We start from the raw sequence: 72,089 nt of genomic DNA, 5'->3' as shown, positions 1-72,089 counted from the left end.
TGGGACGAGTTATGTCCTTTCCTGCTGTGGGGATCTGCAAGGGTTAAACTCTTTCTAGGAAATCTGATTATAACAAATCAGTGACCGTGTTTGTAGCAATTACTGTATATAAGCAAAAATGTCCAGACTTCTAATGCCAGCAGTATATATAACAGTATATAAGCATGTGTATTTGGGTTGCTTGTGTGTATTTGTGTACATGTGTAAGTCAGTGTGAAGCATTGTATATATTAGTGTGTCTGTGTTACGTTATGTGTATCAGTAAATTTGTGTCTGAATGTTATTATGTCTCTGTGTGTTATTATATATCTCTGTATGTTATATCTCTCTGCGTGTTATTATATCTCTCTGTGTGTTATTATATCTCTCTGTATGTTATATTTCTCTGCGTGTTATTATATATCTCTGCGTGTTATTATATATCTCTGCGTGTTATTATATATTTCTGCGTGTTATTATATCACTCTGCGTGTTATTATATATCTCTGCGTGTTATTATATATCTCTGCGTGTTATTATATCTCTCTGCATGTTATTATATCTATCTGCGTGTTATTATATCTCTCTGCGTGTTATTATATCTCTCTGTGTGTTATTATATCTCTCTGCGTGTTATTATATCTCTCTGCATGTTATTATATCTATCTGCGTGTTATTATATCTCTCTGCATGTTATTATATCTATCTGCGTGTTATTATATCTCTCTGCGTGTTATTATATATCTCTGTGTGTTATTATATCTCTCTGCGTGTTATTATATCTCTCTGCATGTTATTATATCTATCTGCGTGTTATTATATCTCTCTGCGTGTTATTACACTGGCGACACAGTTTATTACACTGCGGCCAGATCCGCAAGCCGGGAGATTTCCCGGCTTGCTAGTGGCCGCCCCTCGGCGTGCCGCGCGTCATAGACGCGCGGTCACGCGTCTTCGGGAGCGTGCGCCCCCTGCACGCGCGTCCAGGGGCTCCCCGAGGGAGCCCTGGTGTCCCGCGATCGCGGGACAGCGGCAGGGGGTTCCGGGGGACCCGGCGGACCCGGCAGCGGTAGGGAGAGCGCCCCGATCGGAGGGCGCTCTTCCGCTGCTTCGGCGCGCGCCCGTCACTCTCGGGCGCGCGCCAGGCTACTGCTGCGGCACAGAACGGGCAAATGCTCGAATAAACTGTGCCGCAGCAGTATATCTCTCTGTGTGTTATTATATCTCTCTGCGTGTTATTATATATCTGCCTGTTATTATATCTCTCTGCGTGTTATTATATCTCTCTGCGTGTTATTATATCTCTCTGCGTGTTATTATTTCTCTCTGCATGTTATTATATCTCTCTGTGTGTTATTATATCCTTCTGCATGTTATTATATATGTCTGCCTGTTATTATATCTCTCTGCGTGTTATTATATCCTTCTGCATGTTATTATATATGTCTGCCTGTTATTATATCTCTCTGCGTGTTATTATATCCTTCTGCATGTTATTATGTCTCTCTGTGTATTATTATATATATATATATACAGGCATACCCCACATTAACATACGCAATGGGACCGGAACATGTATGTAAAGCGAAAATGTACTTAAAGTGAAGCACCACCCTTTTTCCCACTTATCGATGCATGTACTGTACTGCAATCGTCATATACGTGCATAACTGATGGAAATAATGCATTTCTATAGTCTCCCCGCTTGCGCACAGCTTCGATACAGGTAGGGAGCCGGTATTGCTGTTCAGGACGTGCTGACAGGCGCATGCGCGAGCTGCCGTTTGCCTATTGGGTGATATGTCCTTACTCGCGAGTGTACTTAAAGTGAGTGTCCTTAAACCGGGGTATGTCTGTATATATATGTGCGTGTTATTATATCTCTCTGATGTTTTTATATCTCTCTGCATGTTATCATATCTCTCTGCGTGTTATTATAATGCTCTGCAGTTCTCTACTTGCCCCTGTGGCAGTGAATGGGTTAAATCTGTGGGAAATATTTGCCCCCTGACTCCCCAGGGGACATTTCCTGACATCAGTTTGTTGTCTTCTTGTCTAGTGAAGAAGATCAGATGTTGGAGACCAAGAGAGAGGAGAATGAGCAGGGAGATCGCATGGAGAGACTGGCAGGTCTCCTGGAAGAAGTGCGATCTCTTCTCACACGGGAGACTCGGGCGGATCATACAAGGAGCAGAAGAATTACTAAACAATTGGCTGCGTTGATGAAATATATCCAAGGAATTGGAAAACGTGATAGTGATTTAGAGACCAGAGAGTCAGATGATGCTTATCCAAATTTTTTTTTTACCAGGCCTCCTGTTGTATAAACCACTTATTCCACTTTTCTGGCCCGGTTATTAAATCCCCCAGTGATTGTCCTCATTACACGTGAGCTTTGCAATGTCCTGTAACACTGCGCTCTCTGTATAAGGACAATGTCCTGTAACACTGCGCTCTCTATATAAGGACAATGTCCTGTAACACTGCGCTCTCTGTATAAGGACAATGTCCTGTAACACTGTGCTCTCTGTATAAGGACAATGCCCTGTAACACTGCGCTCTCTGTATAAGGACATTGTCCTGTAACATTGCGCTCTCTGTATAAGGACAATGTCCTATAACACTGTGCTCTCTGTATAAGGACAATGTCCTGTAACACTGCGCTCTCTGTATAAGGACAGTATACATGTCACGCTGCTTTTATGGGGTTTCCTAAATCTCCTGATTTCCTGCTTTCTCCATGAAATAATAATGATAGAAATGAGAGACTGTTACAATGAGACAGACTGTAACATGACGATAAAAGGGTCTCCCTCACTAATCCACGCCAGAGATTTAGCACACGCTAGTGTCACTGACGTGACTAGTACTAACATGCACTAATGTGAGTGTGTGCTTTAGTGAGTGAGACTCAGCATGTGTCACACACACACATGAGAAGAACATGCTACTAATAACCGTGCGTGTGCTGACAGTATACCTAATATCTGTGTCTGTGTCACACTGTCAGTGCTGAGAAGGGTTTCTTCCTCTGTCTGTAACCGTATAATCACAAAGATCATTTGTACGCTGCTTTTCCCTTTTACTTTGCAATAAAACAGCATTTCAGCATCAGTTTGTGTACTCTCCTACTTCCCAGTGACACACACACACACACACACACACACACACACACACACACACACACACACACACACCACTTCCCCCACAGTGACAATACACACCTCTACTCCCACAGTGATAGTACACAAACACACACACACACACACACACACACATCTATATTCCCACAGTGACAGTACACACACACACACACCTCTACCCCCACAGTGACAGTACACACCTCTACTCCCACAGTGATAGTACACAAAAACACACAAACACACACACACACACACACACACATCTATACCCCCACAGTGACAGTACACACACACACACACACACACACACACACACACACACACACACACACACACCTCTACCCCCACAGTGACAGTACACATCTCTACTCCAAGAGTGATAGTACACAAACACACACACACACACACATCTATACCACCACAGTGACAGAACACACCTCTACCTTCACAGAGACAGTACTCACACAAACACTCACATACACACCTACACCCCCACAGTGACAGTACACACACACACACACACACACACACACAAACTCACATACACAACTCTACCCCCACTGTGGCAGTACACACACACACACACACACACACCTACCACCACAGTCACAGTACACACTGTGATGAGAACAGGGGTAATCAGGCCTAAATAAAATAATTATACCCGGCTGATTATCCCCAACTTGCAGTGGGAATGAATGGGTTAAAAGTATTTACACTGCACTACTGTCTTTGCCCTGTCCCAAACTTCTTAACCCCCATGTGCAGGCTATTCCCTGCCTGCTGGAATGGAAGTGAATGTAATGCCTGCTATATCCTATTGCGACACAAGATGGAGTAGTGAGCGCCACAGCAAGCCCTGTGTATGGGAGATCTGCTGTACTAGATGGGTATCCATTTCAAGCTCTTGACTCCATAACCGCAAAGCAATTGAATAATTGGCTTGCGGTTAGATTTCTAGTGGTTTTACCGATACAATGTATCCGTACCTCATGAGCCTGCAGAACTTGCAAGGCAGGAAGTCAATGGCCGTGGGAAGTAGGTCAATTGACGTGGGAACCGGGGGAACTTGGGTTCCCACCAGCAAGTCTGTTCAATAAAGCAGGCTAACTTGTGAACGGAGGCACTCAGCACCCTTGTTTTTAGTGGGCAAGCATAAAGTAGTAAAACACAAACATACATATATACATTACAGTCGTGGTACACCAGGAACATGAAGCTTTAATAAAGTGTATGAAACTGTAAATGTAAAATGTACAGGCAGGAACAGTTTTTTCTGTAAGCCCGGGAAAAATCCTCTGACATGTAAATGTGCTGGGGGTGAATGAGCTGAGGGTATTTGCTTCCTTGCACTTCAAAGAGGTCCCACTGAGCCGGCGACCCTCAGTCTAAAGAAGAGACAGCAGAAAAGAGAGGAGAAAAACGGAGCACTAGTTCCACTGCTAGCTTGAAAAAACACAGAGGTGCGTTCCCATAATGAAAAAGTTTATTGGATCAAAAACAACAAACAAACAGAGCACCTACGCGTTTCAGGCTTGTAGCCCTTTTTCAAGGTGAATAAAAACAGCATACCGGAGTGTGTTTAAATACCTGATCCTCGCGCTGCTGTAACCAATCCCCCGCCACTTCCTGGTTTGAAAAAAGCGACGCGGGACGCGTGACATCAGCGCGTTGGAGCCGGTGCAATACAACAAACTTTATTAAACCATAAACATTTAACACTCCGCAATTACCTAAGAAAAGTATACATAAACGTTAAAACAAAGTTAAAAAACAAATAAAGGAACAGTTGAGTGAATAATTCAATGATTAAGGGCACAGATATACCCCACATCAATGAATAAAGCATGTTCTATACCTGTTAGACGACCACAGATTGAGTTTAGTGAAAACTGTTTCCATAAACTTAGAAGAGATACATATGAATAGCGATTATCAAACATTATAACATTAAACAGTAAATAGTAATAACATGTATATAAATCAAAAACACTTAAAGTGAATAATGAATAATTAATTCCATAATAAATGAATAATATAATATACATATATTCCAAATTTAAGTTAATATCTCAGTCTGTCCAAAACCATTTAAACTACTCCTGACAAAAAGAGAAATTTTCTTCATTATAAAGAAATAGAACAAAGGTTTTCAGCAGAGTGAGAAAAAGCAATCCCAACAACAAAATGTCAAAAGACCATTAAAAAATGGCTGATAATAATAAAGGACTGAAATTTGCTCCGGACACGGACTTTAAACGATTTGATACTGTAGTAGACTTGCATAAATATATACGCAAGCTCACATTGAAAAGATTCTATGGTCAAAAAGATAATTTAACTCAGTCTGATGTGATGATTGATGACAGTGAGGAGGACGTTTTTTCTGATGCTCCCAGTACAAAAATACTTACTTATAGAGAACATTGTTGCATACAGGATCTTAATGATGTAAGTAATGAAAATGTTGATATGACTAGCATCTCTTCTTTTTCTGGCAGACAAGCCTCTGGCTTTAAAGGCAAATCAGTTTCCTACCCGATTCATATGAAGGGAAACTGCTTAACTACGTTTGAACAACTTATAGAACGGGATTTATCCATTTTGTTCAAGGCTTATACATTTTCACTTTCACCCCTGCAGTATAACTTTCATAATTTAACCAAAATGGTAAGAATTGCACTGAATGCCTTGAAAGCCAACAGCTCTGTGATCATTAAGGGAGTGGATAAGGGGGGGCGCCATTGTAGTACTTAATAGGATTGATTATAAAAATGAGGCTTTATGCCAACTTTCTGACGAATCTTCTTATATTTCACTGCGTGGTGACCCAACTTCCTCTTTCTTAAAGGAGTTGAGAACCCTTCTTGAAGAAGGTTCCTCGCTAGGTGTCCTAGATTTGAAGGAACTTGATTTTTTGTTTCGTCCATATCCGGTTATCCCAATCTTCCACCATCTCCCGAAGATCCATAAGACATTGGTCTCCCCTCCTGGGAGGCCAATAGTCTCCAGTATTGGATCTTTGAGAGATGGTGTGTCGAGATATTTTGATCATTTCTTACAGGACATTGTCCAATTACTACCCTCATATATTAAAGACAGTGGGGATCTTCTGACTCAACTCGGTTCCATTAAATGGGAAAACAATTTTATCTGGCTTACACTAGACGTTACATCATTGTATACGGTCATTATACATGAACAAGGGATGGCAGCTGTCAGATTTTATTTACAACACTCCGATTTTTCACCAGCCCCGAGCACTTTTATTTTGAATGCCATACACTTTTTATTAACTGTAGAGGGAGAAAGGGGGTGGCCCGGTATTAAAGGGGTTGCACCCCATTTGGCCATCCCGACCTCACCAGGGAGACAAGGGGTTAACTGGGCTGAGGTCCAGAAATGTGATTTAACCCTTGTTATGACATGAAAATGTATATTCCCCTGTTCCCATGCTTTATTGTAACATTGGGTTTAATCAGTGTCTGCATCACACACACACACTAGGATCCATCCGGGAGTACGAGGGTTAATAGTTCTTTAGTGATTATAGCCCTTTGTGTAATTTTCCCGCCTTTTCAGGCACCATTTTGCAGGGTCCCATAGGCCGCCATTGGAGCTCCATGCGTTTCAATGGCGAATCTTGCTGTTTTGGTCCTGTTTCCTGTGAAGACCAGCAGGTGGCGTCCGAGAGGAGGAGCGGCGGTTTCCCATTGTAAGTCAATGGGCCCATTGACTTCAATGGAGATTACTCGACGGAGCTTTCCAGGAACGAGATGGCTGCCGTCCAAACCACAAAACCGCAAAGCGGATACTTTTTCTTAAAGAGAGCTTTGATCACTTAGCAGTCACGTTCAACGTTAAGTGGCGTGGGAATAAACAGTTCTAGAGCACCTAGAAATAAAATTCTTTTTGCCCCTAGTTCCTAGACCTCCCCCCACTCGACCCCTACCGGGTCCTCGAATCCTGGACCCCCGAGAAGGGTCGCACCGATAGAGCGGGTCGCGCCGCACCGATAGAGCGGGTCGCGCCATAGGTTCCGATGGCGGCAGCAGAAAAAGCTCAAGAAAACATCTAAGTGTGAAAAGCTGAAATCTATGAATCCATATCTCCGGTTCCGGAGGGTCCAGAGGGCCAGGGGTTGGGGTACCTGTAGTCACTGATCCGGCATCGCTGCAGAACCATCCTTGACCCTCTTGGACAAACCCGACGGAGTATGGACCCCCTTGAAAGTTCGGGACTTTTCCCATAGACTCCAATGGCGGCCAATCTCCATTGACCGGCTATGGCGGAAAAACCCCATTGACTTCAACGGCGGCGTTGCCCCGTTGAAAGTCTATGGCGGCGGATTCCCATGGCCGCCAACGGCGGCGGTTTGCCATTGAAAGTCTATGGCGGCGAAGCCCGTTGTTTTCAATGGGGATTTAGTGAAAAAACGTGATTTAATTTACAGCGGAGTTTATTGTATTAAAATAGGAAACGGTTGTAGGTATATTTGTGTAACTCCGGTTCCTGGGGTCCTAGCGGGTCTCAAATTGGACCACATGGTGTCCCAGTTCTGGCATTGAGAACTGGGAAGCTTGGACCCACTGAGCCCAACGGAACCGGACATTTTAATATGTTTGTGTTTTATTAATAACACTGAATCCCTAGGCAAGGACAAGACCCAGAGGAAATTCCTTTGGGATGAAGGACAGCAGATGGCCAGGGAAGCGTCCTAATGTCTAGAGTTTAAGTGCTGTTCAAAGGAGTTTATCACCTCCACTGTTTACATGAGGGCAGAGATGACTCAAACCTGAGCAGTCTGTAAGTGTCACTTTTAACACCTCACAACAAAGAATATCCTGCCAGAAAACCCATCTGGCAGACTGGCTGGCATTCCTGATGCAAATGTGGGACTACAGAAAAGAGACCCCAGAGTTCTAATGCGCATGTGCCAACTAGCAGGTGGGCATGTATCAAAATGTGTTCCCACGTTAGAGAGTGGCTACAGATAATTGAAAACCAATCACCTGTACTTAATGTTAAGGATAGGGTTACAAAAGATATATAAACTGTGGTAATCCCTATACCCATTGTCTTCTGATATCATCTTGATTGTACCTGATTGCGGGAGAATTGCTATGCAACATACTTCTCATCCCCCATCCCCAAAGTAAGTGTACTTCTTGTCTGTTCACCTATTGTGTGTTCACCTATCCAAAGAAATAAATATACTTTATTATATCTAAGCCTCGTTCAGTTCAAACCCAGTTATTTTGGTGTAAATTACAACCTGTCATAAGCTATCGTGACATTAACGCACAATTATTTTATGTTTGATAATGTTTTTTATCTCTAAACATGTGGTACTGCTATGGGCACAAGTTTTGCCCCCTCCTATGCAAACCTTTTTTTAGGTTGGTGGGAGTCGGTCCACGTGTTTGGAGATAATAACTCTTTTAGACACTTTATCAACTTCTATAAAAGATATATTGACAACCTCATTTTCATTTGGAACGAGGATATACTGCTGCGGCCAAGTTTATTCGAGCATTTGCCCGTTCTTGGCCGCAGCAGTAGCCTGGCGCACGCCCGAGAGTGACGGGCGCGCGCCGAAGCAGCGGAAGAGCGCCCTCCGATCGGGGCGCTCTCCCTACCGCTGCCGGGTCCGCCGGGTCCCCCGGAACCCCCTGCCGCTGTCCCGCGATCGCGGGACACCAGGGCTCACTCGGGGAGCCCCTGGACGAGCGTGCAGGGGGCGCACGCTCCCGAAGACGCGTGGGCACGCCGAGGGGCGGCCACTAGCAAGCCGGGAAATCTCCCGGCTTGAGGATCTGGCCGCAGAGTAATAAAGCGTGTCGGTAGTGTATACACTCTTTTTTTATTCACTGAGTATCTTAATAATAACGATTTAAATTTGCACTTCACTTATCACTATGATTTTCACCATATACATTATTTAGATTTGTATTTATTTATTGATATGGCTATGAACATCAGCACGGACGTTTACCGTAAGGTTAACTCACGTAACACTTTTTTGCGTGCTGACAGCTGTCACCCCAAGTCCCTATTTAAGGGAATACCAAAGGGTCAATTGATTAGATTGAAAATAATATGTACTAACTCTGAGGACTTTCTGAACCAGTCAATGGACCTCTTGAACCGTTTTGAAGCCAGGGGATACTCATGTTCGGAATTAAATAAAACCTTTGAGGAGGTTGATGATATGGACAGATCAAGACTATTACAAAAGAAAAGGGGACAAAACTCTCTTTTACAATCTCCATTGTTTATCACGCAATACAACAAACAAGCAAATCAAATTAAAAATATTGTGAGAAAACACTGGGGTGTATTAGCTGCCGATCCTATTTTGCAAAATGTCTTTAATGAAGGTCCCAAATTCGTGTTCAAAAAGGCAAAAACGATTTCAAATATGTTTCCCCAAGTTTATTTACTACAAAAAGATTGGTTACCAACTTACCTAAGGGGTGTTTTAAGTTTCTTAAGTGCAAATCTTGCAAACATATGCAAACATATGCAAATATCATCTGAATTTTCTTCCACGATTACAGGGAATAGTTATAAAATAACATCTTTTATAAATTGCAACGCCACATTTGTAATCTATCTACTAAAATGCGGATGTGGAAAACAATACGTAGGCCGAACAATCAGGGCCTTGAAAGTTCGCATACTCAAGCACTCACGCCTAATTATTTAAAAAGATGTTAATCATCCTGTTTCCCTACACTTCACCAATTGCAATATGGGTAATCTAAACAATTTTTCATACATTGGCATAGAGCATGTACCTTGTCCCATTCGAGGTGGGAATAGAAATGGTATTGTGGACAGGAGAGAGCTCTTCTGGATCTTTACCTTACAGACTCGTATCCCAAGTGGCCTCAACTCAGATTGGGTCCTAGGGCCTCTCCTGCTCTAAATAAGTAAATAAGTATTACCTTTCTCTTCCTTACCACATGGGAGGTGTAATATTTCTGTTTCTGGAGTTCTGAACATTCATTTATTTTTATTTGTGATATGAATATAAGTATAAAAATAAAAAGATGCTATATATGATTAAAATTTATTAATATATATTTTTATTATTGTCAGCCATTTTGTAATGGTCTTTTCACATTTTGTTCTTGGGATTGATTTTCTCACTCTGCTGAACACCATTGTTCTATTACTTTTTAATGAAGAAAATTTCTCTTTTTGTCATTAGTATTTTAAATGGTTTTGGACAGACTGAGATATTAACTTAAATTTGGAATATATGTATATTATATTATTCATTTATTATGGAATTAATTATTAATTATTCACTTTAAGTGTTTTTGATTTATATACACGTTATTACTATTTACTGTTTAATGTTATAATGTTTGATAATCGCTATTCATATGTATCTCTTCTAAATTTATGGAAACAGTTTTCACTAAACTCAATCTGTGGTCGTCTAACAGGTATAGAACATGCTTTATTCATTGATGTGGGGTATATCTGTGCCCTTAATCATTGAATTATTCACTCAACTGTTCCTTTATTTGTTTTTTAACTTTGTTTTAACGTTTATGTATACTTTTCTTAGGTAATTGCGGAGTGTTAAATGTTTATGGTTTAATAAAGATTGTTGTATTGCACCGGCTCCAACGCGCTGACGTCACGCGTCCCGCGTTGCTTTTTTCAAACCAGGAAGTGGCGGGGGATTGGTTACAGCAGCGCCAGGATCAGGTATTTAAGCTGTTTTTATTCACCTTGATAAAGGGCTACAAGCCTGAAACGCGTAGGTGCTCTGTTTGTTTGTTGTTTTTGATCCAATAAACTTTTTCATTATGGGAACGCAGCTCTGTGTTTTTTCAAGCAAGCAGTGGAACTAGTGCTCTGTTTTTCTCCTCTCTTTTCTGCTGATCTTCATCAACGGAGGCACATTTTACCCCTGGATCAAGTGGACACTGCGGCTCCTCAACTCATGAGTTCCAGTACTGTATGTGAGTTCATTCCACTTTCTTTTCCATCAGTGGCTGCACGGATCATTATTGTTTATATACCCCATATTATTGCTATGATGTTGTTTTAATGCTGGACACCAGCAGGTGTGTATGATCCTTACCTCAGTGCTTTTTGGATTATATTTTCCAGCTATGCATCTAAAAATGCTTTTTGGGAGTATTACATCCTTGGAGGGGTACTCCATTCCTTGGAGGGGTACTCCATTTAATACTTTAAGCTTGTCATTTTTATACTAGCTGCTTTTAGTTTTAGAGCACCATACAGTACAACTTTGTTTCTCTAAAGAAGAGACAGGGATGAAAAACCTCAGAGCACCATAATGTATACATAGCCGGAATCCTGATAAGTGGCAGATCCTGGACCATTGACACCTTTGGGCAAAACCCCAGACTAAGGGGCGCCAGCAAGAGGGTGTATCCCAGGTATGCTAAGTTGCATGGGTGTCAAGCTGACACATGCGCTTTGCAAACCGGAAAGCCTTTTTGCCCGGGTTTACAAACTGCGGGCAAAGCAGCCATTGGTGGGTGAGATATTCCTACGGAGGGGATTGGGTGCACATGTTAAAGGTACCCTTGAACAGCCTATAACTGTGCCCACCGGACTATCCCCAAGGTGTTCGTGTTCGAGAGAAATCAAGAAACCATACATGATGTAACTACGCTCACGCAGGACTTCGTTCAAAAGCACAGCGGTAACGGTTCCAATACGCAAGGGGTTAATACCATCGCAACCAAGTATTGACCCCAAACTGCGGAATTTGTTAGCCGTGGGGGCTCCCAAACGAAGGTCTATGAAGTTCTACGAAATACTTTGATTTGGCCAAGATATTAGATCGGCAAGTTGCGATCTAGCTACGGGACCTTTAAACAAAGCCTGCATTTCTTGTGATTTCGTGAAAAGGACAATTTATTTCATTTCCCCATCCCAGTAAGTGTTGTTTTACGTGTATTCTGAAGTTGTCGTGTGTTTGTCTTGTAAGGAAATCAATCACAATTTTTTATTTTGCTCCTTGTTGTGTTCAATCGAGTACCCAGAAATATAAATAGTGTTGATAAGTTGTGTCCACCGTGACAGGCTTTGTATTAACTGGTGGCAGCGTGTAGGATACTGATTAAACCTATACTATAGTCTCCTGCAGGATCCTGTAGTATAGTGGGGGACCTCGTAAGCTTGCGAGCTCCTCAGACAAGTGGCAACTGACACACACTTCTAAAGAGCACGAGATACTTCACTGTCCCTTTACCCACACCCCGATAGCACCATGAGTAAATCGCTCAGGAAGGTTCCGATCCTGGACCAGAGAGAAGGTCGTGGAGAGATGTGCAGGATATGGTTTACCGACAGATGGGAGGTCAAAGGTACAACTGGAGGAGGATTTGGAGCATTACGAGGACCGCATGGTGCCACAAGAGGGGCAAGTCCCCGTAGCTGCTGTGGCGGCGAGCGCTATTCAGCCCGGAGTGCAGGAAGTCCCTCCAGCTCCGGGGTTGCAAGGACATGAGGAGAATGCTAGTGACCCCCTGGTCATGGGTGGCTTGGCACCAGGGAGTGCGGATGAAGTAGCAGCTGCGGCTGCCGAGCGTGCCGTCCCTGGGCTCACTGCACATCTCGCTACATGGGGAACGGGGGATAGCACTGCGGAGCGGGAACAGCTCCTGACAGCAAACCTTGTAAACGGGAACAGGAGCTCTTCTAGAGTGCCACGGAGCTTAGCTCCACCCCCTCGGACACGCCGTGCTTCACTCATGCACGGCGCGCACGTGATGACGTGCACCGCTCCTCAGCTGTGAGGCAAGTACTTCCAGACCACTTGTCTCCTGCAGCCAATCCTTGCCTCTGCGGAGGCCGCGCCTCCGCTCCGCCTCACTTGTTACTGGTTCCTGTGTGCTATATAGATCCTGTAGTTCCCTTCCTGCTTTGCTGAGCATAACTTGTTGTAGCCTTGAGCTCCTGCGTCTGTTGTGCCTTGCTCCTTGTCCTGTGTTCTTTTGCAGTTAAACTCTTCGTATACCGACCCGGCTTGACTTTTGAACGCCTCTGGATATTGACCCTGGCTTACCCTCGACTCTGCGGACCTCTCCAACCCCAGACCACGGCTATAAGGACTTCCACAATTCTGACCTCTCCAACCCAGACCACAGCTATACGGACCTCCACGATTCTGACCTCTCCAACCCCAGACCACAGCTATAAGGACTTCCACGATTCTGACCTCTCCAACCCCAGACCACGGCTATAAGGACTTCCACAATTCTGACCTCTCCAACCCCAGACCACAGCTATAAGGACTTCCACAATTCTGACCTCTCCAACCCCAGACCACAGCTATAAGGACTTCCACAATTCTGACCTCTCCAACCCAGACCACAGCTATACGGACCTCCACGATTCTGACCTCTCCAACCCCAGACCACAGCTATAAGGACTTCCACGATTCTGACCTCTCCAACCCCAGACCACGGCTATAAGGACTTCCACAATTCTGACCTCTCCAACCCCAGACCACGGATAACGGACTTTGACTATTCTGACCTCTCTTCCAAGACCTTGGCAAGTATCAGAACTAATCACTCTCTCCAACCCAGACCCGGCTACGTTTGACAATCCGCCTGCCAGGCACGCTTCCGCTGCTGTGGGTGCGTGGTTTACTACTTCCCCACCTCAGTACCGCGGTCCTGTCTTGCTGTTGGTAAATACTATATGAAAAGCGTGAATAAAGAAACAAATCTGAGGGTTACATTGCAAAATGCCAAATGAGTTTAAAGCGTATGGGTGCACACACACACACAGGAGAAAAGCTTCAACACAAAAGCTCTCCTGCAGAAATATGGCCTACAAGACATATTTATACCAAAATACTAAGCCCACGCCCTTTCAACGAGGTGGCCTGTGTGTCATTACATAAGCGTATAAGATAAAAAAAAATATGAGTCTGAGAACATTGCGTTAATAACATAACTGTAAAATTTATACTAAAAATTAATTGAATCAGCTAAAAGTTATTAGGCAAGCTAATGACCTTTTCTCTATATACGTAATTTCTTGGAAAGGGTGTATTTGACCATGAGACCCTCCACCTGAATGTGAGATGTGCCTGTTATCTATGTTTTAGTTTTCATAACAGTGGCAGCATTTCTCCCATCTCATCAAGGTTTAGCTGAAAGGCTTATTATCACTTAAAAAGTAGGAGCAAAAGAAGCAAAAACATGTCTTTTAAACCTCACTTTTCATTCCACTTTCATGCAGACAATAAACAAAATGGATGACAAGATCAGGCACCTAAGATGGATGCTGAACAAAAATGGCTGCTTAGATCCTAGTGCTGTTTACGTCAGACCCCCCCTTAATGTACTATTTTTTCACAACTTTGTCAACTAAAAAGACTAGGCTAGCAACCAATATCCATTACTGGGCATACAATCCTTGCTTTTGACTACTAAATGCTTATCTTTGTGAAGGAGTGGCTCAGTGAGTAATGACACTGACTGACAGTGAGAGTGTGAAGCAGGGGAACCTGGTTCAATTCCCGGTGTCGGCTCCTTGTGACCTTGGGCAAGTCACTCTATCTCCCTTTGCCTTGGGCACCAAAAACATAGATTGTAAGCTCCGCGGGGCAGGGACCTGTGCCTGCAAAATGTCTCTGTAAAGCGCTGCGTACAACTAGCAGCGCTATACAAGAACATGCTATTATTATTATTATCTTTGCATGTCTATATTGGCTTGGATTACCTGCTACATTGACACAAACTGTTACAGCTGCAGCGGCCGTTATTCGAAGACTTCACGCGGTGTTTACATCCGAATACCCGCGTGATTGTCGTGGCGCGTGATTTATTCCAACTGTACCGCCTTAGACGCGTGTTGACTCGGGTTTCTATCGGGTGCAGAAAATTGCATTTTAGCGCAGACTGCAATACCATTGAGAAACTCAAGTGGGCGATCGTGAGTTTTTGTCTTAAAAATCTAATAGCAATTCAACCTGTCTTTTATTGCCGCACAGTTCTGCAAGTGTGTGTGTGTGTGTGTGTGTGTGTGTGTGTGTGTGTGTGTGTGTGTGTGTATTTGTAATGTGAAGATTAACGTTACGAGTTCATACTGTATAGTGTACATGGGGAAGAAGTCCTTTCTGAGGCTCCTTAGCCATACACAGATTAAAAATATGAGGAGACAGACTGTATACAGGATAATAAAGGGAAAAGAAGTAAAACAAAAATACAGCGTCGCTTCTTTCAATTGTAAAATATTTTTTCTGCTCATGCGTGTACAGTATGTCTAATTGGAACCTTGTTGAAACGCATATGCGTCATCACATTTCTATATGTATTATTTATTAATCAATACTGTAGCTAGGCTTACTCTTCTTTTCATACTGTTTTTATTTTATGCGCATGCATTTACTCTACATATGTCTCATTGGAACCTTGTTGAAACGCATATGCGTGTCATCACATTTAGGCGCATGCGTGTTTGTGTCATTGGAACCTTGTTGAAACGCATATCCGTGTCATCGCATTTAGGCGCATGCGTGTATGTCTCATTGGAACCTTGTTGAAACGCATATGCATGTCATCACATTTGTGTGCAGTGTTCGACAAATCCGATCGCACTGGTTAAGGGGTTCAGGAAACTAGTCATTCATATCTGACTTTTTTTCCCCTAGATCCGACATTTATAAACGCACGCACACGCGCGCACACAAGTAACAAGGACGAATTGTAGTATAATGTAATACAATAAATAAACTTGTGTCAAAACGAATGTTCTTACTAGGAATTTATTCAATTTATTTATTTTTTAGAGGCGGGGCTAGGGGCGGGAATAGGTGACGAGTAGATTTTTTTGGTTCGGCGAGTAGATTTTTGGGTGATTTGTCGACCACTGTTTATGCGCATGCGTGTATGTCTCATTGGAACTTTGTTGAAACGCATATGCGTGTCATCACATTTAGGTGCCATCGTGTATGTGAATTTTCAAGTTGGGGAAAAGAATTAAAAAAGACATTCCACTTTTTTTTTCTCGACATGGCCTTATTGAAGGACTGATTTTAACCAACCATTATGTGAATTTTTATATGTTTTTGATACTTTATCTGTATACTGTACTGTATGAGGTGGTATATTGTAATTTTTATTTGATGGGTGGGGGGACGGGGGTCACAAAATTTTGATGGACAGTTCAAAATATTTCGCTAATAATCCTGCACACACTGCTACTGTAGCGTGACTGCTAGAATGACTCCTCCACACACATTCGAAGTGAATTTCAAATAAAATCTTCTTCGTAATGGCTGCATTGCATTCTGTAGTTCTTTTGTCATTTATATATATAAAAGATTTCTTTGAACTAATAATTCTGCATACACACCCGGTCTTGCAAAGCAACTTGAAAATGCGAGTAATAGCACATTTCCAACCCCCCCCCCCCCCCACCCCACACACACAGCCTAAAGCCAAAGGTATTTGCGACTTCTTATCGACACTTCCCCCAAACCCCCCCCACTGCCCCCCCCTCCCTCCCCCCCAGAGCCATTCATGAAAATCTTTGAGGCTTTGTTTACAGTAACTGTGTCACAGAGTCTTCTTGAGGCCGTTCTCACACACGCATGTGCGCGTGTGATTAACCCTTCTTAGAGAGGATTTGGTGAGAGAATTACTCCTCCACACACATTCAAAGGGAATTTCAAGTTAAAAATAAAAAGGAGACATCGCTTTATGAAGGACTGATTTAAATAAACCATTATGTGAACCATCTTTTTGATAAGTTAACCATTTTTGCCATTCTTACAGTACAATCACTTCCTTTGTAATTGTACTGTAATATATAATGTACAGTATACAGGTATTACTGTAATTTTTCTTTGGGGGTGGGGGATTGAAATGATTCTCATGAATTTAAAGAAGAAACAATTTTATTTGTACAGGATAATCCTAGAAAAATAAATAATACAAAAATACAGTAGTTCGCCTCTTCTTCCAAATTTACAATCTTGACTTTATCTTCTTCATAATGGCTGTAGTTCTTTTGTCATTGAGAGGGGCAGGGGGGGGAGGGCGTTGTGTAAATTACTGACTGCTGAAAAGAAAAAATTAGTCCATTTAAGGCATTGCGTATATCACTACTTTATATTGGACAACTTTTATACAGTATAACTACTGTATAACTGTAAAACTACTGTAGGTGCGCACTACTATAAGTCACTTATTTATACAGTTATGTACAGTATATGAGGATTTAGGTTTGCGCTCTGTATTGTTATGTATTTTTATACTAAACTGTATACAGTATACTGTACTGTAACTATATACTGTATAACTATACTACTGTAGGTTAGACACATCCTGTACTGGATTTAATACTGTCTATACTGTACAGTAGAAAGAGGAAAGGAAGGGCTGACATAAAATGGTTATCTTGAGTGCCTTACTTACCTGTATCATACTTACTTTACCTGTACTAACCATACTACAGTACAGTACCTTACTACTTTCCTGTGGCCTGCCCATTACGCTGTAAAAGAATAGGCAACATGGTCGCAATATGATCAATATATTTATTGCATCCTTGTACGGTGAGTATGTTGTTCCAGAAACTCATAATTCCTTTTGCTAATTCATGCTTTTTGGAAGGTTTCACCACTTTTCTGATAATCCTTCAACTGATGCCACACCGATTCGATGGGATTCAAGTCTGGGGATCCAGAATTGGAGGTGAATTTGTTAAAGAGATATACTGTAAACAGTGTAAAACAATGAGAAACGGTTACCGACCTTACTCCGGCGGCGTCTTAACCCAGTGGATACCGCTGGCAAGAATATGTGTAGCAAACGCGGTGTGTTTCGGGTCATTGTCCTGGAGGAAACGGTGACAAGATGGGAAATCACGCCTAATGTATTCAACAATCTCGGGCACTATTTTCTCTTGGAAAAATAGTTTATCCATGATTCCTAGAACAAGAAAAGAAAAATGTACCAAATACTGTACACTACAGCTGTACGGGGCATAAGGCCACAGCCAGGGGCGCCAACAGGGGGGGGGGCAGAAAATACTGGCATCCCGGGCCCCGTGACCGTCTAAAAAAAAATGCCGTGTCAAAAAAAAAAAATCCCTGTGCGCAGTGCTGACAAATACGGCTTTCCAGTCGCCCCTGGCAACCAGATTGTATCCGCTGACAATCCCTACAATTCCCCTGCAGGATCCCCCCCCCAACCTGATTGGCTGGCGCGTTGCCAGGATTTATTATTTTTTTTGGCTCGCAACCGGGCTCTGAGCTGTGAAGCCGCCGTTTCTTCTATCCAGCACAGAGCAGGTAAGCAATGTCCCATGTCCTCCAATGCCTCTCCCCTGGTCCCACCACTGATCTCCTTTGGCCCCCCCATGGCCTCCCTTGGTCCCCCCAATGGTCTAATCTGGTCCCCCCATGGCCTTTCTTGGTCCCCCCAATGGTCTAATCTGGTCCCCCCATGGCCTCCCCTGGTCCCCCCCAGTGGTCTACTCTGGCCACCCCATGGCCTCCCCTGGTCTCCCCACACCCTCCCCTTGTCTCCTCTGCCCCCTGGTCTCCTCTGCCCCCCACCCCACAAACTCCCCTGGTCCCTCCACACCCTCCCCTGGACCTCCCCTGGTCTCCTCTGGTTCTCATCATCTAGGCCTCCCTTGGGCCCCCCCCCACACCCTCCCCTGGTCCCCCCATGGCCTCCCCTGGACCTCCTCTGGACCCCCACAGCCTCCCATGGACTTCCTCTGGCCCCCCCTCGACCTCCCCTGGTTCTCCTCTGGGCTCACCCGGGTTCTCCTCTGGCCTCCCCTGGCCTCCCCTGGCCCCCCCATGTCTCCATTGGTCTTCACTAGCCCCCCCTGGTCTCCCATGGCATCCCCCTCTTTCTCCAGTCAGTCACCTACCCTAGCACCCTGGAACCCTGTCTCCCTCTCTCTGTCACCCTGTCTCCCTCTCTCTGTCACCGTGTCTCCCTCTCTCTGTCACCCTGTCTGTCGCACTCTCTCTCGCTCTCTCTCTCACTGTCTATCAGAGTGTCTACACACTCTATCTGTCTCTCTCTGTCACACACACACACTCTGTCTCTCTCTGTCACACACACACTCTGTCTCACACTCTGGATCTGGATATCTTATTTACCCTATATATCTTAATTGTCATATACCTACACCGAAATAACCTATACTGCTTTCTTTCAGATCTGACTCTCAAGCTTCAGACGGGAGACATTGGAATACCCCCTAACCCAGAAGACAGGTAGGGAACACCCCCCTCCAGTATATAACATTGCGGGAATGAGGGTACCTGGACATTAAGGGACTGCGGATCAGGTAAGATCCCAGGCGGGATTGCTGCTTTTGAAAATTGTGCATCGGGGGCATCCAGACACTGGTTAAGGGGTTCAGGAAAATAGTCATTCACATCTGGGTTTTTTTCTAGATTAGTGAGTTCATCCAACACTTACACACACACACACACACACACACACACATATTTGTCAAGCACTACTGCCTGTGCGCATGCGCAGAGGTCTCGGCCTGCATGCGCCGGGTGTCCTGCCTGCAGGGGTTAGATGAGTGGCATCCAACGTGTGACGGAGGGAAGCGCTGTGGCGAGCATGCACCCGCCATTCCAGCTCCCCCTGCGTCAGCCTCCTGCCCCGGCCCCAGTCGTTAAGGTAAGCTGTTATCTTCTTGTAGTGAAGTGTTTGCCAAATGTTATTCATTATCTTATTGATGTGTGGGGTTGGACCTATATATGTATTGGGGGGGGGGTGTATTTCTATATGTAGTGTGGCGGTGTAATAAACAGATTGCATTGTAATGTTTTTTTTCCATATTACAAAAAGAAGAACACACTTAAGTAAATGTTGCGCTAAAAAAATAAAAAAATTCAGGGTAGGTGCGCTACGGGTTCGGGGTGGGTGGGCTATGGGTTCGGGGGGTAGGCTATGTGTTCGGGGGGGTGGGCTATGGGTTCGCGAGGGGTGGGCTATGGGTTTGTGGGGGGTGGGCTATGGGTTCGGGGGGGGGGGTGGGCTATGGGTTCGGGGGGGGTGGGCTATGGGTTCGGGGTGGGTGGGCTATGGATTCGTGGTGGGTGGGCTATGGGTTCAGGGGGGAGTGGGCTATGGGTTCGGGGGGGTGGGCTATGGGTTCAGGGGGGAGTGGGCTATTGGTTCGGGGGGTGGGCTATGGGTTCGGGGTGGGTGGGCTATGGGTTCGGGGTGGGTGGGCTATGGGTTCAGGGGGGAGTGGGCTATGGGTTCAGGGGGGTGGGCTATGGGTTCAGGGGGGAGTGGGCTATGGGTTCGGGGGGTGGGCTATGGGTTCGGGTGTGGGAACTTCATCCCTACTCTGATTGGCTCTAGTATACCATGTGACAGAGGCTTGGGGGGAAAAGGATGTGACGTACTACAGCCAATCAGAGTAGGGATGGTGTTCCCACGCTCTGATTGGCTCTAGTACCATGTGACAAGCTTTCAATGACGTCACATCCTTTTTCCCCCCAAGCCTCTGTCACATGGTATACTAGAGCCAATCAGAGTAGGGATGAAGTTCCCACGCTCTGATTGGCTACCATATCATGTGAGGGCGGCCATGTGTCTTTTCATGACGTCATCTTAAAGGCAATTGAAGCAAAGCCATTCTGATTGGCTGTGCTGTCATTGCCTTTAAGTGACGTCATCATTTTTATTTTTATCGGCCAAAACACATGGTTTTCACGGCCCAATCAGGGCCGTGGGAACCATATGACGAAAATGTGACGTCATAGGCCTTTAAAAGCCTATGTCGTCTCATTTTGAAGCCAGACGCCGCGGAGGAAGGTGAGAAAGAATAAAGTGCGCAACTAATGTTATGAAGTGACGTGATGAATATTAATGTAATTTACGTGACCTTGAACAGAGCGTCTGCAGCTGCGATTGAGGGGGGGCTCAGGGACCCCCTAAAGCTAGCAGATAAAAACAGAAAAGACACAGCGCACAACGCTCATGGTGTATTAAAAATTATATTGACATAAATTATAATAAGGTGAGTATTGTGCGTACATCAATATGGTATATAACAAGCAGTTTCGGGATATTGTTACCCAAGCGCCACAGCAAACCGGAACAGATGTCCTCACATGGATCTGGACGCTGGTGCCTCTGGTGCAGGATAGGTAAGAAGCCTTTGACAGTTCTACTCCCAAAAATCGAGTGGGACGTGTGTTAATGTCCCATACAGTGCTGTAACACAGCGGAGTTCCAAGCCAGCTGGATTTTCTCTCTCCCCTCCGGACAAGCACTTCCGGGTTGGTGACGTCACCGCGGGGAAAATTGCCGGTTTTGGCGCCGTTCTCGCTGGGTCAGCTCGCGTGATGGGGTGATGGTTGAAAGATAAGACTCTTGTCAGCTTTTCCAACGCGTTTCGAAACCCGTGGGTTTCTTCATCAGGGAATAAAGTTGAGTGGTGTTGAAAGGAATCTAAATACCCCGCGATCGTATCTCATTGGCTTAGCCTGCAGCTCTCACAGCCAATAGGAGAGCGGCAGGGGAGGGGTAAAGACCTGATAGCGCGCGTCACTGGTTGGCAATGGCAACATAACATCAATAAAAATAAACTTTATTAACAATCAAATGGCAATAACAGTACAAGCGCGATTGATGATACTAAAACAAAAAGAAAAGTATTAAACACTGGAAAAAGGCATAATACAGGAGTGTATCAATTGCTGACACACTAGGATGACTATCCCAATACCTATTATATCATAGTGATATAGAAAAGGAACATGAAAAGTTCTCAAAGCCGGTCCATCTTAAAGGACAACACCAATGTGCAACCTTTGCAAATGATAAATAGGACCTAGCAGCATTAATAAAATAGACACAAAAGGACATAGAGACAAAATCTATAGTTAATTAATAAATATCTAAAATGAGTTAAAAGGTAAAAAAGTTAATAAAAGAGGTCTTGGACAAAAGATCATGACAAGACATCAATACAGGGACCATATATCTATGTCTTCGTTTAGACCCCCTGGATACAAGGTGTTCAATTTGTGTATCCAGAAGGTTTCCTGCCTAGAAAGTTCTTTCACTCTGTCCCCTCCTCTCCTATTTTTTGGTATATGCTTAGTACCTTTAAATAATAGAGAGGAGTGGTCACTGTTATGGCATTGTGCATAATGTTTTGATAGGCTATGCTTCATAAACCCTATTATAATGTTGCGCAGGTGTTCTTGAATGCGCACTTTTAACGGACGTTTAGTGCGTCCTATATAAAATAGGCCACACGGACACTCTAATAAATAAACTACATGGTCAGTATTACAATATATAAAATCTTTAATATCGTGGATTTCTCCATCTGAACATCTAAAAGTTTTCTTATCAGGGTGCAAATGCTTGCAAACTGAGCACTTACCACACTTGAAATTCCCAATTGGTTTAGTACTTAACCATTTCCTATCCCCACTATGGTAATCTATTATTTTAATATCACTTGGGGATAATGTATTTTTTAAATTTTTAGCTTTTCTGTATATGAATTTTGGGAATTTCGAGAGGTGAGCACCCAGCAGCGAGTCATTTGAGAGAATGGACCAGTGCTTTTTTATATTTTTCTCAATTTGCCCCGTCATAGAATTAAAATTTGTGATAAAAGATACATTGCATTTATCCTTGTTCTCCCGGAGGCTCTTACTTCTTTTATTTTTTGGTAATAACATTGTTTTTCTATCTAATTTTCTTATTTTTTCCAGATCTTTAGTGAGTTTCTCCAGACGATAACCTCTCTCTAAAAATCTTGAGGTTAATTTTTTGACCTGTTCTTCAAAATCTACCTCTGTGCTGCAGTTTTTCTTCAATCTGTAGTATTGGCCACTGGGAATGTTTGTTATCCACGTTTTTTTGTGGTTACTTGTGGCTACAAGGAGGTTGTTTGAATCAACCTCCTTGAAGTGTGTTTTTGTCACCACATTACCATCCACAGACACCGTCAGGTTGAGATCCAGGAAGTGTATTTCTTTCTCGTGCTCTACATATGTGAAAGTTAAATTTCTGTCATTTTTATTTATATACTGCAAAAAAGTGGCCAATTGAGCACTGGTCGCCGTCCCATATACATAGAATATCATCTGAACCGGCGCCACATAATGATGTTTGATTTAAAGGGGTTATTATTGTGGATATACTGCTGCGGCACAGTTTATTCGAGCATTTGCCCGTTCTGTGCCGCAGCAGTAGCCTGGCGCGCGCCCGAGTGTGACGGGCGCGCGCCGAAGCAGCGGAAGAGCGCCCTCCGATCGGGGCGCTCTCCCTACCGCTGCCGGGTCCGCCGGGTCCCCCGGAACCCCCTGCCGCTGTCCCGCGATCGCGGGACACCAGGGCTCCCTCGGGGAGCCCCTGGACACGCGTGCAGGGGGCGCACGCTCCCGATGACGCGTGACCGCGCGTCTATGACGCGCGGCACGCCGAGGGGCGGCCACTAGCAAGCCGGGAGATTTCCCGGCTTGCGGTACCGACCACACTTCAATAAAGTGTGTCGGTAGTGTAGTCATCTTCCCATCTTCCCATATACAGGTTTGCGAAACTGGGGGCAAATCTAGTGCCCATCGCAGTTCCGCAAACCTGTAAAAAAAATTCATCGAGGAACATAAAATAGTTATGCTTCAAGATGTAGTTAATTGAATCCAAAACAAATTTGCTGTTTAAAGGGTGTAGAGTAACATCATCCAATAAAAAAGAATTAACTGCATTTAGACCTTCCGCATGTGGAATGTTAGTGTATAGGGTCTGCACATCACATGTGAGCCACCTATAGGAGTCTTTCCACACAAAACCTTCCAACAAATTCAACACTGATGTTGAATCTCTCAAATATGAAGGAAGTTTTGCCACAAAAGGTTGGAGGAAATAGTCCACGTATTGGGATAGGTTTGATGTTAGGCTCTCTATTCCCGATATAATCGGTCTACCTGGCGGGTTCGTTATACTTTTATGTGTTTTTGGGAGGTGGTAAAAAATAGCAATTCTTGGGCAGCTACAGTACAAAAAGTCATATTCACTTTTTTCAATGACATCATTAGTGAGAGCTTCATCTAAAAGATCTTTTAATAAAACCAAAAATTCCCCCGTAGGGTCCTTTTTCAATCTTTTGTAGGCGGTGGTGTCGTTTAGGAGTCTGAGGGCTTCCCCCTCATAATCCTTCCTATCTTGTAACACAACACCACCCCCCTTATCAGCTTGCCTGATAATCAGGTTTTTATTTTGTTTTAGGAGTTTTAGAGCCAATGCTTCATTCTTATTTAAATTATGTCTGATATCACTATTTTTAGCATTACTAGTTAAAAAGTTAAAATCTTTGTTGACAATGTTAAAAAATGTCTCTATATGGTGGCCTTTAGAGTGTGCGGGATAAAATTTGGATTTCCCTTTAAAGTGGGTATGTGTGCAGGTTAAATCATTATCCCTAATCTCTGTCTGAATTGATGGAACAGTACTAGTGTCAGTAACCTCATTTGTTAAAATATTTTCTAAATCAGATTTTATAAAGTGCCTCTTCAGAGTAAGATTCCGAACAAACTTCTGAAGGTCTGAGTACAGTTGAAAAGCACTTGGGCCACATGAACGGGAGAAAGTGAGGCCTCTGTCTAAAACCTTTTTTTGGTCATCCGTCAAGATGACCGTAGACAGATTAAAGATCCCTTTGGGAGATGTAATTTTTAAGGCATCTCGTAGTCTCTTTTCTTTAGATCTGCCCCCCCCCCCTCTTGTTCCTCTCCTGATAGGACCCTTTTCCTTCTTTCTTTTATCTCAGGTTTTTGTACTGTGCCCTGGCCCTCTCCCTTCTTTAGGGGATCTATATGCCTGTTTTTTACTGAGTCTAAAAAACCCGATGGCGAGGATTGGGCCGGTGATCTATGTCTAGGACTCGGTTTAAAAACTCTCTGATTAAAATTCGTGTCATAATTTACATACTCTCTTTGTCCATATTTAAAATTTGGAATGTAATTTTTCCCTTTATAATTGGGATTTCTAAAATGTCCCTCATGTCTGGGTTGAGGTGGGTACCCATTATTTGGAGTAAAACCCCTTCTGTCTTCATACATTTGAGTATCCCTGCCCCTCTCATTCCAATTTTCCCAGCCTCTTTGGTTTGGAAAAGGTATAAAATTTCTTTGCTGCTCATTGATTCTGTTCTGAGATTGTGAGGAGTCTCTATTTCCCCCTCCTTTTTGGTTGGTTTTTACAGACCTACTTCTATCAGAATCTTTTGCCCAGTTCCTTTGTCTGTTATTATCATAATCGGCTTTATCTCTAAAGAACTTTTCGTGTTTCTTCTTCATAGTTTCTTCCTCCGCATGTTCAAGTTTCATGCGGAGGTCGTGCTCCAGCTCCGAGCAATCATACTCGATTACCAGGGGCTCCAGCACTTTAATCACATCTGAAATCTCTCTATCCATCATTTTTAACGTTTTAGTTCTCTCATAGATAATGAGCTTCATTAATGATATAGAACAATCGTCCACGATCCTATTCCACTCTTTTAAAAAATGTTCATTTTCCTTACCGAAGGTAGGTGATTTACGAAAACGTAGGCCCCTAGGGACTCTATCACACTCCACATATTTTTGGATAGTTCTTTTTTCTAGGTGGATTTTACTTTCGGTAAGGAGTGTAACCCTTTTTGTGAACCGGCCGACCCACCCAATCTCACATTGGCCCCTCGTGGTCTAACCGGTTCCTTTCCCTGCAACACACCTGCTCTAAGGGACTACTGGTACTGCATAACACCTGTGGCTCCAGGAGATCTGAGCCTCCGCTAGCTGGGAGCCTGGGGAAACCCTTACCATTTACCTGGTGCAGCTCCTCCACTTACCCAGGATCCCCGTTATGAAAGATAGCCCTGGGTAAGAAATACAATAACACACGTATATAAAATACTAACACTTTACTAACACGACATGTCACACATCACATAACATAACATAACATAACCTGATGCTCTATCCGCATCACCTCAGCCCAATGTCTGGTGTTCCCACCCAGTGTCCTGTGATCCCCCACTCCCAATGTCCCGTACTCCTACGGAGGTCGTGGGTGACTGCGCAGTCACTAAATTAAGCTAGGGCCCAGTTGGTGCACTTATATACAGAAGTACCTTCCGAGCACTCCGATGCTCGGGACCGCAACACACTTCTAAAAGGGTCAGACGTCCGTCTGATCCTATCCAGGTACTTCTCTCCGTGGACCCCAACGAGGGTCCCACTGCTTCCCGGGAACAGCAACAGAATCACGGCAACACCAACCGCATGTGAACAGCAACCGCCGCTATCCCTAACTAACCCTATCAGGACAGGAACCCTAACCTAGGGCCTGTCCCTGATGAACCGCAACCTGGGATGGCTTGGGGGAAACTCCTAGGGCCTGTGGAACGATAACCTGCCCCCCTCCCCTAGCTACCCAGTCCTATCTGTATCTACTAATCCTAACAGCCTGCAGCAGACACACAGCTCTCTGTCAGCCTGCAGACTTCACACACGCTGCACACACTGCGCCCAGCACATGCAGCAACACACACAGAACGATACACACCATTCACTGGAACCCGCAGCAAATCCACTGCTCGCACGCTGTGCCTATTTGCCAGTGCGCACAGCCCTATCCGCTGTGGCACTGCCAAACTGCACCTTCCGTACCTAAGGGTAACCTCCCTAGCTAGGGCCATCCCTTTTCAGTTACCCCCTGCCCTTACCGGGAATTGGGGCCTGCCTGGGGACCTAAGGAGAACCCTTACCTGATGCAGGAGCCACGCGCTCCCTACACCCTTCCTACTCCTTCCTTATCCTCTGCCTGACTGTCTCTGCAAAGCCCGGGAAATGTATCTATATTCCCGGGCTGAGCTTCCTCCAGCCCTATTGGCCGCAAGGGAGCACCTGACCTCTGTCTCCCTAAGCCTCCTGGGAGTTGTAGTCCCCAGGGGCTGCCTAAAGCATTGGGGCCGCGTGCGCACTTGCCCTGCGCATGCGCGAACCCCTAATGGCCGCCTCAATCTCCCTCTACACTTCCCTACTCTCGCGCGATCTCTCCCTATCCCTGGAGTCCTATCGCGCGCTTGCCGCCTCCTGCGCATGCGCGAACTAACGCGCAATGGCGGCGCACTCTCCCCCAGCCGCCGAGCCGGTGGCAACGCGATCGCGGCCCTAGCGACGGCCCGATCGCGTCCCCGGCAACCGGCCTGCGCCGCGATACCTAGCGCTGCTCCCTGCTCTGGCCCCCACCCTCGCGAAGTGCCGGCGGGTCCGTCGCAGCCTCCGGCGGCACCCGCTACCACACGGCACTCGCCGAGAGGGGCCAGGGAGGGAAAAACAACCTCGGGGCTACATTAGTAATTGCTCTAAAATTTTAAAATTCTTTTTAATAGACCCCTTAACATTTCCCTTATCGGGAACTACAGTGTGTCCCTCAGAAAATAATAAATCAAAATTTTCATCACTTTTTTTCCGGCAATCTACCAGGCTCCAAACCATGGTCCGGATAGAGTGTTAAACCACACACAAAATACAAGTGATAAATATATAACAGGTGAAAGTGCAGCACCAAACAGAGCAAAAGGATTAAGTGAGAAAGAATAAAGTGCGCAACTAATGTTATGAAGTGACGTGATGAATATTAATGTAATTTACGTGACCTTGAACAGAGCGTCTGCAGCTGCGATTGAGGGGGGGCTCAGGGGTCCCTAAAGCTAGCAGATAAAAACAGAAAAGACACAGCGCACAACGCTCATAGTGTATTAAAAATTATATTGACATAAATTATAATAAGGTGAGTATTGTGTATATATAGATATGCCAGCTTCCCTCCCAGGTCTGACGCAGCTGCAGCCGCGGGTGGAGCTCACCTGTGTCCGGGCTCGTACTCACAGCCCCGCTGTTGCTCTCTCCTCCCTCCCGTTCTCTCCTGTATTACCCCTGGACTCTCCGCTCTCTGCCGCGCGCGCTCCCCGCGGAGGAAGGACCTCCGGGGAAGAAAGAAGACCAGGACGTGGCCGCAGATGGAAAGAAGACCCCGCCCCGCCCGGAAGAAGATAGAAGAAAGAAGAATACAGATGAAGATAAAGATGGATTACAAGTAGAAGACCCGTGGATTGATTTGGATTTTTAGTTTAATATTTATTATTTTATGATTTCTTATTTTATGGGTTCCTGTTCGTGGATTGGTTCGTGAGTAAGCTTGCGCAACGGGAGTCGGTGGGGGCAAGTAATGGTAAGTGAACTAAAGAAATGTATTTTATTTAACTTGTTAATTTTTTTAAAAGCTTTTTTAACATGTGTATTTTTTTTTTGTGGTATATCATTTCTTGCCACTCTATGTATGTATGTACTGTATATATGTCTAGATAGATATACCCACCCACACCATTTATATCCCCTCTCACTCCACACACACCTTGTGTAGAGCACTGTTTATACTGTGGGCTCTCCATTCATTTTTATTCACACTGATACACATACACACTCTTTCTTCACTTGCTTTCAGTTACCCTTTGACACCTCCAGCCATAAATCTCATCCACACCGGGGGAAGGACCAGCACAGATAACATTCCAAGAGACACTGTTTTTAAGTAATCATTGCTTCATTCATTGTAACATCGCCGGAAGAAGAGATCAGTGTATCTCGAAAGCTCGCACAAATAAAAGCATTTCGTTAGCCACAGAACGGTATCATCTATTTATTTTTTGATTATATATATATATATATATATATATATATATATATATATATATATATATATATACTGTAGTTGCATGATGAAGCCACTGTACAAATTCATGGGTGAAGGGTGGGTATCGGGCCAGTGTGGCTTAACCCCTTAATTACCTTTGCGGTTATTATCTGATAAGGTGTTTAAGGGGTTAATTGATATCTGAATGTAATTGCAATGTATTGGCTTTGTTTTGGCAATGTATTTTGTGGACAAGACAAGGATGTTGCTGGCGACGGACACTTTGCATTGATGAGGTCAGTAGTACTTTATTTATTTTAATATGCTAGTTAATGTTTTTAATAATGGGCAATTAATCTATTATCCATATCTGGATAATAGTTATTTTGCACATTATTGTACTGTAGGTGTTGGGGGGGGGGTATGTATTGAATGTATAGGCCAGGTTTATTTTTTTTACATTCAGGGTTTGTTCCGTGGTTCTGCGTGAGACCTCTGGAGACCACCTGTGGTTTCCTCGGGTATCTCACGGGTACCAGGCTGGTGGTTCCACGGGTGACACATGCGGGGATGAAGCTGTGTGGTCCCACTTCTGTGGGGGCACCGCCGACCCGTAGTCTGCGGGGATGAAGCTGTGTGGTCCCACTTCTGTGGGGGCACCGCCGACCCTTAGGTGCGGGGATGATGATGTGTGGTCCCACTTCTGTGGGGGCACCGCGGAACCGTAGTGAGCACCCGTGAGTTCCCCAGACCCCCGTGGGAACCACCTGAGGCCCCACAGACACCTGTGGGTCTGACCCGGGGCTCCCAGACATCCTTGGGCCTACCGTGGGGACCCAATTGTGGCCCACGGTGACCCAAGGAGACCACCTGGGGGCCATGATGCTGGCGGGATCCACCAGCAGGCCTCCAGAACCTGTTGGAAAAGGGCTGCTGGTACCCTGTAGGTCTGTCCAGGTGGACTCGCGTGGGGCTGCGTTATGAACCCTGTTTGTAAAATAATAAATCATGTATAAATGGGGGGGCACAGGGGGTGGGTAATGTATTTAATAAATAGAATGATGTTTATTGTGGGTCACTGTTGTTTTTATTGTGGGTACTGGGGGTGGGGGGGGGGGGTTCCCCAATGGTATGTGGGTAGGCCTCCCTTGTGGGTACTGGGTGAGGGTGGTTAGGCCTCACGGGGAGGGGGGTTAGTGTGGGAGGGTATGTAGGCATCCCGAGTGGTGGGTGAGGGTGGGTTAACCCCTTAATAACTGGGTAGGGGGACATTACGGGGGACATTACATTAAGGGGTAGGGGGACATTACTTTGGATGTTTTAATTTTTGTGTCTGTTTTGCAGAAGCGGAGGGGCCATGGCTAGGATGGGAGGGGGGTAACGGTATGTGGGTAGGGGGTGAGGGTGGTTAGACCTCACAGTATGCACATCGGGTCCCCCCCCCTCCCCACATTTACATACACTGCACTCACAGCAATACAGGCAGGGAGATTTAACAGAAACATTAGGGGGAGGGGGCTTTATACAGATCACAGTCAAGGAGGTGGGGTTATAACCCACTCCCCCTCCCCACATTTACGTACACTGCACTCACAGCAATACAGGCAGGGAGATTTAACAGAAACATTAGGGGGGAGGGGGCTTTAAACAGATTACACTGAAGGCAGAGAGATTTAACAGAAACATTAGGGGGGAGGGGGCTTTACACAGATTACACTCAAGGCATGGAGATACAGGGGATGTACTGTACTGTATGTTGTTTATTGCAATGCTTCAATGTGTGTATAATGTATAATATTTTTTTACAATTAGATAGATGTAATCCTTGGTATTGTAAGGGTTAGCTTTGGTTTTAAATTGTGTTTTCTGGTTGGTACTTACAGTATATATTGATTTTTGTTTACTTGATTGGTTAAAATAGTTGACTTGTTTGGAGTTATCTGTATTTTGCTTGCAATGATATTGTTCACATTCATTTGCAGAATGTATATGGTGCATAGATTTTATGCATCATAAATACAATGTAAATGCAATGTATGGATTGGAATGTGAGGTTTTTCTTTGACATTTGATGATTTAGATTGTAAGATCATTTAGGATTATTAAAGAAAATTCATTGTAATGAAGTGTGTCTGCATGGAGAAGTGTTATATGTAGTACAGTATGATTTTGATAACCGTTCTACATTTATTTGTATATTGGTTCATCATGTGTGTGTATATACTGTATATATATATATATATATATATATATATATATATATATATATATATACAGTATATATATACAGTAAATATATATATATATTTACTGTATATATATACTGTATATATATATATATATATATATATATATATATATATATATATATATATATATATATATATATATATATATATATATATATACAGTATATACACACACATGATGAACCAATATACAAATAAATGTAGAAGGGTTATCAAAATCATACTGTACTACAAATAACACTTCTCCATACAGACACACTACATTACAATGAATTTTCTTTAATAATCCTAACTGATCTTACAATCTAAATCATCAAATGACAAAGAAAAACCTCACATTCCAATCCATACATTGCATTTACATTGTATTTATGATGCATAAAATCTATGCACCATATACATTCTGCAAATGAATGTGAACAATATCATTGCAAGCAAAATACAGATAACTCCAAACAAGTCAACTATTTTAACCAATCAAGTAAACAAAAATCAATATATACTGTAAGTACCAACCAGAAAACACAATTTAAAACCAAAGCTAACCCTTACAATACCAAGGATTACATCTATCTAATTGTAAAAAAACATTATACATTATACACACATTGAAGCATTGCAATAAGCAACATACAGTACAGTACATCCCCTGTATCTCCATGCCTTGAGTGTAATCTGTGTAAAGCCCCCTCCCCCCTAATGTTTCTGTTAAATCTCTCTGCCTTCAGTGTAATCTGTTTAAAGCCCCCTCCCCCCTAATGTTTCTGTATATATATATAGGGATTGTTATTATATATATACTGTATATATATATATACAGTATATATACTGTATATATATACATATATTTATTTATATTCATGTATTTATTTATTTATTTAGATTTATTTATTAATTGTGGGGCTGCTGTGCGTGAATTTTTTTTATTGTGGGTAGCGGGGATGGGTGAAGGGGGTGTTTGGCCCTTGGTGTGAGTTTAGGACCTGCGGGGGGGTTGCGGGTGCACTTAACCCCTTCATGACCGTAGCAGTTAATACCGCTATGGTCGTGAAGGGGTTAAGTGCACCCGCTACCCCCCCCGCAAGCCCTAAACAACCACCGTTGGGGTTAATACCCCCTTCACCCACCCCCACTACCCACAATAAAAAAAAATCACACACAGCAGCAGCACAATTAATAAATAAATCTGTCTCAGGGAACTCCCTGCTCACTGTACAATATTATTAAAAATACAGTCATGCTGCTTCGTTACCATAGCACATAGCCGCTAAGGTAAGGAACAAGTGTTTATTTATATATGTGTTTTATTCATAGTGTAGATGTGCAGAGGGTCTCCGGAGCTGAACCGCTGTGGTTTTAGGTCCGGGGACCCCCTGCTCCCCGAGATACAGGCCCCTTTAGGGGGTGCCGGTATCCCTCTGCTTTGTTTACATGCCGCGGTCACGTGATCGGGACCTTGAAATGCAGAGGGATACCGGCACCTCAGAAAGGGGGCGGTATCTCGGGGAGCAGGGGGTCCCCAGACCTGAAACCAACGCGGTTCAGCTCCGGAGACCCCCTGCACATGTACACTATGAATAAAAATGTATATTAAATAATTTTTAATGTGTCGATGTTTGCGCAGAGAGAGCAGCGGTTCTCTCTCTGCTGCAAACACATCTCGCCAGGGGACGGCCTATAGTATCATCGATGTGCATATACAGTACTGTATGTGTATGTTAGGGGTTATAGGGGTTGTTGTTATACAGTATATACTGTATATATACAGTATATACTGCATTACAATTCATGAATTTCTCGGCTTCAAAGACAACAGCTCGCAAACGCCCCCATGCGTTTTTACACGGCATTGCAGTATTGCAGCCAGCGGGAATAAAATTCTTAAATCACGGGCGCGATATAACGCAATACACCTCGGGAGAAAACGTTACTAAACCGCACATCACCGGGACATTCCGAAATTCGCGGAACTAGCCAACTTCGAATAAAGTTGGTCGCCACTGTATATATAATTATCACAATGCATTATTGTACTTCCCTATTATAGGATTATAATCACATTGTATATATAATTATCACAATGCATTATTGTACTTCCCTATTATAGGATTATAATCACATTGTATATATAATTATCACAATGCATTATTGTACTTCCCTATTATAGGATTATAATCACATTGTATATATAATTATCACAATGCATTATTGTACTTCCCTATTATAGGGTTATAATCACATTGTATATATATAATTATCACAATGCATTATTGTACTTACCTATTATAGGATTATAATCACATTGTATATATAATTATCACAATGCATTATTGTACTTCCCTATTATAGGATTATAATCACATTGTATATATAATTATCACAATGTATTATTGTACTTCCCTATTATAGGATTATAATCACATTGTATACAGTATATAATTATCACAATGCATTATTGTACTTCCCTATTATAGGATTATAATCACATTGTATATATAATTATCACAATGCATTATTGTACTTCCCTATTATAGGATTATAATCACATTGTATATATAATTATCACAATGCATTATTGTACTTCCCTATTATAGGATTATAATCACATTGTATACAGTATAAAATTATCACAATGCATTATTGTACTTCCCTATTATAGGATTATAATCACATTGTATATATAATTATCACAATGCATTATTGTACTTCCCTATTATAGGATTATAATCACATTGTATACAGTATATAATTATCACAATGCATTATTGTACTTCCCTATTATAGGATTATAATCACATTGTATATATAATTATCACAATGCATTATTGTACTTCCCTATTATAGGATTATAATCACATTGTATACAGTATATAATTATCACAATGCATTATTGTACTTCCCTATTATAGGGTTATAATCACATTGTATATATAATTATCACAATGCATTATTGTACTTACCTATTATAGGATTATAATCACATTGTATATATAATTATCACAATGCATTATTGTACTTCCCTATTATAGGATTATAATCACATTGTATATATAATTATCACAATGTATTATTGTACTTCCCTATTATAGGATTATAATCACATTGTATACAGTATATAATTATCACAATGCATTATTGTACTTCCCTATTATAGGATTATAATCACATTGTATATATAATTATCACAATGCATTATTGTACTTCCCTATTATAGGATTATAATCACATTGTATATATAATTATCACAATGCATTATTGTACTTCCCTATTATAGGATTATAATCACATTGTATACAGTATATAATTATCACAATGCATTATTGTACTTCCCTATTATAGGATTATAATCACATTGTATATATAATTATCACAATGCATTATTGTACTTCCCTATTATAGGATTATAATCACATTGTATACAGTATATAATTATCACAATGCATTATTGTACTTCCCTATTATAGGATTATAATCACATTGTATATATAATTATCACAATGCATTATTGTACTTCCCTATTATAGGATTATAATCACATTGTATACAGTATATAATTATCACAATGCATTATTGTACTTCCCTATTATAGGATTATAATCACATTGTATATATAATTATCACAATGCATTATTGTACTTCCCTATTATAGGATTATAATCACATTGTATACAGTATATAATTATCACAATGCATTATTGTACTTCCCTATTATAGGGTTATAATCACATTGTATATATAATTATCACAATGCATTATTGTACTTCCCTATTATAGGATAATAATCACATTGTATATATATAATTATCACAATGTATTATTGTACTTCCCTATTATAGGATAATAATCACATTGTATATATAATTATCACAATGCATTATTGTACTTCCCTGTTATAGGATAATAATCACATTGTATATATAATTATCACAATTGTTTGCACAGCTCATTGTTCACTTTTGTTTTTGATTCACTGCGCCCGTTATCTGCTGCACTATTGTTGATTTTTTCACGCATTTGTGAGATATAATGCACTGCATTGTTATCTTAATTAAGTAATATGGTTTGGAGATTATCAAACTGTAGGGAAAAAAGAGCCAAGCAATTTGAATCTCTATTCTCTGAACAGTCAGATGCACCCTCTTTTTCTGATGATGTTAATATCCCAAAGGCTCCCCAGAGGGTTGCGTACAATAAAAACCCCACATTTGGGAAGGATAACGATCATTTCATTACGGAATGGGACCAGATCCTAGATGAATGTTCTATGGAACTAATGAAGTTAATCATCTATGAGAGAAATAAGAGCCTGATTATAATTGAAAAAGAGATTTCTGTGGCTATTAAGAATTTAGAACCGCTAATTAAAGAAAAAGATTATTCTGAAAAGGAACATGAGTTAAAGTTTAAACTGGACCATTCACAAAGTGAGATTAGGAAGGTAAAACAGAAAAAGTGTTTCCGTGGTAAGACTGACTATGAAAAGAAGAGACAGAGAGACTGGACTAGATTTGAAAATGGTGCCGTGGGCGGTGTCCACCATCCGTCAAGGGGGCTTCAGAGGGGAACCTCCAATTCTAAATCTGGAACATTTGGCCCAGATGGAGGTGGCGGACATGGGGGGCGACCTGTATATATTGGTTATCCTAAAAATAATTCCTATAATAATTAAACATATGAGAACTCTAAAAGGGAATCATCTTATTCTAGAGTAGATAAGAGGGGGGGGGAAAGAAACGGACAAGAAGTTGGGACACACAAAAAAATGTAAATACATCCCATTACCTCCCTAGAAAAGACTCTGATCGATATTCTCCAGAACGTTCCCTTTTTTAGAGGCCCTCAAGTCCCGCTATATAGACCCAAAGGATATGAAAAAAATCGGATTGGGGGATAGAAAGAGGAAGCAAGGACACCCTTTGTTAGCCCAGGATGTGGGTACTCACGCATAACTGCAGTACCCTGCCAGTTCTAACACCTAGGCATCCCTGAGGCTTTCTACTCCGAGTCCTGAGCAGACTCAGTGGCACCAAGGTTGGTGGCCATCTGGGCTCTCAGATTCCCGGGCTTGGAAATCCCACAGTTCATTCACAGGCTACATGTATATACACTTATCAAATATAAACCTTTAATAAAATATACTGTGACTTTGTACTTTGTGTTTAAACATGTCTAAGTGTTCAGGTCGGGTGTCAGAGACAGAATAAGAATATATGTTCCCTACTCTTACCAGCCGTATCTCTGGCACACTGTAAGAACCAGTGTAGCCAGGTCCCCTCTGGCTCCCCGGTCCGCTGTTTCCCCCCCTTACCTCCGCTGCTGTGGGGGATGTTGCGGTTGTGACGGGCTCTCCGGCGGCTCACTCTGCAAAACGCCGCCATGTTTGTTGTGCGCGCGGAGGGTCGCGCATGCGCAGAAGGTGTTGCAGTGGCCATTACCAAGTCACACATGCGCAGTTAGGTTCCCCGGTGCGGCGGCCATAAGATAGGGAGTTGCGCATGCGCAGATCACTAGGCACATGCAGTGGCCATAGGGAATAGACTCTGTGGGGACTACAAGCCCCATAGTGCATATAGCATGACAACACATGATCAGACACAGCCAAAGGGCTGCGAGGACCTCTTGCTGCAGATTAGTTACATTTGGCGCGCTCAGGCCACGCAGTTAGTCGGAGATGGGACAAGGATAGGGGAGGTGGTAGGTGCAGGGAGTCTGTGACCCCTGCACTAGGCCAGGTATTCCCCTAGGTCCCAGCTAGGCCCGACTCACTTGGGAAGCTTGTGGCTGCTTTAGGGACAGGCCCTTAGGTAGGGACCCTGCCCCATTAGCTGCTTGATCAATTCAGAGACACAGCTGCAACAATGCGCAGCCCTGATAAGTGTGGTCTGGCACCAGACCCACAAAAAGATACAGAGACTCTTCACGGTGCAACTACCCCACGCGGAGGCGGACTCATCGCGGGATCAGCAGATCCACGCTGTCTTCCTTTTGGCGCGTCCGGGTGTGGACACACCCGTCAGGTACCAAACACCAAGTGCACCAACCAACGACTCAACTTAGTGGGCAGCGCTGTCTCACACATTGGGGTTTGCGGCTCTCTGGGACACGGTGTAGGTTACGGTAGTGCGAGGCTGATGGGTAGTTGTATACAGTCACTGTGGGGGTAGATGTGTGTGTGTGTAGTCACTGTGGGGGTAGAGGTGTGTGTGTGTGTGTGTGTGTAGTCACTGTGGGGGTAGAAGTGTGTGTGTGTGTAGTCACTGTGGGAGTAGCAGTGTGTGTAGTCACTGTGGGAGTAGCGGTGTGTGTAGTCACTGTGGGGGTAGAGGTGTGTATGTGTGTGTGTGTGTGTGTGTGATCACTGTGGGGGTAGCAGTGTGTGTATTTACTGTAACTGTGAGGGGTAGAGGTGTGTGTGTGTGTGTAGTCATTGTGGGAGTAGCAGTGGGTGTATTTACTGTCACCTAGGGGTAGAGGTTTACTTTGTGTTTGTGTGTTCTGTAACTGTGGGGGTAGAGGTATGTGTGTGTATACTGTCACTGTGGGGGTACAGATATGTGTGTGTGTATGTGTGTACTGTCACTGTGGGGGTAGAGGTGTGTATGTGTTGTATGTGTGTGTCTGTACACTGTCACTGTGGGGGTAGAGGTGTGCGTGTGTGTGTGCTGTCACTGGGAAGTAGGAGAGTACACAAATTGATGCTGAAATGCAGTTTTATTGCAAAGTAAAAGGGAAAAGCAGCGTACAAATGATCTTTGTGATTATACGGTTACAGACAGAGGAAGAAACCCTTCTCAGCACTGACAGTGTGACACAGACACAGATATTGGGTATACTGTCAGCACACGCACGGTTATTAGTAGCATGTTCTTCTCATGTGTATGTGTGACACATGCTGAGTCTCACTCACTAAAGCACACACTCACATTAGTGCATGTTAGTACTAGTCACGTCAGTGACACTAGCGTGTGCTAAATCTCTGGCGTGGATTAGTGAGGGAGACCCTTTTATCTTCATGTTACAGTCTGTCTCATTGTAACAGTGATCTCTCATTTCAATCATTATTATTTCATGGAGAAAGCAGGAAATCAGGAGATTTAGGAACCCCCATAAAAGCAGCGTGACATGTATACTGTCCTTATACAGAGAGCGCAGTGTTACAGGGCATTGTCCTTATACAGAGAGCGCAATGTTACAGGACAATGTCCTTATACAGAGAGCGCAGTGTTACAGGACATTGTCCTAATACAGAGAGCGCAGTGTTATAGGACATTGTCCTTATACAGAGAGCGCAGTGTTACAGGACATTGTCCTTATACAGAGAGCGCAGTGTTATAGGACATTGTCCTTATACAGAGAGCGCAGTGTTATAGGACATTGTCCTTATACAGAGAGCGTAGTGTTACAGGACATTGTCCTTATACAGAGAGCGCAGTGTTACAGGACATTGTCCTTATTCAGAGAGCGCAGTGTTACAGGACATTGTCCTTATACAGAGAGCGCAGTGTTACAGGACATTGTCCTTATACAGAGAGTGCAGTGTTACAGGACATTGTCCTGATACAGAGAGCGCAATGTTACAGGACATTTTCCTAATACAGAGAGCGCAGTGTTACAGGACATTGTCCTTATACAGAGAGCGCAGTGCTACAGGGCATTGTCCTTATACAGAGAGCGCAGTGTTACAGGACATTGTCCTTCTACAGAGAGCGCAATGTTACAGGACATTGCAAAGCTCACGCGTAATGAGCACCATCACTGGGGGATTTAATAACCGGGCCAGAAAAGTGGAATAAGTGGTTTATGCAACAGGAGGCCTGGTAAAAAAATTTTTTGGATAAGCATCATCTGACTCTCTGGTCTCTAAATCACTATCACGTTTTCCAATTCCTTGAATATATTTCATCAACGCAGCCAATTGTTTAGTAATTCTTCTGCTCCTTGTATGATCCGCCCGCGTCTCCCGTGTGAGAAGAGATTGTACTTCTTCCAGGAGTCCTGCCAGTCTCTCCATGCGATTTCCCTGCTCATTCTCCTCTCTCTTGGGGCCTCATGCAGTAAGCGTCGATTATGTGAAATCGGCAATCTTACCGATTAGTCATGTTATTGGCGATTTTTCCTCTCCGTATGCAGTAAGTGCCGAATACATTCAAAATCAACCCGAAACCAAATCCGCCCACTCTCACGATGATTATCCGATCACACACAGGTGTATCGGCGTGCGTGGCGGGGTGCTGATAGGTTGCCCAATCACAAATCTTGCTGAATCAGGCGAAACAAGCATGTATTGGATTGCGCGCCATATTTAAAGGCAACGTGTACTGCTAATCATTCTCTGTGTTGTTGGGAGTGAGAGAGAGAGAGACGCACAGAGCTGGCTGATTGAACATTTGCATATTGACTGAGAGACTTGTTGTGTATTGGGTGAGCTTTGTCCATTGTTGTTTTGTTTACATCTTTGTCTTGTTTTATATGTGGAAGTGTTTCGTGTGATTGGCTGTACATTTATTGTCTGTTTTTTGTGAGTGCTGGAAGTATGCCCGCAAAGCGTGGGAAGAGTGATGCTGGTGGGAGTGGGAGTGCTACTCGTGGGAGTACGCGTCGGAGTGAACGTACTGTTCAGGGGAGTGATGTTGCTGGTGCACCGAGTGGTGTTGCTGGGAGTGGGAGTGCTGTTGCTGGGAGTGGGAGTGCTGTTGCTGGGAGTGAGAGTGCTGTTGCTGGGAGTGGGAGTGCTGTTGCTGGGAGTGGGAGTGCTGTTGCTGGGAGTGGGAGTGCTGTTGCTGGGAGTGGGAGAGCTGGTGCTGGGAGTGGGAGTGCTGGTGCTAGGAGTGGGAGTGCTGGTGCTAGGAGAGGGAGTGCTGGTGCTGTGAGTGCTGCTGGTGGCGCAGTTGCTGATGGGGTGTCTGGTGGTGGCGTGCTTGCTGGTGGCCAGCTTTTGGAGGCTCTTCCATTGGAAGAAGGAGAGTCCAGTCAGCACCAGCCAAGCTCTGACCCTAAACCTGCTCGGAAGAAACGTGTGGAGAAGCCACGTAATCCTCGCTTCAATGACCAGGAAAATACAGCTCTTGTCACTGGCATTCTGGAGCACTATGACAGTATATATGGACATTTACTAGGTAAGTGTACCTTTACATTTATTATTCAAATACATGTGATCCTAGGTCATCTGAGTTTTGTTCATATGCAAATATGGGTTCAGAATATCTTTCTATGTTAATTAGTCTGGAAACACAGCTTTTTATCATGCCTTACAAGGACAACTAATCACAGGCGGTCAATTTGCCATAACTGCATACAATATGAATGCAACCTTGCTTACATGTATAGGTTTAGTAGTGAATGCTCATGTGCTTCACATATTACACCTAAAACAGCATGTTTGCTATCTCTTGGAACAGCTAGCAGTGTAGGAAACTGGTGCTTCTATTATTATTAATTTACCTCATATATTTTATATGTTTTTCAAGGGCGGACAAGTTCAACAAGCAGAAAAGAAATGTGGGACACAATAGTCATTGGTGTCAATGCGTGTGGGAATCATGTGAGGGACAAGCGGAATTGTCACAAGAGATTTGATGATATTAGGTCCAAATTGAAAAAGAAAATACAACACCAACGCGTGCATGCTACTGGCACTGGAGGTGGGCCGACACCACAACGTCTCATATTAAGTCCATTGGAGGAGCTGCTTCGGGCAAAATTACTTCCCGTCGTCGTGGAAGGCTTACCTGGTGACCGGGATATTGGAATTTATCCCTCACAATTTCCACCAGGTGAGAAATATTAATGTACTAGGCGTGTCGTTGCTTACAGTTATTTTGCATATTTACACTGCTTTTTATACTGTCTTCACAATATAAGCATACCTGCATCTATATATGTATATGTCTGATTCTGTATATATATATATTTAAAAATAGACATATATGTTGTAGTCCTACTAAAAGCAGTAACTAATATAGCACGTGCCATTGCGTGCTCATTTACATGTGAATTCCCAAAATGCATTGCTGCAGTGGAAGCAATTGATGGTGGGCGAAGATGGGGAACAACAGGGTAGTACACATATGTAACACATGTTAATGAGAAATTATTACTAGCTACAGGTACAGAACAGAAATATGTATAATATTATTGTGTATTTTATTTATTTTACTCCGACAAACATGACATTACTGCCTATTTTAAGCATGCATCAAATATATTGCATGCAACGGCCTACAAACATCACTTGCACTAACACATCTATAGTTGTTAATGAAAAGGTCCATTTTTGCTTTAAGTCATATACAGACAGCATAATGAGGCACACGTATCATATGTTATGTCATTGTTTTCATAACTTAAAAACTGCACACGACTATTTAGCTCATCTACCATTGTGTTAAAGCAGCTGCAATTAATATCTCATCACAGCATACACTTCAACAGAGGGGGTGGGGTTCAGCACACACACTAATTACAGCCTCATTTTAGGGTCAACATAGTTCACACCATTTTCACCTGTTTCAAGTAATTGAAAGGTGTGGCTGATTAGGCTTTTTGGGGAAGGGAATACCGTTATTACAACCTGACTAGCACAACTGAAGTTAATCACACTCATTTGAAAGCTTAACTTTAGCTACTAAATGCCCCAACAACTCATTACTTATCAAAGCGTACGTCACACATTAGTTCACTCATATCTATAGTTGAACTACTACTATCAACGACACATTATCACACACTGCATGTGTTGTCTTGTTGAGTCACAGCCACATTCAGGTGTGCCACATCTTATATTAATGTACCACACATATCCTCTACCAAAAACAACACTTTTTGCAATATGACCACCTTCATGATAACCATTGTGAATGGTCATCTCATGATAGTTATGTACATTATGATACTGATATCACTACACAACATATGATTTTTATGTACAAATTTTATCTATTTATCCTCACGCATTACTGCAGAAACATAGTATGTTTTATGTTAGGGAACTCAAAAGTTCTAAGTACACAGGCATGTACATTGTTATTACAACTATTTATGTTCACTTTCACACACACATTTTGGGTTAAGGAACTGATGCTGTTACGTACTCATAAATACAGAACATACAATAACTGTTTGTTCAATATTTACACATGTAAATGTAAAACTTATGTTATTGTTATATATAGTTGCCCCTGAAGGACATGTGTCACCTGAGACGGAACAAGTGTCTTCACCTGGGTCAGCCAGCTCAACACACCTAGAAGGTGAGTGTATCAGTTGGTGGCCATATAATATGTGCTCTTCTATATGTTATGTTGTCATGTTCATTATTTGTTTTGCACATCTTCTTTAAATAGGATTACTTAGTGTCAGTGAAAATGAAGTGTAAGGCAACATGTATTGTGTTAGTGATGTTAACTATCATGTAGGAGTTGTGAGTTTACAGCAAGTTTTCATTCACTCATATTTCATACTGAGTCCAAACATTATTCTTAAGTCAAGGTAGTTTTTAATGTGAGGTTATAAAACGTATGGAAACATGTTAGTTGTTACTTATGACACAGTAGAATTACATAGTAACACAGCAGAGATTAACATGCCATTTTATAATGTGTACATTTATTTGTAGAACATGATGAAGAGGATTATGATGATGATGATGATGATGATGCCGCCGCCGCCATAGACACACAAATACAAGCAAGTGACCATGAAGAGGTTCCAATTGAAACTGTTTTACCGCCAAATCGTCCAGCAAATATCACATACGATGCAATTGTAGCTTCTGAGGGAAAAATTGTGGAAGCAGAAAATCGTCGCCATTCTGACCTGATGACAGTGCTGGAAAGGATGATTGCACTGCAGGAAGAAACAGTTTCACAATTGGCACATCTCCACAGAGTCTTCATTGAAGTGCCTAAACAGTTGCAAAAAATCAACACCTCATTCGAAGCATTAGTTGTTCAGCAAACACAAGCTAATTACTTGAGAATGACTAATGTACCACAATTCAACATCAACACGTCACAGGCAGGATCCTTACATGCTGGGCAGTTTTCACCACATTCATCTGATCTTCATTCACCAGGCCCGAATGTTACCGGTCAAGTAGCAGACATTGCTGTGCAGGTTCCTGACGACATCCTACCGCTGCCATCTGTACAAAATCAGCAGCTGACACCTACAAAGGAGGCGACAAAAACAAAACAAGACACACATGAAACAGACCAACCATCACTTGTGCAGTGTCTACCAACTTGCTCACATGTGTCAGTGGGCACAAGCCCTGTCGGTGAGTCACTGGCCACAAGCCCTGTAGGTGAATCACTGCCCAAAAGCCCTGTAAGTGAATCACTGCCCAAAAGCCCTGTAGGTGAATCACTGCCCAAAAGCCCTGTAGGTGAATCACTGCCCAAAAGCCCTGTAGGTGAATCACTGCCCAAAAGCCCTGTAAGTGAATCACTGCCCAAAAGCCCTGTAGGTGAATCACTGCCCAAAAGCCCTGTAGGTGAGTCACTGCCCAAAAGCCCTGTAGGTGAGTCACTGCCCAAAAGCCCTGTAGGTGAGTCACTGGCCACAAGCCCTGCCCGTGAAGTGCCAGAGGCCACTCAAAGTGGCTCTGTTGTGGCTAAAGTTGGTGGCAAACGAAAAAGGAAAATTCAAGAGACAACAAGCAGGCCTGTTACTCGCTCTCAAAAGGAACAAAAAAAATAAATTTTATAATTCACTAAATATGTCTTTGGCCTTGTTTTGTTGACTTCAGATTATCTAATTAATATTGTATGTATGCTGAAGACTGTGTTGTTTCCAAACTTTCAAATATGTTCTTGTACACGTGAAGTTTTGGAAATGTAAACACTCCTAATTAATGAATAGTGTTATAAATATTTATGTTTTAATCGTCTGTTCAGTAATGGTCCACCAGGAGCCAGTTGCTAAGTTTAGAGAAGCTGCCATTGACTTTGCAGCAAAACATTGCATTTGGGTGTGTTAATTGATGTAATCATTGCATGTGCATATTATTCACATGCAATTATAAAAGCACCTATTTAACTGCAAACATCTTTCTTGTACGTGTACAGCAGGATTTTGTGTTAAATATTACTTACCTTTGCTGGCCATTGTAATGTTGTCCTTTAATCATTTATGTGTTCTTGTTTCAAGAACATCTCTGAATTTATACTAATATATATGTAGTATGTATGCATATATGCACACACATGTGTGTGTGTGTGTATGTATATATAGTACTATCTAAACTGGTATAGATGTATTTACAAAAAACATACACTTCATGCTTCCTTGTGAAAACACAGTATTTTAATAATACAGGCCTAATGTTTGAGAACTATACTAAGTGTGAGCCTCTAACATTGTGCGCAAACAAATGTTTATTACTTAATTCACTCATGTTTATCACCATTTAAATAGGTTTCATACAAGGCCTACTTACTGCCATCAATATGTTGTGTGTACTCCTGCAATATAAAAAAAAAAAAAAAATACAAATATATATATATATATATATATATATATATATATATATATATATATATATATATATATATTTATGAGAGAGATATATTTATATATATATATATAGAGACACACGTATTTAAACTCATGCAGACAGGGAGTTAACCAGAGTTTCAAATACACACAGAAATGTATGTGGGAAAAAAACCTTTCATTTTGCAGGTGTGTGTATTTACTGATATGGCTGTCTAAGCACTATTTTCACACAGTGCTCTTTGTTATTTTTCAAGAAAACTCTATGTTACTGAATTAAAAGTGTAGGAATGTTTTCAGAAACGAGATAAAAAAAGGATACATGTTTGTCCCACATGCGGCTATCACAAACCACAAATTTTCAAGCAATTAAAACTACAAATCCAATTGGCGTTTGAAATAAGGAGTTACAGTTTATAGTTTTCTTGACCTTGAAAAGGAAACACAGCAATTTGTTAGCCATTGAGCAGTTTCATTTTGATGAGCAAAGAACAGATACCTGCACACATCTTTTTCGCTAATTTGCAATGGCTGAAGAATTCGTGAAAAATATGAATCCGAATTTAGGCTATAAATACATGGTGTCAGAAGCTATTTTGAGAACAAGCGGACACCAAGCGAGCACACGCCAAATCTATGATTTGATTCGAGCAAAATATCCTTATTACCAAGACCGTCGGCATGCGCGCAATTTTAATTCATCAATAAGATTCACTTTATCAACTAATGACTTTTTTGAACGTGTGCAGGATAAGCTAGAAGACAACTATGGTTTCTGGAAGATTGCCAAAGAAAAACATTTCACCGTGAAAGAGGGCACATATATTGTGGTTAAAGGCATATTTATTCCTAATGCCAATAGCAATGGATCCGCTACTACTGTTCCGTGTGAATCGATACCTGCTGCAATATCTGCACCCTCCATTCCTGAAACCCACATTGTACAACAACAAAACTACTATGATTATGTACCAAGCCTTTCAGCTGAAAATGCATTGGAATGGGTACCCGAAGAAATGAACCTACCTCCCGACCAATTGTTTGAAGAAAGCAGTGGCGATTCCTATGAGCGCTTCATGGAGGAGATGTGTGTCATACTGGATTCAGCGGGTGGGTCAAGCGTGGATGAAAAAGCCTTGCATTTCTGGAGCGACCAGTTGCAGCCAGACGAAGAGTTAATTCTAGAAGAATGGTAAATATAACAACCGTTATGAGTTGACTCTGCGTTTAAATGTTTTTTTTTGTAACCACCATTTTCCCTTTCAATGCGTGGATACAGCGTAACATTGCAGACTGCATAACATGTAGCGATCACAAAGAAATTGTTTCCGAATACAATATAGTAGAACCTGAAAGAGTAGTACACATTGCTGACGGAATAAATATACATACTTTCCTATCCCTTTAAACATATTAGCAACATTTTACCATAACTCTAACACATACCTGTTTTGTTATCATGCTACATCTACAACATTTAAAAGCGGGTCCACCACGTATGACGTGGGACCCTTGTCATGGCCCAAGGCGTCCTTAAAAAGGATTACGGATGTAAGTCCCGCCCCCAAGCGACGTGCGCGCCTCAAAGCCTATTGGCTGTGTTGTTTTGTTATAGTAACGGTAACTGCAGTGTGTCATGTGTGCGGCTCAGTGTTTGTAGGCGTCAACTGGGCGTTAGCCGAATGTTAATTGAGTGGGAGGAGTGTTAGCGTGCGTTTCACGCTGGTTTAACATGACGTCACACGTATTGCATTTGCGCATTGTGTTATCGGCCGTCCTTTCTGTCCAAACACGTCTGTTTAAAAAGAATACAGATGTACTCGTTTAGAACGAATGTAGTTTCGTATTCATTGTATTTGAAATAAAGATTTTATGTTTAATGGTATTTTCAAGATGTATTGAACGCACAACGTACGCTTTGTTTTGCGCATGCGCTAACAGTTAGTGCAGCCAAGCGTGAAGTGCGTGCGCACACTAAGATGTGCGCGCACATTTTTCAGTATACAGGCAACGTTCACATCATATACATAGTTATGCCTGCTACAAATTTAAAGAAACATTACATACTGATGTACACTTGTACTTCTAACATATAAGTGAGTGACGTGTGTATGTACACAATCATATAGAGCTGTGTAATGCGTTGTCACGGATACATATATAGTAAGGTGCCATATTTGACCATCATGTGTTTGCTGTATTTCAGAGATGTCGGGGAAGATACAATCGGATCAATGTATGATTTCAGAAGAGTCTACCTTTATATGAGATGATTGTGAGGAGGAGCCACCGACTACTATACTACATATGGAACTAATTTTATATTGCTTGCAGCGCTTATTAACAAACAATTAAAAATGTGATACCCTTATGCCTATATTGCATAAGCACTTAATTAACATAATGATGTTGCAAAATAGTGCCTCATGAATTTTTATTGAGTGTTCTTTAATGACTACTATCATTTTATGGCATGGTGTGTTTTATATATAACAACCATTCCCACTCTGCTAACACATTTGTGAATTCTATTGTGTAATGGAACGTATGACTGTCGAAACTATGTAATAATAATAATAATAATAATAATTATAATATGAGCATGTTCATGTATAGCGCTGCTAGTTGTACACAGCGCTTTACAGACACATTTTTCAGGCTGAGGTCCCTGGCCCGTGGAACTTACAATTTATTTTTTGCCGCCTGAGGCACAGGGAGATAAAGTGACTTGCCCAAGGTCACAAGGAGCCGACACCGGGAATTGAACCAGACTCCCCTGCTTCAAACTCTCAGTGCCAGTGTGTGTCTTTACTCACTGAGCCACTCCTTCTCCCAATGTAAAGGACACTTACAACCAACTAGCCATTTCTTGTTAAAAATCTCTTGTTACATGGGTATGTTGATAAAATGGTTTGGGACTGTAGCAAATAATGTTATTGGCCAGATGTTGTGGTCCCCTACAATGCATGATGTTCTGAATATGACATCAACATCATGTAATGAAGTACGTTTCTGTGTATATTTCATTAACCTAACTAACTATAGTTTACTGTGTTTATTAAACGTTCTAAAAATACATAGTATAGTCAATATGATGATATAAGCTACCATAATAAAGCTGGTGTTATCATTTGTCGGTGTTATACATGGATCCTACACAAATTGATACAGACACAAACAGTTGTCTTAAAATGTGTGTCTATGCTACTGTGCACGTGATTGACGTTACAATTGTGAGAATACTTGATAATTATTATCATGATAATGATGAAGTGACGTGATTTATATTGCAAAAATATTACCAACATTGTCATATTGGTAAATTAGAAATGCTAAATGACAGTAACATTTGCAACAAAATTGTGTTTTCTGTTAACAGTTTTACACTTGGTACATGTAGGACACATCCACACACGTGTGACTTATACATACACATGTCACAAATGTAAATTAATGTTGACTATTAATTCCTAGAATTAAAAAACACCTACATTGCTAAATATAAGATGTAGTACGCATTGTTGTGATTACAGGCATTCATGCATGTAGTGTTATGATCAGTCAATTTCATCCGTGATGAATGAGCTCCCGTAAGTAAACAAATAAGTACAGTTCTCCCCTTGTCTCCAAACACATCTATATTACATTAATGGAATTTATAAGGAAACATACATAAAATGTGATGAAATGTGAGTAATCATTTTCTAATACAATGCACATGAAAGCTCAAGAGTAGCTAAATGCATATACATGATACAGAAAGTACATGTATGTTACATTTGTGTTAAAACCAATATGTTGGGTTTTTACTTCAAATAATTATAGGAAGATTGAGGTAGGCACATCTTATGAGAGATGTCAGCAAATATACATACCATGATCAGTCATACTGGAGATATACCTATAATGCAAAGGAACAATATATAAATTGCAAACATTGACATGCCATCTTCAGTACCGTAAACAACACAGCAAAGTGTGTATTTGGTGTTAAATGTGCAACACCATGTATATTTAATCACATTCCAAATGTAAATCAGCCTGGTGTACACATCATATGGATGTACATGTTACACTGCACCAATAACATTGTATGTAAGCATACTAGAAGCATGAATGAGTATGGGCATAATATGTGTATTGTGTTAGCATAAGGAACAACACAATGCTAAAATATTAGTGCTTTGTTACCCCATTTGTATTCACATACACACAACAAAAGTACAATTGAAGAGGGATTATATAACCTGTGCAACAATAACATACCAGTGCCACATCCCTTTGTGCACACAGCAGAGAAAAGAAAGGTGTGCAACCCATATTCATCTGTGTCCTACCAGAAGGGTATATAAAAAAACATTATTGTTAAGATAACATAATGTAAGTATAAAAGTAGAACTTGGAACATATATGTTTTTACTTACAAGAAAAAAATGAATTGATGAGATTCTGGCGTGTCTGGCCACCACTGGCTGTTTGTTCATTTTCAGCAGCTACATGGGTGGAATGCTCGTCTACCAAAGGCTCAGCTAGGTCTGATTGTACATTGTGCCTGAGTGCAACATTGTGCAAAATGCAACAGGCAAGGATAATATCAGACACTTTTTGAGGCTTGTATAGAAGAGCCCCACCAGTTCTGTCCAGACACCTAAATCTGGTCTTGAGTAGGCCAAATGTCCTCTCTATAACAGATCTTGTAGATATATGGGCTGCATTGTACCTGTCCTCTGCTTCAGTTTGAGGGTTTAGCACCGGAGTCAAGAGCCACGGCCTAATTCCGTATCCTGAGTCACCTATAATGAATGGAGCACACATAAGCTGACATTAGTGATCAAATTGTACAATGCCAACATTCCTAAATAAAAATGTGTTTTGTGTTATAACATGTAAATGTGTACTCACCCAGCAGCCAACCATGTTCAAAATGTCCCTCTTCGAACGCATGGAAGACTGAAGAGTTCCTCAGGATAGAGGAATCGTGACTGGAACCAGGGAATTTGGGTACCACATGCATTATCCTCATCGTCGCATCACATACCACCTGTACATTGAGTGAATGGTAGTGCTTACGATTGCGGTACACATGCTCACTCTGACTAGGTGCAATCAAAGCAACATGTGTGCAATCGATTGCACCCAGCACACATGGTATCCCTGCTATATTATAAAAGCCAGTCCTGACTTCCAGCCACTCTGTCGCCTCTGTAGGAAAATGAATATAATTCCTAGCGCGGCTATTGAGTGCATAGAGAAACTGGGTCAAGGCCCGCGAGAATGTAGATTGCGAGACCCCACCCACTATGCCCACAGTTGTCTGGTATGACGCGGAAGCAAGATAATGTAATGAGCACAGCATTTTAACAAGCCCAGGGACTGCACGACCTCTGGCTGTGAAAAAATCTAAATCTCCCCTTATCTCCTGATAAAGAGATAAGATTGCTGCTGAACTCAAACGATAGCGACTTACAATCTCCTCCTCACTCATCCCATCTAACAGGGTTCTCTCCCTGTACAGACGCGGACGAGGCACAACTTGTCTCCTCTGTCTTCTCCTCTGATCTCCTGTCCCTCTACCTGTCCCTCGGCCTGTCCCTCTCCCTGTCCCTGTCGTATCCGCGTGACTGTCCCTGTCACTGTCCCTCGGTGTGTCCCTCCCTTGCCCTATATGATTCTCTTGATCATCAAGCATGTCATAGAAAAGAATGTTCCTCCGTCTCCTAAACAATCTCAACATTTTGAAATGAGTAGCTGTGAATGAGCAGGTAATGGGCGTCCTTTAAATAGGTATGTGATGATGTCAGGTGACATAGTAAAATGCAAGGTGTTACATTAACATAATAAAGTACTTCTGTGGCAAGCTGTGTGCAGTTGTTGTTATAAGTATTTGTTGTGTGTATTCTGCAGGGAATGATGATATTTGCCAATGATGTGACGTGAAGCTTTGCACAAACATTGCTTGCAAATAAATAGTTGCATGTGCAATGCATGTAAAACTTCTGAACGCAACAGTCAGTCATGTAATTAGACAAAAAGGCTGAGATTGACGTGGGAAAAGTTGTGTGTAACATGTGTAATTAGGCATGTTATTTTGACATGTTGACAACAATGAATAGTCGTGTGCATATGCATGCATTTCTGTAATGAGGATAGTTGCTATAGAATGAGTTTACAATGTGTCCCAATGCTGAATTACTGTACATGTGTGTATAAGTTAGGTTGAAGTGCTTGTAATGCTACGGTTACAATGTAAACATGCAATGTGATTGAGCGTCCAATAAGTGACGTCATGAAAATAGGGAGGACCCAAAAGTATATGTAAACATGAGAATACAGATGTACATGAACGTTTAAAGATGCGTGACACATTACAAGCATTGTGTAATGTAAAGGAACATGAATATACTGTGTATGTGTGACATGTGTGACATGTGTAACATCATGTAAATAATTGTCGCTCAGTTCATAAAAATGTGTGATATGATGTGAGGTTCTCCTTTAAGAGTTGAGTATAGTATTTTCCCTTGCCACATCATCACATGATGAGTAATGTGACCCGCAAATGCTGAAAACATGTAAAAGTATAATGTTATGCAAATAATACACGTCAGCTGTGACACAATGCAGGGAATGCCCCCACACTGTAATGCAAATGACGTTTGTATTGTGAGCAATGAAACGTAAACAGTACTATACTGTTATACGTCCCCGCTCCATTGACTCCATTGATGTACAGAAGATTTTTTTTTTCACAGTGCCGTTCCGGCAGCCTTAGCGATCGTTCTCCCCTCCAAACTGCCAACTTTAGTTGGCGGGAGAAATTGGCCATAACATCTCAATTTCGTAGTGCCGATCAGCCCCGATAAGCTGTTTTTTTTTGTTGAATCCAGCCGATTTAAAAAAGTGGCGATCAGTGGCGAAAACAGGCTTATCGGCAGCCGACTGGCCATAACAAAATAATCGGCTCCGAAACATGGCGATATCAAGCACTTATCGGCGCTTACTGAATCTCAAACCCAATTTTGGCTATAAAATGGCGATAATTCCCTTATCAACGCTTACTGCATGAGGCCCTTGGTCTCCAACATCTGATCTTCTTCACTAGAGAAGAAGACAACAAACTGATGTCAGGAAATGTCCCCTGGGGAGTCAGGGGGCAAATATTTCCCACAGATTTAACCCATTCACTGCCACAGGGGCAAGTAAAGAACTGCAGACAGAGATATAATAACACACACACAGAGATATAATAACACGCAGAGATATATAATATCATGCAGAGAGATATAATAACACGCAGAGATATATAATAACACACATTGAGACATAATAACATACAGAAACATATAATATCACACAGAGAGATATAATAATACACATTGAGACATAATAACATACAGAAACATTTAATATCACACAGAGAGATATAATAACACACCGAGAGATATAATAACACACAGAGAGATATAATAACACGCAGAGAGATATAATAACATGCAGAGAGATATAATAACATGCAGAGAGATATAATAACACGCAGAGAGATATAATAACAGACAGAGAGATATAATAACAGGCAGAGAGATATAATAACAGGCAGAGAGATATAATAACACGCAGAGAGATATAATAACACGCAGAGAGATATAATAACACGTAGAGAGATATAATAACATGCAGAGAGATATAATAACACAGAGAGATATAATAACACGCAGAGAAATATAATAACACGCAGAGAGATATAATAACATGCAGAGAGATATAATAACACAGAGAGATATAATAACACGCAGAGAGATATTATAACACGCAGAAAGATATAATAACACGCAGAGAGATATAATAACAGACAGAGAGATATAAAAACAGGCAGAGAGATATAATAACAGACAGAGAGATATAATAACAGGCAGAGAGATATAATAACACGCAGAGAGATATAATAACACGCAGAGAGATATAATAACGCACAGAGATATAATAACACACAGAGAGATATAATAACACAGAGAGATATAATAACATGCAGAGAGATATAATAACACGCAGAGAGATGTAATAACAGGCAGAGATATATAATAACACGCAGAGAGATATAATAACACGCAGAGAGATGTAATAACAGGCAGAGATATATAATAACACGCAGAGAGATATAATAACACGCAGAGAGATATAATAACACGCAGAGAGATATAATAACACGCAGAGAGATATAATAACACGCAGAGAGATATTATAACACGCAGAAAGATATAATAACACACAGAGAGATATAATAACAGACAGAGAGATATAAAAACAGGCAGAGAGATATAATAACAGACAGAGAGATATAATAACAGGCAGAGAGATATAATAACACGCAGAGAGATATAATAACACGCAGAGAGATATAATAACGCACAGAGATATAATAACACACAGAGAGATATAATAACACGCAGAGAGATATAATAACACGCAGAGAGATATAATAACAAGCAGAGAGATATAATAACATGCAGAGAGATAATAACACACAGAGAGATATAATAACACAGAGAGATATAATAACATGCAGAGAGATATAATAACATGCAGAGAGATATAATAACGCACAGAGAGATATAATAACACACAGAGAGATGTAATAACAGGCAGAGATATATAATAACACGCAGAGAGATATAATAACACGCAGAGAGATATAATAACACGCAGAGAGATGTAATAACAGGCAGAGATATATAATAATACACACAGAGATATAATAACACGCAGAGAGATATAATAACACGCAGAGAGATGTAATAACAGGCAGAGATATATAATAACATGCAGAGAGACACAAATTTACTGATACACATAACCTAACACAGACACACTAATATATACAATGCTACACACTGAATTACACATGTACACAAATACACACAAGCAACCCAAATACACATGCTTATATACTGTTATATATACTGCTGGCATTGGAAGTCTGGACATTTTTGCTTAAATACTGTAATTGCTACAAACACGGTCACTGGTTTGTTATAATCAGATTTCCTAGAAATAGTTTAACCCAGTGTTTCCCAATCTGTGTGCCCCGGCGCCCTGGTGCGCCGTGGCTTGCCTAGAGGGGCGCTGCGATTTGCCTCCCCACCATCCCTCTGATCATCCCTCCCCACCATCACTGCTTCATGCCGGCCGGGCCGCAGGGGACTGGCTGCAGGTCAGAGTGTGCCTGAGAGAGTGAGAGAGAGTGTGTCTGAGAGAATGAGAGAGTGTGTGTCTGAGAGAGTGTGTGTCTGAGAGAGTGAGAGAGAGTGTCTGTCTGAGAGAGTGAGTGAGTGTCTGTCTGAGAGAGTGAGTGAGTGTCTGTCTGAGAAAGTGTCTGTCTGTGAGAGTGTCTGTCTGTCTGTGAGAGTGTCTGTCTGTCTGTGAAAGTGTCTGTCTGTCTGTGAGAGTGAGTGTCTGTCTGTGAGAGAGAGTGTCTGTCTGTGAGAGAGAGTGTCTGTCTGTGAGAGAGAGTGTCTGTCTGTGAGAGAGAGTGCCTGTCTGTGAGAGAGAGTGTCTGTCTGTCTGTGAGAGAGAGTGTCTGTCTGTGAGAGAGTGTCTGTCTGTGAGAGAGAGTGTCTGTCTGTCTGTTAGAGTGTCTGTCTGTCTGTGAGTGTGTGTGTGTGTGTCTGTGTCTGACAGAGTGAGTGTGTGTGTGTGTCTGAGAGAGAGAGTGAGGTCACAGAGAGAGAGTGAGGTCAGAGAGAGAGAGTGAGGTCAGAGAGAGAGAGAGAGTGAGGTCAGAGAGAGAGTGAGGTCAGAGAGAGAGTGAGGTCAGAGAGAGAGTGAGGTCAGAGAGAGATTGAGGTCAGAGAGAGAGTGAGGTCAGAGCGAGAGTGAGGTCAGAGCGAGAGTGAGGTCAGAGAGAGAGTGAGGTCAGAGAGAGAGTGAGGTCAGAGAGAGAGAGAGAGTGAGGTCAGAGAGAGAGAGAGTGAGGTCTGAGAGAGAGAGTGAGGTCTGAGAGAGAGAGAGAGAGAGTGAGGTCTGAGAGAGAGAGAGCGAGGTCTGAGAGAGAGAGAGAGTGAGGTCTGAGAGAGAGAGAGAGTGAGGTCTGAGAGAGAGAGTGAGGTCTGAGAGAGAGAGTGAGGTCTGAGAGAGAGTGAGGCCTGAGAGAGAGAGAGTGGGGTCTGAGAGAGAGAGAGAGTGAGGTCTGAGAGAGAGAGTGAGGTCTGAGAGAGAGAGTGATGTCTGAGAGAGAGAGAGTGAGGTCTGAGAGAGAGAGAGAGTGAGGTCTGAGAGAGAGTGAGGCCTGAGAGAGAGAGAGAGTGATGTCTGAGAGAGAGAGTGAGGTCTGTGAGAGAGAGGGAGGTCTGAGAGAGAGAGAGTGAGGTCTGAGAGAGAGAGAGAGTGAGGTCTGAGAGAGAGAGTGAGGTCTGAGAGAGAGAGAGAGAGAGGTCTGAGAGAGAGAGTGAGGTCAGAGAAAGAGAGTGTGAGGTCAGAGAGAGTGAGAGTGTGTGAGAGTGTCTGAGAGTGTCTGAGAGAGACTGCAACTGTTAGGTATGTATATACACCTATGTTTTTACTTTGAGCGCCGCGTAAAAATCCTGATCGCCTTGGGGAGCCTTGAACCGAAAAAGTTTGGGAACCACTGCTTAGTGCATAACCAACATAACATTACTATGCAGACACAGCATGTATATAATCACCATATGTATCACTGAGTGTGACTTGGTATCAGTCCCGTATCACCTTAGTCCATGGTGTACCACTGTGCCAGGGCACTTAACCTCTTAGTGTCCACCAGCTAGAAAGTCAGTGTGAGTGTGAGGGACAGCGCTTCCCTGTGTTGGGGCCCGTTGGAGCACTTTAATATACTACCTCCCTGGTTATGGTCCTAACCAGGAGAATCCTTGATGACTCTGCAACACCACCCCGTGATCCCACGCCGCACAGCGCTGCTCTCTGCAGAAATGTATACACACACTGACTCCACAGGGGAGGGATCCCCAGCCGGATGATCCCCTTTGCACTGTCTCTGCTATGGAGCCAGATACTCTTACAGCTCTCAGGCTGCACTGGTAATCAGGCAATGTCCTGCAGCATAATCTCTCTCAGGCTATATGAAAGGGCCCCTGCATTAAGGCCTTCCCTATAGCAAGCACTCTCAGCACCTCTACAGTGACTCAGGGGACTGACTGGGCCTAGTCCTTGGAGCACTGCTCCGTGGACAACCTGCAACTCCAGGCTCCTGGTCTTCACTGACCGCTTCCTCTCCCAGCAGACAATAGTCCTTCCCGCTCCTTTGGCAGAATCCTGCAGCCTTACTGGCTCCCTGGTATCATGTGGTGTCACTGCCCCTGAGCATCATGGGGATTGTAGTCGCACCTGCAGTCTTTAGCATAGGCAACCCTGTGCTCACCCTCCAATGGCCGCCGCTCCGCACCTCCCGCTATTGCAACTCCTGTAATGGCCGCTCTGGGTCTGCCCTGTGCAGGCGCAACCTCTCAGGCACTCTGCCTCTCCTCGCTGCTTCCGCGCATGCGCGACCCAAAATTCGTGCGCGCGCCCGCCCAACATGGTGGCGCCATGCTGCGGGAGACGCCGGAATCTATCGCCCTGCCTGCACTCTGAAGGTAGGGGGGGGGAAACCAGAACACGGGGAGCCCGATGGGTGTACCTGGCTACATCACATAGCTGGGATGCCATGTGTGATGGGTGCAAGCGATTGCACCCATCTTGCTTTGATCCCGTCTAGTCAGAGTGAGCATGCTTACCGGAACCGCAACCACTACCATTCCCTCAATGGTGGTATGCGATGCCACAATGAAGATTATGAATGTGGTAGCCAGATTCTCTGGTTCCAGCCACGATTCCTCTATCCTGAGAAACTCATCAGTCTTTCATGTTTTCGATACAGGGTATTTTGGCCAGGGTTGGCTGGTGGGTGAGTACATATTATTAAGTGTATAGCTATGAAGTTGTCAAATGACCTTTGTTTCATGTATATGAACTTTACATGTAGCATTATTTTGAATATGACAGTGTCTCATTTACTCACATCTAGAGAAACACTTACATTTCATATTCAATTTTAACAAACCATTGTTACTAACACTATTTTTGATGTATTGTGTATTTGGATATTATATACAGATACACACACAAAAAAACACATTTAACATGAAATTCACCTGTTATGTGAAACATGAGTAGCCATATTAACATCCAACAACGCTATAATTTAATAATGGCATTTCTTTGTGACTATACTATGGATATGTAATTTTACATGCAAAAATGACATCATACTGATTTCTATAGATATGTGCATGTTTGCTGAACCTCTCATATATGTATAAACACATGACATGTCATATGTCATTTAACATGTGTCATAAAAGTAAGAAATACTTTTCTTTACTAAGGTTTCTACATGGTATAATGTGTCTCAATATTTTTCAACACTGTATTATAGGTGACTCAGGATACGGGATTAGGCTGTAGCTCTTAACCCCAGTGCTTAACCCTCAATCACCTGCAGAGGAGCGATATAATGTTGCACACATATCTACTAGGTCTGTTATTGAGCGGACATTTGCCCTGTTAAAAAACTCGGTTCAGGTGTTTAGATAAATGTGGCGGTGCACTACAGTACAAGCCTGAGAAGGTGTCTGACATAGTCATTTGAGCTGCATTCTGCACAATCTAGCACTGCGTCATAATCTTCAAGGCGACATATGGGAGGGGCTGGAGGAGGACCCACCTGTCCATGCTGCAGGTGACAATGAGCAGACAGCCAGTGGGGTGGAGACACGGCAGAATGTGATCAACACCTATTTCTCAGGTAAGCAAGAAGGTATATCTTAATAGGAATATATACAGTCCTTAATGTTTATTACAATGACGTGTAAAATTCTTATTAATAATAATAATAGCATGTTCTTGTATAACGCTGCTAGTTGAACGCAACGCTTTACAGAGACATTTTGCAGGCACAGGTCCCTGTCCAGTGGAGCTTACAATCTATGTTTTTGGTGCCTGAGGCACAGAGAGATAAAGTGACTTGACCAAGGTCAGAAGGAGCCGACACCAGGAATTGAACCAGGGTCCCCTGCTTCAAACTCTCAGTGTCAGTCAGTGTCATTACTCACTGAGCCACTCCCTCTCCCATTATTATCATAGGATAGTGATGCATCTCCTCCCATCTTTGTTGTTTTTACAACTCCATCTGACTATGGTATGTGAATCAGCAACACATTGGATACAAATCTATACTATAATTCTAAGTTGGATTCCGTCTGTTTGTTTGTTTGTATGTCAAAAGCATCGAAATCTCACAAACGGCACCACGTAGCACAACAAAACTTTCACTGTACATTCTGCTGCGGATTTGTAGGTCAACGCAAATATTTTGAGCTTCTGATGTCACTCACCTCCCAAATTATGGACATTCTAAGTTTCACTCGGCTGTCCAGCAAATCTGTTACAGCAGAAGCAGGGGGCGGAGGGCGTGGCTACTAAGGGAAGGGGCGTGTCCTTGCCTGGTTCGGGCTGTGTGTGTGTGTGTCAGTGATTCTCAACCGTGGCCCTGCGGAACCCTGGATCTCCATGTAGCAGTCCTAGGGGTTCCGCCTGGCCGCCCGCACTCACTGCTGCACCTGGCTCTACCCCCTCCGCTCCCCTCCTCCCCCTCCTCTCTCCTAGGAGCGCGTGTGCAGTCCTAGCTGTCTCAAGCATCCTGCTGCCTGAGGTATGGGATGGGAGATCGTGGCCTGTGAGCTACGAGGGGGTGCAGAGGGGGATCCATGATGTCGGCGGAGACCTGCTGCTTCTTCTGTAATCTTTGCCTGTGAGCTACGGGAGCCGGGGAGGGCGGAGAAGCTGCTTCTTCTGTAAACGTTCTGTGTGTGTGTATGACAGTGTGTGTGTGTGTGTGTGACCGTGGGGGGTGATGTGAGATGCAGGGGGGTGATGTGAGATACAGGGGGGTTATGTTTAAACCAAAATCATTACAAAATATATACACATTGTTTATTCAAAAGTATGAGTTAGTTATTATTTATTACCCCTACTGCTTTACACGTATATTTTATGATTTACCCCTGTCGAAAATGTGTCATCCAGATAGGGGTTCCCCGAAATTTAACGAAATACTTAAAGTGGGGCGGGGGGGGGGAATATGTGCCGGAAGCGGGGGGAGATGTACCAACAGGGGGGGGGGGGGCGGGGAGATGTGCCAGCAGCGAGGGGAGATGTGCCACCAGCAGGGGGAGGGGAGGGGGGCGGGGACATGTTCTGGCAGCAGGGGGAGACACACACAGACAGACACACACACAGAGACAAATCTCACCCCGCACTACATCCAGCAGCAGGAGGCGGGGTGAGGGGGGGCCCTGGGAGATGTGCCGGCAACAGGGGGGAAAGGGGGGCGGGGACATGTATTCAATATTACATTCCCAGGGCACATAAGCTAGTAGGTCATAAATGCTGTATTGTGTCTGCCTTTATTGTTGAAGAGCATGATCAACAGGGCCATACCCCGAGACAGGTATTGTTATAGTATTTTTGAGCCTTAAATAATTAACATATATTTTATTTAAAACACTTTGTTACTCTATTTTGTCCCTGCTCGTGGCTGGATGTTTGGGGTGGTGGACAGTGTGTTTTGGGTGGTGTACATTGTTATGTACTACATTCGATAACGTGTCACTATGAGCACTTTACACACTCAACTCATGCACATGCGCGATGGGAACTGTAAATGCCTATCTTTAAAAACAAATACGATTTTATTAAATGCATCATTGTATTTTATGTCTTTATTTATATAGCGCCATAAATGTACATAGCGCTTCACAGTAGTAATACATGTCATATAAATAACAAATAATATAAATCAGGTCATGGGAATAAGTGCTTCAGACATAAAAGTAACATTAAGGAAGAGGAGTCCCTGCTCCGAGGAGCTTACAGTCTAATTGGTAGGTAGGGAGAACGTACAGAGAAAGTAGGAGGGAGTTCTGGTAAGTGCATCTGCAGGGGGCCAAGCTTTATGTATCGTGTGTCCAGGATTATCCAATTATCATTAGCATCACAATGTGTGTCAGTAGTTGTTCACTGTCTTGATGTTTATTCTTCATTAATACATTCTCACATGTGTATTTTATATTTCCAGATTTGTATCATAATTGCAAAAATGTTGCTTGTAACAAAATGATTTCCTGCTTCAAACAATTAGTATGAAATGTTCATATTTGTTTGAAGATATAACAACAATATGGTATTTTTTGCTTGTAGATTTGTATTATATCAAGTGGTATTATTATTATTATTATTAATAATCAAAATTTAAATATTTGAACATCATCAGATGAATGAAGTAAAAATGGTCATATTAATTCACATCCGAAATCAATATAATTTTTAAGTGTGTGTGTGTGTATGTATAATGCATGGTATTGGAACGCAATTTATATTTACCTACATGATTGTTGTTTGAAATTCTATGTTTACATTATATGTCTATTTTTTGGCCCTATAATGTATTTACATTCACATACTGTACAATTACATATGCTCCATCTTGTCTTTTTGATTGCAACACAAAGATTACTATCTTATTAATCGTTCAATAACATACATTATATTATTTATGTTATGTTGACACTACAATATAATGCCACATTTTCTACTAAAAGTGCACATTTTATATGTCTATTTTTTATAAAGTTTATTACATGTCAGATCGCGCTATGTAGTGCTGTTTTTCTCCTCTATATATACCATTGTCACACTGACGAGACGAGCCTGGAGGGAACCCCACACAATACATCATCCTTTTTGGGTGGCAGCCCTATCTGCTAACTGCGCTTATACCACAAACATCTTGTGAGTAGATTGACCAATAGAGCCAAGATTTCATCATTTAGCCAATCACTTAATCTCAACGTCTGCACTTAAATTTGCACTGTTTGTTTCCTTTTTTTCCCCATATATGCTCCTCCTGGACTGTCTGAACTACAATTTCTACTAACACATTACTGTTTGAAAGAAGCGCCGCAAAAGGTGAGTGAAAATGTCTCTTCATGAATAAACACATACTTGTTGCATTGGTGTGATCGCGAGGAGTTATTTATTTTAAGATACATAATGAACAGTGTTGTATAGCTGTTAAAGACCTCTCATATACCTGGACTTGTAGTGACCTTAATGCATTAAGACACAAACAACCATTTATGTTTCTAATTATTGTTACATCACAAAAAAAATCATAAAAACGGAACAGGAACAAGAATGTCTATGTCTCAAAGTACACTCAAAAAGGATAGACACTCTTATAGTATCACTTTAAAGATTAGTAGAGGGAAGACCTGCACTAGCAAGATATGTTTAGAAGGATTCATTGATGGACTGGTATGAAATATATTAGTAGCTATACATATAGGGGGTTATGTTCCCCAGATTGATGCTACTCACTTGAGATGTTCTTTCTCATATTACACTTTTGACATGTCTTTATATATGCAAATGTCCTGGAACAGGAATTCACATCTCTGCCATCTCTGTTTCACCCCCCCCCTTTCCTTTGCAGCTTCTGCCTGTCAGCTCCTCATTTCCAGTTGCACATATTTTGCTCTGTACACACACACAGTGCCTGTGTGTTAGACACAGTGTTGCAATCCCTGCCTCTGTATGAAGCCAGTGAGTAGCTACAGCAACCTCTGAGATCTTGACTCAGAATGGGCTATTCTGCCCTCCCCACCTTTCTTGCTGACAGATAGTCTGTGCCTAGACTATTCCTGTTACCCAGATTCCCCCTTACTTCCTTTTCATTCCTGACCCTGACTGAGCAAGTGCCCCTTCTATGTTACACTCCTCCCGGCAAGGCCCAATCCTTTTCACCTGCCCTTAACTACAAGTCATCCACAGAGAAACACTCTCCCAACACAACCTTACATCCAAAAGTACCTGTATTTACTGCTGCTTTCCTAATAAAGTGAAGAAAATATAACAGGAGCTGGTGTGCTTTGGAAAGAGGGCTGAGTTAAAGCTATCTGGGGCTATTCACACATCACACGTGACCCTGGCTTCAGAATAGCAAAGTTTCATCATAGTAATCTTAGAGTACAGTGTAGATGTGGACTTAAATTTACAATGTCTTTTTAGATAATGAAAGGTGCACACATAAAACACTTGTTGAGTCCTTTGGGCAACAAAGTTTAACTACCATTAACCACCTGGGCAAAACTGACAAGTCCGAACCCCTCCAGCTGTGACAAACGTAACATCAACAACCATCACCTTCCCACCGTCACCTTCCCGGCCGTCTCCTTCCCGGCCGTCACCTTCCTGGCCGTCACTTTCCCGGCCATCTCCTTCCCGACCGTCACCTTCCTTGCCGTCACTTTCCCGGCCGTCAACTTCCCAGCCGTCACCTACCGGCGTGTTACTGTAATGCGTAGCTCACCATAAACGAGGCGCGACCGCGGGGCTGAGGTAGGGAATTCGATAGAACGCCGACCACAACCGCGAGGGCGCGCGTAGAGAGTAGGGTTGTCGTGCATGCTGGATCAGGATTACAGAAGTCAGCATAAACAAGGTACTTGCCGTGTCCAGGAGTGTAGAGTAGCGGATCGTTGGGGTACGTAGCCAGAGTCGTAATGCCAAAGCCAGGGTCAGCGCAGGAGAAAGCAGAGTAGTCGTATCCAAGCCAAGGTCAGGGCCTTGAGCGAGTCACAGGTAGATATCCAGGCAGAGTCAGGCAGTAAGATCAGGCAGACAGATTCCAGGAGGTGAGGTTCAGCGTCACACTAACAGGAGTTATGCTCGGCAAGGACTGAGAGCAGTGAGAGCATATTTAAAGGCCCTCCCACCAATGGGAGGCAACCAGGAAGAGGAACTGTGGTCCAGGATAGGCTGCGGATCACGCAGGTGCATCCCATCACACAGGCAATTGCGACCGCATCAGAGTGTGCGCGTCGCGCGCAACCCATGCATCACGTGGGCGCCTCGGTCACGCGCCGTCATTGCGCATCACTACATCTGCGTGAGTACGGGGGCAGGAGGAGGAACGCGGAGCATAGCCATGCCGTGCGGGTCGGACATCAGGACGGGGGTGGGACGGAGACTGAAGCCCAACAAGGAGACCGCGCACCGGCCATGCGTCAGGCCCCAATGAACAGGAGCGACCCCTGCGTCCAGAGAGGGAGTAGACCGCCAGGATCCGCATAGTACCCGCGTGCCGCAAGTAAGTTCATCCGCTGGGTTGCTTGGTTATGGTACCATGGAGATCAGAGGGGCAAGAATGGGTTGAGGGGAGAGATGAACCAGAACGGCGAATCCTCACAGTTACAGATACACACTGCTCTGCATGTTACAGATACACACTGCTCTGCGTGTTACACATACACACTGCTCTGGTGTTACACATACACACTGCTTGCGTGTTACACATACACACTGCTCTGCGTGTTACACATACACACTGCTCTGCGTGTTACACATACACACTGCTCTGCATGTTACACATACACACTGCTCTGCATGTTACACATACACACTGCTCTGCGTGTTACACATACACACTGCTCTGCATGTTACACATACACACTGCTATGCATGTTACACATACACACTGCTCTGCGTGTTGCACATATACACTGCTCTGCGTGTTGCACATATACACTGCTCTGCGTGTTGCACATATACACTGCTCTGCGTGTTGCACATATACACTGCTCTGCGTGTTGCACATATACACTGCTCTGCGTGTTGCACATACACACTGCTCTGCGTGTTACACATACACACTGCTCTGCGTGTTACACATACACACTGCACATACACACTGCTCTGCGTGTTACACATACACACTGCTCTGCGTGTTACACATACACACTGCTCTGCATGTTACACATACACACTGCTCTGCGTGTTGCACATACACATTGCACATACACACTGCTCTGCGTGTTGCACATACACACTGCACATTCACACTGCTCTGCGTGTTACACATACACACTGCTCTGCGCGTTACATATACCCATTATGAGACGCCAATATAGGTGTGAATGTGATATAACGAATTTTAAGTGTAATGTATTATTATGCATTCTGCACAACAGCAGCAAGAACCTTGACCCGTATGGTGATATGACATATAGGAAATGCTGCATACAGTGCATGTAGATAGCTTTTTAGCTCATAGCCACGCGCCAAACATCTCAACCAACTGCATGTTACTAGCTTTGTAATTTAGTAACGGATCACGTATCTACTTTGGTACATCGGGATAGCCGCATTACCACATCAGCATTAGTAACATTGGAAAGATTTGAACAAGAGGAAACGGCCTCTGTACGTATTAGTGGTGTCATTTCACGGGTGGCTCTGCAGTGAGTACAATTAGCCCGTATATATGGCAGCTAGAGCATTTACCACTTTGAGGCAATAATAATGGACTTTCGGAACATCTTCTGATACCTCCATACTGCACAAACAATAGCTGCTAGTGGATTCTGTTTATCCTACACACTTACAAATTTTGTTACACGCTGCTTAGATTTCAATAGACCCGCTGGATCTCCAAGGTTACATATGCGCAAATACACAGGCATACAAGTGTAACACACTTTCCCCCACTCCCTGGGAGATGTGTAGCTACGTTGTGTGGGTGGTGCAATACCTGTGCCTCACAGTAGGCCTGAGCCTCCGCTGCTGGGAACCTGGGGTGTATCTGGATCGATGCTCGGTAGCGCCTCCACCTGTACGGGATTCTATATGTAGAATATCCCCGTTACAGGACACATAATAACGAGTACACACTGGGTCACACAGAACACGTTTACTATATGAGGTTAATATATGGTTAGGGTAAAAAACCCTCTGGTGATGCTCTCACTGTGCAAGGAAATCCATAAGTAATAAAAAATATTTGATAAAGCGCCTCCACGGCAGGAAACGCGTCAGAGTTTTTTATATTAGTGTGTTTGTCCCCTTTTTTGGCTATTATGCCCAATAAATAATTATTTTGCTACTGGCCCTTTTTTGACTATTTTTCTGCAGTGCTCTACTTTTCCTCTACGTTTAATATATGGTTACCCACCAGGACTCGCATGGCCATAACCCCACATCGTGTCCCCCAACACCGTATCCTCAGAGTCCCACAGCCACCCAAGTGTGAGACAGCACTGCCCACTAAAATTGAGATGTAGGTTGGTACACGTGTTGTGGTGAGGTACCGCCCGGGTGATGCAACACCCGGGCGCTCAGATGCTTTCGTTAGGATCCACGGATCCAGGACAGTGTTCCACGATGCCTCTGCCTCTACGGTGGGTGGGTCCTGAAAGGATTGTACCACTGTATATAATGTCTCTTTATTGCAGGTGTCGGGTCCCAGACTCCTGAAATCAGGATGCAGCCGCGTCTTGACTGTGTCCCTCACTTTAATGCTACAGTGGCAGTGTCCCTATCTATGGGACTTTCCCTGCAGCAACCACAAGCTGAGGGGAGTCAGGGCCTAGCTGGGGCCTAATAGGGGTTTTCTGGCCCAGTGCAGATGTCACAGACACCTGCACACACAACCTACCCCTTCCTTGTCCCGGCTCCGACTGTCTCGCGGTCCCAGCGCGCAAAATGTATCAATGTCTGGTGCAGGGGATCCTGGATGCCCTATTGACTTCTGTGGGTCGTGTGATGCAGCAGCCCTTGAGGCTGCTGGGAATTGTAGTCCCTGCGGAGCCCTCCCTGCATTAGCCACTTCTCCTACAGCCCTACTGCGCATGTGTGAAACTCCTCAAATGGCTGCCGTGCTGGTCTGCTTAATGTACATGCGCAACCACCTCAACATGGCAGCGCCCTGTAACGGGAGCTGCCAGGAGCCTCCGGCGACTCAGTCACCTCCCTGCTGTGACTGCACACTTCTGCTCTACTCACCTCCACTCCTGGCACACCGGGCACCTGTCTGCACCCTCCGACAGTACCGAAGCCTATGCAGTGGTAAAGGGGCTACTGGGAGTCCTAGAGGGACTGGGGCTTCACACTCTTCACACTCTTACCCTAACGGATCATCTTCTTCTTCTCTCCTCAGGTAAAAACCATCTCTAAATCCTCTCATTGAAGCCTTTGCTGTGTGTATTATAGTATATGCAAGTGATACAATGCTACTGTAGGTAAAAACCATCTTTGCATCCTGTTTCATTCTACCGTTAATTAAATTAAGCGTTGACACCTAGGCAGGGAACATCCTGTGTAGAAAACCATCTGTTTGAATGTGCCTCAGATGTGCTAATTAAGCAGACAGAACCTAACTGTAGGTGACTTGCTAGGCCCATATAAGCCCAGATAGAACCGCTTTAGTCTGCATGCAGCACATCTCCAAGTGGCCCATTATAAGTGGCAGGACAACTGAACAACTGAAGTTTAAAAGGAAGTTCTGAAGAAGCGGACACCCCCAACTGGCCCTAATTCCTGCATTTGAACTATGCTGGAAAGGAGGATATCATCTATACCAGACTGCATCATTACTGCTGTGATGCTGCCTTTACCATTTATATTTGCTGTGACATCACTTCTCAAATTATGCACTTCTTTTTACCAGCCTCAGTATGTCTCTAACTCTATTCATATATCTCCATCTCTCCCTCCTTCACTTCTTCTCTGTTCACATGAACTCCTTTCTTACCTGCGTCCTCTGACACCACACAGCTATATCCCCTGCACTAGAAAACACCCCTACAAATCATCCTCACACATCCTCTTTCTATCCATGCTTCTCCTCCTTGCTTCTGGCAATATCTCTCCCAATCCTGGTCCCTGCCTTATTCCTACATGCTCTTGTCCTCGCCTGCCAATTGCAACCTCTACTCCTTCTGGTGTCAACCCCTCCAACCTCATACCCATCCCCTGCCACCCTCCTTCCTCTCTCCCTTTCTCCTGTGTCTTTGGAATGCTCGCTCCCTCTCTAACAAGTTCCTCTCTGTACATGACTTTTTTTTCTCTCTCACTCTCTGCTCCTATTTTCTATAACTGAGACCTGGCTCACTCAGTCTGACTCTGCTCTGGAAGCTGCCCTCTCTTATGGTGGCCTTTCTTTCTCCCACACTCCGCACCCTGATGGCAGGGGTGGAGGCGTGGGGCTCCTGCTCCCCTCTCTCTGCCATTACCGAACCCTTCCTATTCCTCCATCTCTTGCTTTTCCCTCCGTTGAGGCTCACACTGTCCATATTTTCTCTCCTCTCCCTGTCCATGTGGCGGTCATCTATCGCCCACCTACCTCTACTCATCCCCCTTCTGCCTTTCTCTCTCACTTTGAATCCTGGCTCTCTTTCTTTCTCTCCTCAGACTCCCCTGTTCTTCTCCTTGGGGACTTCAATTGTCACATTGATGACCCCTCTCTCCCTTGGGCTTCCCGCTTTCTCTCTCTAACTTCTTCTTTGGCCTTCAATAGTGGACTGCAGCCAGCACCCACAAGGATGGCCACTACTTATACCTGGTTTTCACTAAAAATGTCTCTCTCTCCGATTTCTCCATTTCCCCTTTTCCTCTCTCTGACCATCACCTCATCTCATTCTCTCTATCTCGCTTCTCCCCTTCTCCACCTCCATCTACCCCCCGGTTCTGCAGAAACCTGCGCTCTATTCATTTTGAGTCCACTTTATGCGCCTCCCTCTCCTCTCTCAGCTCTGCTACACACCCTGACAACCTGGTCAGGAACTATAACTCTGCCTTGTCTTCCTCTCTTGATCTACATGCCCCGCTTTCTCTCTGCCACCCTCGCCCTTCTAACCCTAGACCCTGGCTAAATTCCCACACGCGCATGCTGCGTTCCTCCACTCGTTCCTCTGAACGCCTCTGGAGGAAGTCTCACATTCTCGCAGACTTCCTTCACTACAAATTTATGCTATCCTGTTTCAACTCTGCCCTCTCGCAAGCTAAACAAGCCTACTTTTCTTCTCTAAGCAACATGCACAAATCTAACCCACGCCGACTGTTCTCTGTCTTTGATACTCTACTCAGCTGCCTCTCCTTCCTCCATCTCCGCGAAGGACTTTGCTGACTATTTTAACGAAAAGGTGGAATCCATATGTCAGAACATCCCGTCTGTTTCTTCCTCCCATCCTACACCTCTTCCTAACTCTCCTCCTGCCTTCCTTGACTCTTTTTCCACTGTCTCAGAGGAGGATGTGTCGCTGTTGATCGCCTCTTCTCCCTCTACCACTTGCTCTCTTGACCCCATTTCCTCCCATCTCCTAAAACCTCTTGCTCCTACTATAATCCCTATGCTCACACACATTTTTAACTCCTCCCTCTGCTCTGGAACCTTTCCATCCTCCTTCAAACATGCAACAGTTATACCATTACTCAAAAACAGCAAGCTTGACCCTACCTGTCTTTCTAACTATCGACCTGCCCCACTCCTGCCTTTTGCCTCTAAACTCCTTGAACGTTTTGTATTCTCTTGCTTGCTCAATTTTCTCAACACCTATTCTCTCCTAGACCCTCTACAATCTGGCTTCCGCACTGCTCACTCCACGGAAAAAGCCCTCACTAAAATAAATGATGACCTCCATGCTGTCAAAGACAGAGGTCATAACACTCTGCCCATACTACTCGACCTCTCTGCAGCATTTGACACTGTGGACCAACCTCTTCTCCTTCACATTCTCCATACTCTTGGTATTCGGAACAAAGCTCTATCCTGGATCTCATCCTACCTCTCCCATCGTACTTTAAGTGTCTCTTCTGCTAACACCTCCTCCTCCTCTATTGATCTCTCTGTGGGGGTACCCCAGGGCTCTGTCCTGGGACCTCTTCTCTTTTCTCTGTACACACTCTCTCTAGGTGACCTAATAATATCTTTTGGGGTTAAATATCACCTCTATGCTGATTATACACAAATGAACTTTTCAACACCCGACCTTACACCTGCTGTACAAACCAAAGTTTCTGAATGTCTCTCTGCTATATCATCCTGGTTGGCCCTCCGCCGACTTAAACGCAAAATGGCAAAGAGCTCCTCATACTTCCTCCCAAACCTGGCCTTACTACCTCCTTCCACATTACTGTTGGAACTACGATCATTCACCCAGTAGCCCAGGCACGCTGCCTTGGGGTCACACTCGACTCCTCTCTCACATTCGCCCCTCACATTAAAAACGTTTCTAAAACCTGTCGCTTTTTCCTCCGCAATATAACAAAGATACGCCCTTTCCTCTGTTGCTCGACTGCTAAAACTCTGACTCAGGCCCTCATTCTCTCCCGTCTCGATTACTGCAACCTCCTGCTGTCCGGCCTTCCTGCCTCTCACCTGTCTCCCCTACAATCTATCCTAAACGCTGCTGTCAGAATCTCTCTACTCTTTCCTAGATCTGTCTCAGCATCTCCCCTCATGAAATCCCTCTCCTGGCTTCCTATCAAATCCCGCATTCTTCTCCTCACTTTTAAAGCTTTACACTCTTCTGCCCCTCCTTACATCTCAGCCCTAATTTCTCGTTATGCACCATCCCGACTCTTGCGTTCTTCTCAAGGATGTCTTCTTTCTTCCCCCTTTGTATCTAAAGCCCTTTCCCACCTTAAACCTTTTTCACTGACTGCCCCGCACCTCTGGAATGCCCTTCCCCTCAATACCCGACTAGCACCCTCTCTATCCACCTTTAAGACCCACCTTAAGACACACTTGCTTAAAAAGCCATATGAATAGCACTGTGGATAATCCTGGACACATGATACATAAAGCTTGGCCCCCTGCAGACACACTTACCAGAACTCCCTCCTACTGTCTCTGTACGTTTTCCCTACCTACCAATTAGACTGTAAGCTCCTCGGAGCAGGGACTCCTCTTCCTTAATGTTATGTTTATGTCTAAAGCACTTATTCCCATGATCTGTTATTTATATTATCTGTTATTTATTCGATTACCACATGTATTACTACTGTGAAGCGCTATGTACATTAATGGCGCTATATAAATAAAAAAACAAAAATTAGGTAGCGCTAAGTATCAAAAAAATATATGGTCAATATATAACTAATCTGCAATGCAATGTGAAAATGGCCTACAATCTATAAACAAAGTACGAGAAATATGGGCGGGTGCCTGTGATATAACTCTGACCCCCAGTCGATGGGTGGATCATACATAAAATGAAAAAATCTAAAAGCACATAGCGTAATATTGTATGATGAATTCAAAGCATAAGACAAGGCAACTAATATAAAATGAATAATAATAATAGTGAATATATCAAATTAGTAGGATGTATAATAAGGACTAAAATTAAAACAAAAAACTAATAACAAAAAACAAAAAAAAACAAAATGCTGAGATGAACAACAGGTGACTGATACAAAAATGACACATTTAATGAACAATACATTTACGCTGTATTATACATCCTACTAATTTGATATATTCACTATTATTATTATTCATTTTATATTAGTTGCATTGTCTTATGCTTTGAATTCATCATACAATATTACGCTATGTGCTTTTATTTGTTTTCATTTTATGTATGATCCACCCATCGATCGGAGCACATCCCTGCATCTGACACAGCTACCAGTCCCGGTTGTATATATCCTTTTTGTTGTATTATATACATGTGCAGGGCGCCAGAGATATATAAATAACGACGTACAATACAATTTCTCAACTTATCCCTGAAATATTGCGCACTACAATATACACCATGATATCTGAATGAACATCGGTGAAATGTTTTAAAGAACGTTCCTGTTTGTGTATGAGTGTGGTACATTCGTTGAAAAAAAGTCTATTGCTGTATATATCCATAGTGACGCGGAGATCCTCGCTTCAATTACGCCAGCAGTAAAACCCCATTACTTCTGAAAACCGTAGTATACATGAGTGCTAAGATACTGTAGCAGAGTATATGTAACGGTTGGATATATACAGCATCTGCTCCATTTCCCATGTAAAATACATTAGAACATAGTCTATTAGTGATGTGTGGATTATGAAATCTGTATTCTTATGGAAATCCGTCGTTACAACATATTGTCTTATAGCAGGAAGAGCACAGCCAGCACATTCTCGGTTTCATAGTTTCATGTTTACTGATTGTTTGAAAAATAATATTATGGATGCAGAAAATGGTGAATAAACAAGGCGCTCTTAGAGCTAACTTTAGTGAATTCATGCACTCGTGCAATATACACTGATATATTGATATATTGAAAAATAAACAATTAATAGTGTATAAAGTGAGTGCATATACGGCTGTAACTCCACTGCTCAAACCCGCTGGTAGAGACTGTCTCCGTTGGTCCCAAAAGGCTGCAATTTTCGTCAGATCCCAGGGGAAGCATGGGATGTTTTCAGCAAGAAAAAGGCATAAGACAGCATCTACTGTAAGTGCAGGTGCTTAAATAAAGTGATAATACGTTGCTGACTTGGCTCATGTTACGTACAGTGTAGATAAGGATATACTGTATATGCAAATCCAAAACTGTGGCAAATATTGTGGGTGGATGCCCTCCTACTGTCTCTGTACGTTCGCCCCACCAATTAGATTGTAAGCTCCCCGGAGCAGGGACTCCTCTTCCGAAATGTAACTTTTATGTATGAAGCACTTATTCCCATGATCTGTTATTTGTATTATTTGTTATTTATATGATTGTCTCATGTAGTACTACTGTGAAGCGCTATGTACACTAACGGCGCTATATAAATAAAGACATACATACATACATACATATCTACATACAGTACATACATAAACAGATGAGATGCACCTGAGAATAGAAGAAACAGCAAAACATAGCGCAAATCAGTAGAAAGAATTTTATGTATCTAAAAATGTAAGAGCCGTACTCACACTCTCTACAAATATTAAAAGCAGTTTACAATATTTATGGACGTTGTGAGGGACCAATAAGCTCACCACCCCCGATCCTTCTGTGATGCCAATGTGAGGATCGTCACCCCAGCTGTGGGAGTCTCTGCCGGTGTCTCTGTGAGTTCTGTCACGTCACTTCCGGTTCGGGCGGACGTCACTTCCGGTTTCTCGGTTTGCTGGCTGATGCGCATCTGTGAGTGCTCTGTAACCTCAAACACTCCCACTCAACGCATTTCGCCAGTTGATTGGCTTCATCAGGAGTATGATGCCCCCCACACAGTCCTATCATATATGAGCATCAACGGGCTGATAATTAAGAAAACGGATACATTTCTATGAATATAAAATGTGCTTAAGGCAATAAACACTTATTAAAATGATGGAGCAACACACTGGAAACATATTGAATGTCGGAACGGATGATTTAACCAGTCTCAATTACAAGGAGACTCTTGGCAAGATGTATACACTCATTAACCCCTTAATCATGTGGGTAAAGTATTTCTATATTATGACATTTAGTTTACCATGTCAAAACAGGCAGTCCAGGGAGTGGGACAGATTCTATGATAATTTATATCAATCGTATGGGTAAATCATATTTATGATAAGACATTTAGTTTATCATGTCAAAAAGTATAGATATATGATAAAATATCTGTTGTCTAAATTTAG

General features: G+C 42.9%; 1 long non-coding RNA gene across 1 annotated transcript; it reads left to right on the top strand.

The window, feature by feature from the left end:
• Positions 1–40,607: 40,607 nt before the first annotated feature.
• LOC142491221 (uncharacterized) lies at positions 40,608–42,851 on the top strand. Its single transcript, XR_012800352.1, has 3 exons — positions 40,608–40,856; positions 42,255–42,332; positions 42,698–42,851. It is a non-coding gene; the product is annotated as an uncharacterized LOC142491221 (long non-coding RNA).
• The last annotated feature ends 29,238 nt before the right edge of the window (positions 42,852–72,089 follow it).

The sequence above is a fragment of the Ascaphus truei genome, chromosome 3 (genome assembly GCF_040206685.1).
Source record: "Ascaphus truei isolate aAscTru1 chromosome 3, aAscTru1.hap1, whole genome shotgun sequence".
NCBI classification, from domain to species: Eukaryota; Metazoa; Chordata; class Amphibia; order Anura; family Ascaphidae; genus Ascaphus; species Ascaphus truei.
Note: the sequence above shows the minus strand (reverse complement) of the source record. Positions and strands in the feature narration are given on the sequence as shown.